Source organism: Telopea speciosissima, chromosome 4, assembly GCF_018873765.1.
Source record: "Telopea speciosissima isolate NSW1024214 ecotype Mountain lineage chromosome 4, Tspe_v1, whole genome shotgun sequence".
Classification (NCBI taxonomy): domain Eukaryota; kingdom Viridiplantae; phylum Streptophyta; class Magnoliopsida; order Proteales; family Proteaceae; genus Telopea; species Telopea speciosissima.
This window is the reverse complement of record NC_057919.1, coordinates 19,978,421-20,050,509: the sequence shown is the minus strand read 5'-3', so window position 1 is coordinate 20,050,509 and position 72,089 is coordinate 19,978,421. Positions and strand designations below refer to the sequence as shown.

The window sequence follows — 72,089 nt, the reverse complement described above, 5'->3', positions numbered from 1 at the left end:
TTTTACTTGTTTCTAAGTATTTGTTTTGATTTTCTTTACAACAAAGGTTGTTTTTCAGTTATAAAAATGTTAAAAATAATTCAAGAGTGATAAAAATATGAAATTTTTAGGGATGATGCTTGTCACTATGTTTGACATTCATTAATTTTCTCAAGCTCCAAATCATTTTTTTGTGATATTTTTGCCCTTGTAAAGGATTTCGGATTATGTAAAATCTGAACATGTGGGTGGGTATTTGGACAAAAGTGTTATGACCATGTTAAAGATCATGTTTTGATTAGTGGGAATGGGCTCTGGTTTTATCCAATTCGGATCTGTGATGGGGATTTTGTATTTTTCTTTGTTTTCCCTTCTTTTTTAGCATTTTAGAAAATATTAAAAATAATATAAATGCATAAAAATTCACAAAAAAATTATGGAATGCATATTCCATCATGCTTGATTTTATGGAATCATTATCCACTGACATGCATGTTTGATAGTGTAAGTACCGCGGTCCTTCGGGACGAAGGTTTCCTCTGCCCTCGCCCTTTGTGGTATATGACGACATCGGATTTTGGGAGATACATGTGTGTGTGTATGGATGTGGATAACATTGTCAATGTATGATATCGATAAATGGGGGATTGGGATCATGCATTAAAATATGCTAATACAATGAGAAGTCGCCACCTAGGGTTAGGGCCTAGGACCCATTAAGTGTAGCCCTACCCGTGGTGAGCGGAATCGGGCTACGTGACTCCATATGGTCCAACCAAAGGTTTAGGTAAGCGGTCAGGTTACGAGTGTGGGAAGGTGTTAGGCACCCACCTCACCCGGTCGAAGCCGGTCTCTATGTGTTAGATGCTACATAAGGACGAATGTTGTCTCTCTCTTATTACGGGGATGGGGGATATTATGAACTACATCCAGATGCTATGAATTGAACTAAAGCATAATAAACTACATTATATATGTGAAAAATACGGACTAAAATGGTAAAATCTGAAAGGACTACATTGGATCAACAAAAATGCAATAATTATACCTGTATGGTTGTATGCCCCTGGCTCAGGGGAGATGGACGAATGGACCGACGTTGCTTCTTTCTCGGCAGAGTAACGGCTCTTTCGGGTGATTTGGAAAAGAGTAAACAGACAGAATAACGTCTGTAACAAAGGAGTTTCGATGGTTATCCGTACACAGACGGGATACCAAAGCCAAGGAGCCAAAGCGCTCTATACTCATAGGGACAATCGAAGGATCTGTCCGCCACAAGAAAACTTCAAGCACTCACACACTCATGAAAGAAGGAAGGGAAATGAGGGTGAAAAAAGGGGGGAAAAGAGGCTAGGAATCACTTGGGGAGGGTCTCTCCACCCAAAATTCCTTGGAAAATGTGGGAGGGGACCCTCCTATTTATAGGGAGGGACCCTTTCTCTCTCCTGGCTGGATAAGTCCTCCACGGCGCCGTGGGGGACTTTTCCACGGTGCCGTGGGTGACGTCAGCAGGCTGATGTCACACCCCCTCATGGTACCGTGGAAATCCGGTACACATCCCCACGGTGTCGTGGGAAGGTGCCCATGGTGCTGTGGGAAGGCGTCCACGGCGTCGTGGGAGCGCAGTGCCATTTTTCCTTGTTTTTGGGTCTAAAATGGGCCATTTTGTGCTCAGCATGGTTCTTGGTCTTATGGGTTAGGTATCTTTGGGTCTGAAAAGAGGGAGAGTGCGTCGTCCATCGTCCATGTCCCGTTGTCATCATTGTCAATCAGGGGGTGACAAAAAATCAGCGTCTACAGATAGTTTTTGTATACGTTTCCCACCTCATTTAGGGGTATAAATGTCATTTTTCTAATTATAATGAAAAATTCTAGAAAAATAGAAAAAAAATGTTTTTATGCATGACATGCTGTTTTAGAATGGTTTAGGATGTTTTCATATGCATACGTGACCATCATGCTTGATAGATATGCATACAAAGTCATTTGCGCCCTCTAGGGGCATTTTGGTAATTTACCAAACATGGGCCTAGGCTATCATTCTGGAAATATCATTTGGTGTGTTCAGTCATTTTAGGATGTTTAACATCACTTTCGATGCCTACAATGATTCTGAGTGTCTTTTGACACTTTTGCCAGTTTGCCCTTAGGGGCATTTTGGTTATTTTGTGACCAAACCTTGCTTAGGACCCCGGAAAGGATCCTGTTACTTTTGCTGCATGTTTTAACATTTAATAAACATGTTTTAAGCATAAGTCAGCATTTTCATGAATTATCATGCATTTTCTACATGTTTGCCATAACAGGGGCATTTTGGTAATTTTTACCACCCCACATTTCCTTGCCATTTCATGTGCTCTTGATGATCCAAATGCGTGATGTTAATGTTATTTAATCATGTTTTGCTTATTTACAGCATTTAAATATGATTTCATGCCTTTGTACATATTTTGGCCCTTTAGTGGCATTTTCGTAATTTTGGCTATTTTGGCCTATAAGCTGTTTTGCTTATCAATATAATTGTCCTTCTCCATGATATAATTAGACTTGGTTTTCTTTTTTACAGTCAACCATGTTTTAGACCATAGAGTTAGGCTTTCTAATTTAGGTAAAATCAATTAATTAACTTAACTAAGATGCATAATGTATATAACCATCTAGCCTAGTGATAGTAATCAGGATTAAAACATTAATCTTAATTAGCCTAACTAGGTTCATAAATTTCAATTAAGATAATCAAAAATATTCAAAAAAAAATTTAGTTTAATTAGGTACATAATATGTATAAAACAACAGTACACAATAGAGTTTGGTCTAGGAAGACCGGCCGTCGGTCGGGCGGTTGCTGGGTGGCTAACACCTTCCCAGCCCGTAACTTGACACTTACCCAGAGATCTGGGGCAGACCATCCATTGAGTCATTGGAGTTAAATTAGCGCCCCTTCTGCGAAAGAGGGGCACCATTCATGGGTCCTAGACCCTAAATCTAGGTGCACCCTCAGCAACCCTCCGGCCGCTACACCTACACTAATAATTTTTCTATTATTAAACTTGCTTGGTGGAAGTTCTTTTGGAAAATTCAGATTCACCCAAAATTTAAGTTCTTCTGGCGTTTGCTAAATGCAGGAATTCCTACTAAGACCACTCTATCGAAATGGATCCAGATTGACTCCTCATGTGCTCTATGTGAAAATGATGTTGAATTCTCATGGCACATTTTCATATCTTGTGATTGGGTTAAACACATCTGGGCGGCAGGACCTTTGGGGCTAAGAACTGATTCCTTGGCTTTTGATAATCTTAAATCTTTCTGTCTGTTTTTTTATTTTAATCTCAGGTCGGATAAACAACTGGTCTCTTGGGTTTTTGGTGTGATTTTCATAACATGTTATTTTATTTGGACAGCCAAAAACAAGGTGGTGATCGCCTCACAAAAGGCTGATCCAATGTGGGTGATTAATTGCACCCACAAATGGATCAATGATCATAACTTGCTCCCTCCCTCTTTTTCGTCCTTGGATGTAATTGACAACAATGAAGCTATCTCGCTCAGTACTTCCTGTTTTAATTTATCCATGCTCAATTTTCCTATTTTAATCTGTGCAGGACACTATATTACTGGACTAAACTTCGCAGGATGATCCTATTTCTTTTTTATAGATGGCAGAATTAAGTTTTTTGATACAGGGACTACTCACCACTCAGACGAGTTAACAACACTCTTTTTAACGATCTGCAAAGGTTTTGATCATGCTACCTGCATTGGGTTGAAGATTAAAGAAGTTTGGAGTGACAACAAGCTCATTACTGATACTCTTCCATCTCCAACCAAATGCTCATGGCCGTTGAATTTATTTAAAGAGTTTCTAGATATATCTGACCAAATCCAGGATGTAAATTTTATTAAGGATGGTAATTAGTTTTGTCTAACTATAGCTAGGAATATGGCTAGGAATGCCTGCCTCAACAACTCTGTACACTTCTAATCTTTTTATCTATTTTCTTTATTCCATCAAAAAAAAAAAAATAGAGAACTTGGAAACATCCCAGAAACTATGAACAAGAAAATTATACTCTAGCGAAGGTATCGATAACAACCTGATATGTAGATTTTCTCTGTCTTCCTTGTAATATATATTCTTATTTATGTCAACGCATGGCATCAAATTCTGTCATATCTTGTAGATATTTTTGGAATGTATGAGTGTATAATATTTGAATTTGAATTGTACAATTACAATACATTAATCTAGGAAATCCAACCCCCAGATTAGGGAGGCAATCATGCCACCATATCCTTATTATTTTATGTATAAATAGTCTATCATCTTTCAATGGAAAGACAAGCCATTTTAGCCTCATATCTACATATTATCAAATTAACATGATATCAGTTTAGGTAGATCTTCCTATGTTTGAGATTTCAAAATTGAAAATTCAATTTTGGATTTCAAATCCCTCAGGCTTTTTATGTGATTTCAAATTCAATTGATTTTGTTTTATCGATCACCATTCCCCACTTGAAAATTCAATTTTAGACTACAAGAAAGAAAATAGTCATTTTAAAAAAAAACCTTAAATGAGAAATCCATTTATATTTCTTTTGGCTTTCTTGATTAGCAAGAAAAAACTTTAATTAGATGAGTTTGCTCTGTCCGGAATCCAGACTATAAGACAGGAGACTGGCACAACCGTACAAGTAGCACTCAAATTTCAAAGAATATTCTATCTAAAAAAACAATTTTTTGAAAGAATCAAAATGAAAATTGTGAAGTCTTTATAACTCCATTTGTCTGATGAATCAAAACCAGTTGGTCCAAGTCTTCTCAAGTCTTTGAATCTACTTATTTTAAGTATGGGTGTCAATTTGGAATCGAAACCGTGTACCGAAATTGAAATCGCCTGTGTAAAATCGTATCAAGTCGCATAGTTGCAAAAATGATACAATACGATACAGTTAAATGGTATTGATCATGGTATGGTACGATATTGGTATTGGATACAATATCATCGATATGTACCGTTACCGTACCATTATACCGAAACCGTACCGTTTTTGGGGGTATATTTGTAAAATCAATTCATAACCCCTAAATCCCTAATTCCTTAACGGCTTAACCTCTCACGCTTTCGACTTTCATGGTTTCAGTCTCACAATAATGGAGTAATGGAGTAACCTTAACCTCTTCAAAGTTTAAACACAACTCCTCTCACAAAGGTCGTCTTCTTCAGTTCAGCGAAAACCCTAACGGCGGAGATTTATCAGGTACACAATGAATCGCTCTCGCTCTCTCTGTCTCGATCTCTCGCTGTCTCGATCTCTCGCTGTCTCGCTCTCTCTATCTTCCTCTGTCTCTCTCTCTCGCTCTCTCTGGCTTCGTCTTACTGGATCTGGGTTTTTTTTCTTGTTTAAATCTTCATCTCTCGCTCTCTCTGTCTTCGTATTACTGTAAATCTTGATTCTCTAATAACCCATTTCTTATCATTCATCAGTTCTAAAGATTTTGTAGTTAAGGTTTTGAAACTTTGAATGAAAAGACGTGTTCACAACAGTTTCTCAGTTACCTCCCAATCACTGCCACCACATTCCCAGTTGATTCTCTTTCCTTCCCTCTTTCGTTATAAATGTTCCAAACATGGGAAGTTCATCACTGGTTTAGGGAGGTCAAGGGTTATATCTGTAAAGTCTAGATTCTAAAATCCCTAAGAGAATCAATCAAAGCAATTCTACCCAAAAGAAAAGATCTTCCATGAGGGAGGAAGGAATGGACTACGGAGGATTTAGTTGTTGATGGACAATGGAGTATTCCCTTATCATTTTAATTTTTTTCTTTTCTGGGTATTTCAAAACTTTCCAAATTTACAGGATCCAAATACTGCATTCAATTAATTCCCAATTTCTCATATCAAATCTGCTTGGATTCTTCTACTTAACCAGAACCCTCCTCCCTCCTCTGCTCCTGTGTGTTCTTCACTGTTCTGTTTCATACTTTTTCCTTTTTTTTCTTTTTCATAGTAAGAAAAAAAAAATAATGAAAAAAAGGGTAGTGAAGCAGGTCAAAGCTTGTGCAGCATTTATACTATTTTTAAACAGAACAATGAAGGATTTAGTTGTTGATCGACAATGGAGTATTGCCTTACCATTTTAATTTTTTTTTTTTTCTAAATTTATATTATTTTTATATCAATTTTTTTTTAAAAACTGAATTTATACCATTTTTGTACCGTATGCATATCATTTTCACACCATACCGTGTGCATATCATTTTATATATCATTTTCATACCATATCGTAGTGGTACGATTGCGGGATTGAAAATAGGACTCCTAAATGGTACAATACAGTATCGATATTGGGTACCTATTTTTTGTACCATATCGAAACCATACCATATTACTGAAACCGTACCGATTGACAAGCCTAATTTTAAGGAAGCATTGCTTGCCGTGTAGCCCCCTTAAGTCAGAAATCCAGTTATATTTCTTTTGGCTTTCTTGATTAGCAAGAAAGGACTTTAATTAGATGAGTTCGCTCGGTCGAGATTCCAGACTACAAAATATCAGACAAGTACAAGTAGCACTCAAATTTGAAAGAATCTTCTACCTAAAAAAAATCAAGTTTTTGAAACAATCAAAATGAAAATTGTGAAATCTAACTCCATTTGTCTGATGAACCAAAACCAGTTGGTCCAAGACTCCAAGTAACTACGTGATCAAACAACATTTCTTTTTCCCTTTTTTATTTTATTTTATAGGGGATCTACCACATGTCTCATTGTGAGATGATTATGATCAATCTTTTAATGTCTAGACATCCATGGACCCTTTCAACGGTCCTAGATTTTTTCTAAAGCTTTGTTTTGCTACAAACCAAGTACTCTAGGTCTACCTAACCACAAAATGTCAGTTCAACAACTTGCTACTTGAACACTTTGTTTCATCAAAAATAAAAAAACAAAAAACAACTTGCTACTTGATAGATATACCATCACTATTTTGAGAAAATAGCATTTCTGGATTTTGAGTAGATGATATTTTTGAATATTTTATTTATATTATATTTTAATAAAGGGCAAGACATTGTTGCTTAATCCTATAGCCCCTGCACTAACACAAGGGCCAATGAGTGTACATATAGGCTCATCAACATGGATGGGATTTTTATTTCATGGGTTAGGATGGTAATTTGATGTGCTCCTACGTCAATGGATCCATGCAATGAGATAGTGTTCTTTATTCTCCTTTTATTGTTTAGGGAAAAGACTGTGCGAAAAGACCATTGCACCCTTAGATCTTTCCACCTTTCTAGGGATGTATGGCAGTCTTTTCTTGTCGGGTTGTATCTGGGCGCAAGTGCATGCCCCTGCAAAAGTGGAAAGGTCTAGGGATACGGTGGTTTTTGCACGGGACTACGTTTGGGCGTAGATACACACCCATACACAACATCGTTTTCCATAAAATAAAATTCAAACCCTAAGCACAACACAAGTATCGATCAATCTAAATCGGAGGATAATATTTTTTTACTCTAAAAACAACCCACGAGATGAGAAAAAAAATAAGGAAGGGGGGCAATGTAACCATGTAAGGGGAAGAGAAACACTCATTTTGTAATGCGAAGGTGATATATTCCTTTGTAAACTAATAGAGTAGTAGGTAGACCATTCAACAGACCCATTAGATGGACTTTGACTACAATTAATAAAACGTGCATTCCTTAATGCTTTACTTTCTAGACTTGCAAGTTGTTTCTTGGCAATTGGCAATAATGCTTCTTTGTGGCTTGAAAACAACTGCAAATTAATAATGCATTTGGTGGTGATGGTGGTGGTTGCGGTGGGAAAGCGACACCGCGTCCATAAACTCTGGGTCAGACTCGAGGGCACTCATACACTCTGGTGGAAGGCTCACCTCTAAGTCCACACTTCCTACTCCATGGCGCCCTGGGTATGAAGACACTTTCCCATCAAACTTATTTGCAAACCCACTTCGAACAGCCTCTGCCTTTCCCCACCCAAAGTCACACCCATACATGTTGAATCTGGGTGAGCTCCCCATCATAACACTGCAAGGATCAAAGAAATTGCTAAGCTGGTAAATGAAAGGACTCGCCATCCACCCTTCCAGCCACCCCCGCACTTTACTGTCATTATGCCCATTCACAGCCTCGTGCAATAGCCATGCTACCCACCTAATTTCATGGCTGAGCAGTTCTTCAACAGTCACGGTTGCGCTCACAGTCTGAACGCAGTTTCCAAAGTAGTCCGGTGATAATGGTGGGTTCAGTCTTGGTCTATTATTGATGGCTAACCTGCAACTTGTTTTCTGGTGACTGGGTAGATGGCGGCGTGCCCGTGTCACACATCTCCAAACAAGTGCAGACAAGGCCTGGAAGGAGGATATGGTGCTGGTGTTGGTTTTGCATTCTTCGTTGGCCTTAGCTTTGAGATTCGCAATGGATTGTGGTGAGAAATGGAAAAACCTCTCTCTGAGCACCACAGGTGGCTTGTACCTGTCAATGAACTCATCATGGTGAGAGAAAGGTAAATTGATTATAGGGCCATGGCCATCGAGAAACCACTGTTTGAGAACTGGTGGGCGTGAGATGCTATCATTCTTTCCCTTTAACATCCTGCAAACCTCAGCCCATGCATTGAAGAAATGCCAATAAGAAGTCCCATCACCGATGATATGGTTGAAGGAGCATGCGATGAAAATTCCATCCAGTAACTCTGTTACCTGCACAGCCACCAAAGATAAGGTGTGGCCATCGTGGTTGACAGTTTCGTCTAGAAGAAAGAATGATTGAACGATGGGATGAACGTCAATGGAGGAGAGGATATCTGCCATGGTCACATCTGCAACAGCATGGACAAAATCCACTCCTGGGTTGTTCTTAAAATCCAGAGAAACAGAGTAAGAATGTGGGTTTTCTTGTTTATGAGTGACAAGGCGGCCGGCCAGGGGAAGGAAGTGGACAAGGGTGCGGGAAAGGGAATCCTTAAGGTGTTCGATGATGGTAACGGAAGGGTTTTTGGTTGGGGGAGGTTTGGGAAAGAGAAAACCCTTTTGGATGGGATGTGAGGAAAGCATGGAGAGATCCCATGGGTTCAAGTGAAAAGGTTGATTTGATTCTTCTGGAATGCTCTCTGGTTTAATGGAGCATCTTGAGATGTGCCGAACGGCTGGATAATTCGCCATTAATTACTGGTTCGATATTCACTTGCTTCACCAAAACAGAATGATATAATGCTCTGTTTGCCTTCCCCAATATAGGATGAGCAGTTTTTCACTCTTTTCTACAACTTCCTGAGCGTGGTAGGTAAGGCTAGAGTGCTAGATTAATTAAGAATAAAATAGAGAATTAGGAAACATCAGAGAAAGGGGCAATTACTATCACTACTCTACACTTATCTTATATTTATTAAAGGAGAAAGGTTTTGTACAGGATCGTGTAAACCGTGTACGAAACTTCCCCTCCCCCCTCCACCAAAATATGATGAAACTTTCCCCCTTCCAAAAAATGATTCTTTTTTATTTTTGGAGAAAGGTTTTGTACACGATCGTACCGTGTACAAAACCTTTACCCTTTATTAAAACTATCTTACATTAAACTTCTTTTTTGATACTACCTTACTTTTACACTTTTACATCTTTTTCTACCCTCATGTTTTTAAATATCCAGAATGCCCGTCCTTTTCACCTAGTAACCTGTTAATCTATTTAACCTAACTTTTTTCTTCTATGTTTCACTATTTTTGTCATTAAAATAGTTAAAAATGAAAGCACCACCCACTTCTCTCTCTCGTTTTTTGTTCCATTTGTTTTTTTTATCTTCAATTTTTCTATTTAATTAAATTTTTATTCAACATTTCATCATCATCGTTCTTCTTCGAACAAATCATGGTTCTAAGTATTGGTATCGTATCGCCCGTATTGGGTGATACGTACTGATTTTGCTAGTCACTGATATCAATATCGTATCGATAGCACGGTATGAACAAGGGGTATAATGGTCAGAAAACTCATTTTTTAAGGAGAATTAGGGGTAATTTTGTTTGATACAACCGATGTAGGCCGATACCGTATCGGTATTGTATCGATTTTACAGGTTATCGATACCGATACCGTATTGGTAGCACGGTACGGACAAGGGGTATAGTGGTTAGAAAACTCATTTTTTAAGGAGATCAAGGGTAGTTTTGTCTGATACAACCATTCTAAGCCGATACCATATCTGCATTGTATCGGTTTTGCAGGTTACCGATATCGATACTTAGATCCATGATATCTTCAAAGAATAACGATGAGGTTGAAATGTTGAATAAAAAATTAATTAAAAGTTGAAGAAAAAAAAAAGAATGGAGTAAAAAACAAGAGAGAGAAGAAGCGGATGGGTGCTTTCATTTTTTACTATATTAATGACAAAAATACAAGAAGAATGGTAGGTTAAATAGATTAGTAGGTTACTAGGTGAAAAGGAAGGGCAATCTAGGTATTTAAAAATATAAAGGTAGAATGAGATGTAAAAGTTTAAAAGAAGGATAGTATAGAGGATCTTTATCACCTCCAGTTGGCTGCCCGGCCCAGTTCCCCAGTTCCTCTAACAAAGGAGGGCTGAAATGACCTGTCTACCCATGCCCAAACACTCTGCCCGAGTGGGGTCCACCATCCCCCTATTAGAGGAACTGGGAACTGAGCCGGTCAACAAACTGGAGGTGATAATTTTCCTAGTATAGAAAAGAAGTTTAAGATAAGATAGTTTTAGTAAATATCGACTAAGTGTAGGATAGTGATGGTAATTGCCTCTCCCATAAACTATGAAGAAGAAAAGTATACGTTTTTTTTTATAACAAAAGAAAATTGATCGATAACAACTCGATATGTAGATTTTATTTTTTTTTTAATGAAAACAAAAGAAATTTTATATATTTAAGACGGCAAGTTCGTACATGGATAAAAAATACAGCTAGTAATAGTGCTATTGACAAACTTCACAGAAGACTTAAGCCAATTACAATGAGGAAATATATTACAAGAAAGAAAGTAGTCATTTTCAAAAGGGAACCTTGAATGAGAAATCTATATATATTTCTTTTGGCTTTCTTGATTAGCAAGAAAGGACTTTAATTAGATGAGTTCCTTCTGTCCAGAGTTCCAGAATCCAAACTATAAGACTGGAGCACTCAAATTTGAAAGAATCTTCTACCAAAAAAAAACAATTTTTTGAAAGAATCAAAATGAGAATAGTGAAGTCTTTATAACTCCATTGGTCCCAAGTCTTCTCAAGTCTTTGAATCTATTTATTTTAAGGAAGCATTGCTTGGCCGTGTAGCTTCTGAACGAGTGTGAAGGCCATTGACAGCGTGCACATAGGTATCAAATCAACATAGATGATATTTTTTATTGAAAGAAAGGTTGGGCAGTAGTTTTGCTCGCTCCTGTGATTGACCCAATAACTATGCGATCAAACAATATTCTTTTTCTAATTTTTTATTTTATTTTATTATCTATCGGATCTACCACATGTCTCGCTTAGATGATCATGATCAATCTTTAATGTCTAGACATCCCATGGACCCTTTCAATGGTCCTAGATTTTCTAAAGCTTTGTTTTGCTACAAACCAAGTACTTTAGATCTACCTAACCACAAAATATCAGCTCAACAACTTGCTACTTGATGGATATACCATCACTATTTTGAGAAAATAGCATTCCTGGATTTTGAGTGGATGATTTTTTTAAACATTTTATTTATATTATATTTTAATGAAGGGCAAGACATCGTTGCCTAATCCTGTAGCCTCTGCACCAACACAAAGGCCAATGAGTGTGCATACAAGCTAATCAACATGGATGGGATTTTTATTTCATGGGATAAGATGGTAATTTCATGTGTTCCTACGTTAATGGATTCTATTGCAGTGTTCTTTATTCTCCTTTTATTGTTTAGGGAAAAGACCGTTGCACCGCTGAACTTTTCCACCTTTCTAGGGGTGTATGGCAGTCTTTTCGCGTCGGATTGTGTTTGGACGCAAGTACATACCCCTGCAAAGGTGGAAAGGTCCAGGAGTACGATGGTTTTTGCACCGGACTGTGTCTAGGCACAGGTACACACCCATACACAACATCGGTTGACGTTCCTTTTCTCATAAAATAAAATTTAAACCCTAAGCACCACACAAGTGTCGATCAATCTAAATCAATCTGTATTGATCCCATCGGATAAATTTTTTTTTGTTTGCCAATGGAAATAAAATTTTTATCTTTTTACCCTTGATCTCTATCAATGCATTGATATGCAATTAGTAAAATATCGATATCAACCCCTACCGATACCGATACCAATATGAATCGAGGGATCCCACCAATCAGATATCCATTACAAAATCCATACCTAAAACGTTGCGCGGGGCGACAAGAAAAAGGAGTGGCGTGCACGATGAGCAAGTGATAATATTTAAGAAGCGAAGGTCAATTATACTAAATGTGTCGTTTGAAAAGAAAAATGGAACCAATGAAACCATAGATTTGAAAAGAAAAATGGAGAGAACGGCCGCTAATTTTGACCATAACACTTTAAATCTAAAACATTGAACTTTAAAACCTTTAACATTCGAACCATGAACTATGACTCTCATGTATATTATTCAAAGGAGAGAGAGAGAGAGGATCCAACCTAAAACCTTAAGGCATTAGATGAAAAAGGTTGGATTACATGAAGACTTGACTTGAATAAACTGATATGAGATTATAACTTTGGTCAAAATACAACCTAACTTAACCCACTGATACCTAGCCAGAAATATTATGGTTGATGTTTGAGATAAAGGCAAAGTTATTCCCCTCGAGGGCCAGCGTTTGAGGAAAAATCTATATATTGGTAGAAAGTGGGATCATGATTTGAGTTATTGGTATTGTATCACTTGTATCGGATGATACATAACGGTTTTGATAGTCGTCAATCTCAATACTATGTCGATACCATATCAATGGCACAGTACGGACAAGGGGTAAAACACTCAAAAATCTTGTTTGTTTTTTAAAAGAAAATCAAGGGCAAATTTGTCCAATACATTAGATCCATGTCAATTACGTATTGATATCATATTGATTTTTCAGTTGACTAATACCCGATCCGATATTATGCACTAAAACCAGGAGTGGGTTATCCAAATCTTATGACATGTGTGAGGTTAGAGGTTAGTTTTCTTGTGTTCGATCCATTGAGTAGTCTTTTGAACGCGCTTTCTGTAGGCGTAGGCGCTGTAATGTTTGGAAAAATAACATGAGCAGACAGATTTAGAAAAAAAAATCTTAAGGCCATTGAAAGAAGGGTGCATGAAGGGAACCACACTATATATATATATTCACACATACATGAGAAGACAAACTTATTAGTTATTAGACGTACAAGAGCAAATATTATATGATGGATGGAGTGAATATGGAGCCTGCACAAAAGGCGAGTACTCATCCAGCAGTTCACCACATCTCAAGGTGCTCCATCAAACCAGAGTGCGTTTCAGACGAATCAAATCAGCCTTTCCACTTGAACCCATGGGATCTCTCCTTGTTAAACATACCCTACATCCAGAAGGGTCTTCTCTTTTCAAAACCTCCCCCGAGCATCATCGACCACCTTAAGGATTCCCTTTCCCTCACCCTCACCCACTTCCTTCCCCTGGCAGGCCACCTCGTCACTCATAAACAAGACAACCCATCACCTTCTTACTCAATTTCTGTGGAATATTCTAACAACAACAACAACCCAGGAGTGGAATTTGTCCACGCTGTTGCTGCTGACGTGTCCGTGGCAGATGTCCTCTCTCCCAGTGACGTTCACGTTCCCCCCATCGTTCAATCATTGTTTCTGTTAGACGAAGCTATTAGCCACGATGGCCACACCTTGCCTTTGCTTGCTGTCCAGGTAACAGAGTTAGTGGATGGAATCTTCATCGCATGCTCCTTCAACCACGTCGTCGGTGATGGCACTTCTTACTGGAATTTCTTCAATGCATGGGCCGAGATATGCAGGAAGATGATGGTTGATGGAAAGCATGTTGATAACATCTCGTGCCCACCTGTCCTCACACGCTGGTTTCTCGATGATGAGAATGGCCATGTGGGCCCCATAATCAACTTACCTTTCTCCCACCATGATGAGTTCATTCACAGGTACGTTTCAACCGCGGTGTTGCTCAGAGAGAGGGTCTTTCATTTCTCCCCACAATCCATTGCGAAGCTCAAAGCTAAGGCCAACGCCGAATGCAACACCAACACCAACACCAGCACCATATCCTCCTTCCAGGCCTTGTCTGCACTTGTCTGGAGATGTGTGACACGGGCACGCCGTCATCTACCCAGTCACCAGAAAACAAGTTGCAGTTTAGCCATCAATAATAGATCAAGACTGAACCCACCATTATCACCAGACTACTTTGGGAACTGCGTTCAGGCTGTGAGCGCAACCGTGACTGTTGAAGAACTTCTGAGCCATGGAATTGGGTGGGCAGCTTGGCTATTGCACGAGGCTGTGAATGAGCATAATGACAGTAAAGTGCGGAGGTGGGTGGAAGGGTGGATGGTGAGTCCTTCCATTTACAAGATTAGCGATTTCATCAACCCCTGCAGCGTCATGTTGTCGAGCTCACCCAGATTCAATATGTATGGGTGCGACTTTGGGTGGGGAAAGGCAGAGGCTGTTCGAAGCGGGTCTGCAAACAAGATGGATGGGAGTGTGACTTCATACCCAGGGCGCCACGGAGTAGGAAGTGTGGACTTGGAGGTGAGCCTTCTGCCAGAATCTATGACTGCCCTCGACTCTGATCCAGAGTTTATGGATGCGGTTTCGCTTTCCCTTTCCCACCACCACCAATAGCATTAACTTGCAGTTGTAACAACTTGCTATTCCAGAAAATAAAGAGTTTATGTTGTATTTTATAAAATGAAGTTCCAAAACACCTGTGTGTGTTTTCGGTGATGTTCGACATTGATCGATTTTGATCGATGTCTGACATTTTTCGTTATGTCTCTTGAAGAGATATATCCATTGGAAAGTGTGTCTCTAAGCGGTTTCTAAGTGTTGTTACACACTCTTTCTTGTATTCAAATTTTCTCAAGTTTTCTTTCTAGTGTTTTATTGCTTTGAGAGGTACTGTTATTGACTGAACAAAACCCAAACCTCAATGACTATTGGAGAGACCAAGGGTTGTTTTATCTTGGAGGTTGATTCACAAGAACCCGACTTACACCATAAGGGGCTTCTATAATCTTAAGAAAAATGTTCAGTGCCACGACTCAATCCCATAAGTTTCTCAACGTAATTTCAGGTACGTGATGCTATATTTAGTGTTTGAGATTGTAGACAGCAACTTTGGTTTGTCTACAAAACAAATAAGTAATCTAAACCCCTTGGTACATGCATTTTCAAGTATGATTTGGATGATATATTTCCAACAATGTAGTTCCTCTGAACGTACGTGCACCTGCAGGTACATGTGAGAGATAACTATCTCTCATATTTTTGCCATTTACAAGTTGAGAAAGGGTATTTATAGAAACAAAAAAGACATGTGGTTACCACTCAGATGTACGTTCACCTACATGTACGATCTATTCTCTAAAATAAAACACCATGTTGGAGAGCAATACACAATATTGAATAATCAGAGAACCTAGAGGCCTCATTTTCATGTTTACCCAGCGAAATAGAAGCTCTTTAACCTTTATGACAAATCAAAATCAAAATCAAACTAATTAAAACGGGTCTAATTTTGATTGTGTAATTTTTTATGGATGAGAAGGTTCTCCACGCCATTAGTGAAGGGGAAATCTCTCACGATTACATCAATGGTGATGTAATGTAAGACCTGTATATTATGGAGCTCACATGATCAAGGAATGAGAGAGAATAATAATTTAATAAAAAAATTGTGAGTGAAAACGTATGGTACATTCACAATGTGGGAAAGTTTTTCCATTTTTCAACTTCACTTCCCTTTACTTTTTTGTTTTCTTTGGGGTCAAGACTTTTCTTTACCAACCAATCAACCACTAACCATTACGAAATAAAACAACAGAGTGAAAGTTTTGTTTGCCGGATAAAAGTGGGATATGGAAAACGGGGTGGAAAAGTATGGATCGGACTCCTCTCCACTGAGTGAAGAGTCCAATGAGGTATCCAACGGTTCGCCTGTGTTGTACACATCTTGACAGCTGCTTGAGTGTGCATCTGAATGTGTGCGGTGTAGCCCAGCCATCGAATGCCTCATTGGGCTCTCCACTTGGTGAAGAGGAGCCGGATCCAAAAAAGTATACTATTTTATTGGTACATGAGGTGGGAAACTTCCAAACAAACTCATTAAATGTATTTATTCTTGTCTGGTGAGGTGGCACCCCTCTTTTTTCTACTCATTCACTTTCAAAGTCCTACCAAAATTGGTAGGACTTTAGCACTATTTATGGAAAAGTTACTTTTGAGTCTATCGGTCTCCTCTACCTATTTCCTTTTTTTCTCATGGAATCTCATCCCATGTCTATTTCCTCTCTCCCACTATATCCCACCCCACTACAAAATACATAGTCCATTATTTCATTTTCTTTCCTTTTCTTGTCAACCCAACCCACAACATGTGGGACGTACCTTCACAAATTTTCCACCCCTTTTTATCAGTCAAACAAACGGGGCGTATTGCATTGCCCTTCCATAAAACCTGCTCCAATAAAAGAATAAGCCCATCACACTTGATTTCCTCAAGGTGAAATAGGGGAAAAGAACGTCAATTCATTGCGTCGCTCCTACACCCTGACAAAGGAGCACGTGAAAGTATGCCTTGCTCCCATGAAATAAAAAAATTACATCTATGTTGACACCCTTACGTGAAAACTCATTGACCTTGCACTAGTGCAAGCGCTACACAACCAAACAATGATCTCTTGCCCAATATTGTCACAAGGGTATGTTATTTTTTCAAACATCACCAAACACCTATTGTACCACGTGGACAGATGTATCCATTCCAACCGTTGGATAGAGAGTACATGGTACATTAGCATTTGTCCAATTTCATAATCTAATTCGATCATATACCCTGTCGTGTATGTCCATGCATGTGTATCAATACTCTAGTCATTACTGTGTACTCTCTCAACTTTAAGCACAAAAAAACGTTTAAATAGGAAAATGGGAGAAGACACACTGTCCGAACTCTATCCAATGCTATCTCACAAAAAGTGAAGGCCCCACACGTTTTTTTTTTTAATCTATTTTGAAAATATGGGGTATACATGAAGTGATACCTTTTTTAAACCACTAAGTGGTGGTAGTGTGTAGAATCCTTCTCGGAAACTCTCTCCCATAGGCAAATCATGAAAATGGATGTCTCAGTTCTATCTTGTGATTTTTGGAAACCTCACAAATAATTGTGACATCAATAACTACCTTTTTTGCATGCATGCATCTTTTTGTCACAAAGGGGAAGGGAGAAGTATAAATCAATTGAGATTGCACCTTGTCTTATTTTTAAAACTTATCTAACGTACGTAGTGGTAGAAAAGAGTTTTTAAAATAATTTATGATTATCTAATTACCAAACTTTGTCATTGTCTTATCGCATTTTTCAAGTACATAAGTGAAATAATATGATTTACCCTTATTGATAATTATTCTAAAAGGGCAAAAAAGTAAGATTATAAATTCTTTTCTACTAACCTTGGAAACAACAAAATTTTCCCTTAAATATATAATTAGTTCTCATTTTTTACAATGAAAATAAAGTCTTTAGAAATTTCTCATAGTCTCGAGTCTAAACTTTGCATCCAAAACAAAAAAAAACAAAAAAAAAACTTTAACAGAAGAAATTAATTGTTCATAAATTTCGTGCTTTCATTGTTTTGTCTACCAAACCTTAGGAAAGTAGGTTTGTCAACAACCTCCGACGCTATTCCAAATGGCACTTCACTTGGTGAGGCATGAAAAGACTGTCTTACCCCTGCTCGGGCAAGGTGCTCTGGCAGGGGTGAGACAGTCTTTTCGCGCCTCATTGTGTCCGACCTCCGACGCTACACATGCAGCCTGGTCAGGGTGCTGGACAGGAGACGAGTCCTTCCAGATTGGGCTTCAATCCATCAACTCCAACGCCAGTCCAGTTTAGACTTCTAGTGCTCAAAACTGTTAAGGAACTAGAACGGGATGATCCCCTTATCAAACGGGAACAGATCCTAGTTTTGGGACAGTTTAGTAAACAAAACGTTTTTGAAATTGACCCCCTTGGACCCAAACCAAAAAGGAACTGTCTTACCACTACCTTCTCCCCCCCTCCCCCCAAAAAAATTAATTAATATTTTGCACAGTTCAACCATGTCGATCGAAAAATGGCTCAAATATGCAGGGGAAGGAAGATGTGGAGTCATTTGAAATTGTCAAAAAGACTGTAATTGAGAGCATGAAACTAAAAATTTGAACTTATGAGACCTAAAATATTTCATAATTTGAAACATGAAAGCTTAAATTATGAATCTTAAAACCAGAGACTCATTAAAAACCCCTAAAACCTGAATGCTATAACCTAGAATTAATTAAAACCCATATACTATTCTAAATGTATTGTTACTGATCAAAAATGAAACTTGTTGCTTTTCTATATTTTGGCTTTTGATTTGTTTTTGTTAGGCTCTTCTTTTTCACTATAGTTTTCTAAAGCATAGGTTCCTGCCTTCTTGTTCAAATCTAAAAAAATTAAAATAAAAATTATGACCCCATGAAACTCATGCCTCTTCTTCTTCTTAGTGACATATTTCCCCTTGGAAAAGAAATATTTTATAATATAACCCAATAAAATTCCATTGAACCATTACAGTGAAACTAGAGACCCTTAAAAATGTAAGGGAAATTAAAAATCATATTCAAGATACATGGAGACTGTCAAAGTTGCAAAAGTTTCAACCTACATGATTATAATTATCTACAAAATATTCATTCAATCCCCCATAATCACTTCATTTGTAAGCTCTTTCCATCATATTATGGACCCTAAGAATCTACATAAATTATCTTACATTCTTAACTAATATATAACATATAAAGCATAAAAAAAAATTAGTAATTTTATAGAAGGGAAAGAAAAAAAAAAGTAATTCTAAGACTCAAAAGGCACAACAAGTGCATATCCTTGCAAGTTTGAAAACCCTAATTTTCAAATAGTACTAAATGAATACATATGGGGTATCCTCCAAAACATAGATATCCGTACCTAACCCTATTATTGGTTCTATAATTTATTAGGTACCCTAGAGTAGGACCCAAACCCCACTGACCAGTAGGGTCAGCTCCATGTACCCATTGATAGCAGTTCCTTTACATTTGCATGGGCAGTAACAACAATAGAACTTAAATAGAATTCTACTAAATGAGGTCTTCCTTCACCTCTCAAGATCAACTAGATAACATATTATAACAGAAAGAAATAGAGCACCCATCTAAGTCAGCATCAACAAATTGATAGAAAACCAGTAGTGAAAGGGAATAAAGAAGAGAAGAAGAGAAGAAGACCCTTAGACTTTGAGAAAGAGTCAAAATATTAAACTCTCAAGTCTGTGCAAAAACCACCACCACCACCATCATAGGAGGTGAAAAAGGAGATTTTTTTTTTTTTTAGGGTTTTCTTTATCTTTAGTGCTATCTTTCAGATAGATTTGTGCTCAAGACTGTCATCCATTACACCAAACAAATCCCTTTACGTGCACACTTGTGTCCACTTTCTATTGCACGAAGGGACAAATCTCTTTTCACAATACAATCATGCCCGTGACCCCATTTTCTCTTATTTTCTTAGGGAAAAGAAAATTCACCTGGTGAAACGTGAAACCAAACAAAACCAAAGTGATAGTAATTTGGCTCTTCAACATCATAATCATTATTATCTAGAGGGGTAGATGATAAAGGAGAGAATAAAGATGAATCCAAATAATGATGCCTGGTACTACACATTCGCTTTGTTTTGGAATGAAATTTAAGATCCCATCACAGATTATGTCACCAATCCTTTTCCATTTCCATTTGTTTCCAAGCTAAAAAGGTTTCCAACTAGATTGAAAACGAGAGGATATGAAATAAAGTCATGGGAAAAAGGTAGTTGACGAATGAAGAAGATCTTTCTTCAATTCCATCTTTCTTCTTTCCCGCTAATGGGTTCTTTCATGTTCAGAGTCTCTGTTTGCACTTTTAATAATAGACCCACCACTACCACCATCATGTGTATATCCCTTATTAAATCTTTAGATTTCTTTTTGGTGAATCCAGGAAATTTTTTTACTTAATATGAGAGTTAGCATTGTCAACATTATCAAACATATTCCATTGACCTCTTTATGTGATGCTATGTTTCAATATGTGTTCCTCTTGTGCATAGGTCAAATTTTTACTATATAGGACAAAACAATGTTTCAAATTTTTATTTGAACATTGAAAATATTAAAGAAAATATAAGCGTCATACATGGTAGGTCATATAATTGAAGTATATATCCCATATAGAAGCAAGGATGAATCTAGTTTTGTTTTCTTGTCGAGGGGAAAAATATCCTTAGACATTCCCTTGTGCCTTGGTGTTTCAACTCGAGATTGAACCCAACATTTCAGGCCTATAACTTGTGTGAACTTAGCTATGTTTTTTGTTCTTTTGAATGATAGTGCAGCTAGACATTTTCCTGGCGGTAGATGCATTCGACAAGGAGATCCAATCTCTCCATACTTGTTCACCATTGGTATGGAAGTTTTTTTCTTTTTTCTTTTTTCTTTTTTTTTTTTCAATGGAGCTGCTTTATTTGGAGGGCAAGATTTAACTGGTGCTAAAGAGTAAAGCCTTGAAAATATCTCAATGATGAAAGCAGTGCTCTAATCTTTGCTTATGTTGAAGTCAAGACTACGTCTTTCATTACAAGAAAGAGGGTCATTTACGACGATATTTTGTACCATCTTAACAAGTATTATTTACAATGAAAATATAGTTCCATGTATTGTCGTAAATAATGTTCTTGTGATAGAAACAAGTTTTTGCAACGCAAAGTTTCCATCACAAAAACCCAGAGTTGTGGTAGTGTTTTGTCGCATATATATATATAAAGATGATGGCCATTTATAGAAGGCTGATCTATGTGTTGAGAAGAATATACAAGGATTGCTATTAGATCCGATTCGAAGTTAGCTATTGAAATTTTAAGGATAAGAGTACAAGGTCCTTGGGCAGTGCAAAATCTAAGAAGTGTCATTTTACATTTGGTGGACAGATTGCCAAGGTTTTTTTTTAAGACAATTTTTTAGATCTATCGGATAAGAAAAAGTATTACAAAACAAGTAGGTTTATAAAATGAAACACAGTTGATAAAGTTAGGTTTGAGACTTCTAAACAAGGCAACCTCGTGTGGGAATAATTGTTTGAAAGTATCTATTTTCCCCATGATAAATTTCTTGATGCCCAATCGGGCTGAGCCATCATGGGTTTGAAGGAGCATTTTGAAAGATAAAAGTCGATTAATGCAAGGGATTTTATGGCTGATGGCAACGGACTGCTCTATTCAGATTTGAAATGACCCATGGGAGTCTTATCTTGAGGGTTTTAAAGTACATTATCCCAGGCCTCCGGATTGTATAGATTGTTGGGTGCCAGCTAGGCCTTATTTTTTAAAATACTCATTAGATGGTGGATAAATTTAGATGGTTTTTCACACCCTTTGGGATAGAGGCTATCCTCAAGATCTAGCTTAGTTCAGAACGAGGACATATACGTATTTGTTGGAGGCCCCACTCCAAAGGTGACTTTTCAGTCAAATCTACGAACAGGTTAGGATTGGCTCTTGCTCCCTCTTAATCAAACTCTGCTAGTAGATTGACATGCATTCCTAGATTGGTGTGGAAGATTATCTAGATTTCTAAGACCCCACTCCCAAGGTGCAGTCTTTTCTCTAGAAGTCTTGCTTGAGTGCTATAGGTGTATTACTAAAGCTTAAGAGAAGAAATATCATGACATATGATATTTGTTCAGGGTGAGAGCAAGAGGGTGAGTCTATAAAGCATGCTCTTTTTGAATGCCCCCTAGCTTAGCAGACCTGGTTTGCTTCATGTGTAACTATGAGGTCCTCCTCTACCCCCCCCCCCCCTCACTACCTATCTACGAATGGATTCTCAAATTGGTAAAATGCTTGGCTTGATAAAAAAAAAAAAAAAAAAAAAAAAGAGCAGCAAAGGAATTTTACTTCTCATGTTATATATTAGGCTTAGGATCGTCTCCAGGGAGTAGGGAACGTCTAGGGTACTGCCAATTGTTGGACTGTATCGCACACATTCCTAGGCATGCACCAAGATGTGTACAGCACAACTCAACCGCTGCATACCCCCTAGCAACACCCTTAAGTGTTGGATTCCCTGGAGACGAGCTAAATTCTATATATTACAATTTAGGAGTTTTTAGAAGATGAGGAACTCCAAATGCTTTAGAATCTCTTTGCCATGAATCATTCAGTTTTCGGATATTCTTTGTAATAGACATATGGAGGAAGCCCATTAAAAAAATTTAAAAAAAATAGTACCCTACATGCAAGGTTAAATGTGGAAAGGAAACAAAATATATATTAGTAAATTAAAGGGGTAAAAAAGCTACAGTTCGTCGCTAATGGTTTTCATTTTTAGGTGGCCCATTGACACGTGCAAATGATGGCATTGTCTTCCGTAATGATGGGTTTGCACCGCTTCTTCCACTGTGTGGGCTCCATCGCCCCCTCTCATTCTCTCCGAATTCATAAATCCCACCTTTATCCTTGACCGACAACAACAACAACAACAATGAATAAGATATGAGTTTTAAACTATTCTAATTACTAGGCTAATTTACTAGAAGCCTCCTAATCACAAGTAACTAATGATGTCATTTAGCTAATTTTACTGGAAGCCTTCTAATCACAAATTAACTAATGATGTCATTGTCTTAATACAACTGTAAAGAACTCATCAACCCAATATAAACAGCCCCCTTGAAATGACCGCCCTACCCCTTACAAATTAAAAAATAATAATCTCCATGATTTATGCCCCTATATGTCTCCTCATTGGCTCTCGCTAGCACAAGGTTCATGTGACCGGAAAGCATTCTTCTTCTCTAAACTTAATGGGTGGGTCTCGTTCACTCACATCCTCCTAATCACAAATTAACTAAGGAAAAAATAATGCTACCTAAGTTTGTGCGGTGCAATGCCCTTGTACCTAGACATGAGATGTATGAAATGATAATCGTGCTCCCATGAAAAGGCGGAATTCCCTAGAGACAAAGCGGCCAGTTCACGTGTCCCTATGTTTGAGTGCAAGGATAGTACACCGCACATGCCAAGGTAGCATTCTCTTTTCTTTGGATCAAGATCGTCTCTAGGGAGTCCAACGCCTAAGGGGCATCCAGTGGTTGAATTGAGCCACACACATCTCGGCGCACATCTACAGATGTGTACGGCACTGCCCAACAACTGGCAGCACCCTGAGCGTGCTGGGCTCCCTGGAGACAAGCTAAACTCATTTTCCGTAACTAATTATAGTGATATTGTATAATTCAGTATTGAATCGCCCTCTTCTATCACTCACTAAAAGTTTAGAACCAAAACCTCAGTCATTTTAAGGTAATTAGGCTTGGTTCGGAGTTTTAAATCTTGAAGGATATCATCAACATGAAGAACTAGAAGACAAGAGTGTTTTCGTTTTTTTTTTCTTTTTTTTTTTTTGGGGGGGGGTGGGGTGGGGTGGTGGGGGAGAGGGGTAAACATGAAATTTTAGCCACTCTCAGTGATCGTGATTGATGGGGGGGATTCCAAGATATGCTAACAGCCAGAACCGACGGCCGGTGCTCCAAAAATCAGAGATAGTAGTCAACATTCGGTCCAAGAAATCCACAATCGTCCTTAAAAGTTGAAAAACCAGAATTGATTACTACACGTGGCTTGAATGGAGTTACCCAATAGATAAAAAAAAGAAAGAAAACCCACACGAGCTACCCATTCCGAGCCTAAAGCCATCTTGATCCTGATCAGACGGTTAAAGTACTTTGGCATCATAAATCATCATCATTTAATAGGTGGGGCCTGAGTTCCACTGGTTTTTAGGTAATTTTACATGCTGTTACATTAGTATCTGTCTGAGAAAGAAGGAAAGTCCAAGTATACAAAGAAAGAATGATAAAATGATAAAAGACGGCATTCACAAATCAGAAATCGCAATCCAATATATTTTTCAATTTTGGGGATTGGAGGAATCTTTTTTTGGTTCCCTCCCTTCCTTCCTTCCTTCCTTCCTTCCCTATTAATTAACTTTTGCTACAGAGATCAGAAAGAAAAGTGAAGAAGAGAGAACCCAACCAAAGAGGCCACCGAAAAGCAAGAAGACCCTTATCATGAAAGCAAGAAAAAAACCACCCGATTTGACGGGCCAACACAAACAAACACTTACTAGTAAGTATCTCTTCTTCCTTTCCTAATTCCTACCCTACAGTTAAAAACACTAACAAATTCCACCACCAATCCAATCCAATCCAATAATCTCTCATCACTTTAATTTTTTTCTCTTTAATCACCTTTCCCTAAGTCAACCTCACCTCATCATTTGGTCTTTGTTCTTTATAAACACCAACTCATTTCCCACCAACACATCTCTCTCACTCTAAATCACTCTCTTTTACTGCTCTCTTCTTTCTTTCTCTGCTTCCTCTATATAATCAGTCACTCTGTGATATCCTCTCCCCACTCATGGGAAGCATGAACATGAAGGTGCAGCACCAGCTCACACGTGGGTTCTGGGATCATGAACCCCCTTCCCTCACACTTGCTTGCAAGCGTCTCAGACCCCTTGCTCCCAAGCTTACTTCTACAACTACTACTACTAATTCTACTTCTACTACTACTACTACTACTAGTTCTGATCACACCATCCCTTCCCTTGATATCAAGAGCTTCATCAAGCCAGATAGTGGTCCTCGAAAGGCAGGATCCAATGAAGAGAAAAGAGACCCTTCTCAGGTATAAATAGAAACTATCTTTATTTCTTGTCTTGTATCTGAAACTCAAAAATTTTCCCTAAAATAAAATATAATGAACTGATGATGAAGGTGGAAGCACAATCAGGAGGTACGAGGTGGAACCCAACGCAGGAACAGATTGGGATCTTGGAGATGTTGTATAGAGGTGGAATGCGAACGCCGAATGCGCAACAGATAGAGCAAATCACAGCTCAATTGGGGAAGTTTGGGAAGATTGAAGGGAAGAATGTGTTTTATTGGTTCCAAAACCATAAAGCAAGAGAGAGACAGAGGCAGAAGAGGAACAGCCTCAGTTCCAGTCTTTCTCCAAGGACCCCTTCTCTGCTCACCACTATCAACTTGGATGCCAATGTAAGTAGTCGATCATGAATTATTTCTCTTTCTTTTCTTTTTTGTTTCCTTCTTTTACATGATGGTGGTGGTGGTGTTGCAGAGGGAGATAGAAAGGGAGGAAGAGAGTCAGTACAAGAGGAAGCAGAGAAGCTGGGGTGTAGAGTGGAGCAGGGAAGAGGAGGATAGTAGTAGGTGGAGTAGTGGAGGAGAGGAGGGAGATGATAAGACTTTGGAGCTCTTCCCTTTACACCCAGAAGGAAGATGAAGGAGTTCTCCAAGTTCCCAAGACTTTGGTTTCTTTCATGTGAAATGTCAATTTCCTTTCCTGCTTTGCCTCTCTTTCTTTGCTTTGGGAAAGAAGAAAGTGAAGTTAAAGCCTCTATTGTAAAATTGTACTCTCTCTCTCTCTCTCTCTCCTAATTATTCCTTCTCCAAGCAACGCGCTTGCACTGCGAAAACCACTCTTTAATCTTCATCACTTGCCTTCGTCTGCTGCTGGTGGTGGTGGTGGTGGTGGTGGAGGTGGTGGCCTGAGTGGGATCCTTTTGACAATTGAGAAGTGACCGTTTATACTTTGAACCCGAACTTTTGTGTTTTAAAGCGAAGTAAAGACTTAGGGACACTGAAGTCCACGCACTTGCTTCTTCTTTCTCCACATTTACCCACTTGAAAAAGCCCACGTTACGCTCTCCAGCTGTCCAGCTCTTCTTTTTTTAATGAAAGAGAGTTTTCTGTCCAAGAGCGTGGCCGGGGTCAATATGTGTGTGAACAAGCATCAAGAGGAGGATTGGACTCCTCTCCTTGGAGGGCATCGCCCAATAAGGCATCCAACGACTGGGTTGTGCCGCATACATCCCGGCACATGTTCAATCAGCCATCGAGATATGTACGGTACAGCCCAGCCATTGGATGCCTCATTGGGCACTGGGCGATGCCCTTCAAGGAGAAGAACCAAATTCCAACGGGGGTGGGACTGTCATTTTACAAGAGTATGTGTCTGGATGCAAGAGCCACGCTCCTAGACAAACTCTTTTTTCCCTTAATAATTTTAGGGAAAAAGATCTCTGTCCAGGAGTGTGGCTTCCGTCAGCACTCCCATGAGTTTATCTCTCTCCTTCCCTTGTGAAAAGACACCTCTGCCCCTATATTTTAAGAAGGACAGAGATAGACACATTTTCTTCCCTTTATTTTAAGATTTTGTTTGAAAACCAAGAAAGAAAAAAAATTTAAAAACAACAAAAAATAGAGAAAAAATTTCTCTCACTCCTCTAGACTAATCTTCTATTTACTCAAACTCTCCTGTCAGAAGTTCCAGTGGTGAGAAAGTTGCTCCACGACAACTTAGACGACACTAGTGATGTTGTTTATTAAGATTATGATTCAAAACTAGATGATTGGGAAATATCAACAATAACAAATTTTTAATTGGATTGACAACACAACTATATTGTCCTTTAGTATGCAATTGGGGCAGTTTGACATAGCCAAAGATGCATTGGATTTCTTAGCCAAGGCATATATGTGTCTTCTAATTTTGGTCGTCAATATATAAATTAGAATTGGATATTTGCTCCCTGAAATAAGCTAAGGGACAATCTATCACTGCTTTTCGCTCAAAGATTTCATTTATTTGGGATCAACTAGCTCTAGTGGAGCCTACTTGGCAGTGTACTAAGGATATTGGATACTATTATGTTTGTCATAAGCAATCTTGTTTAGTACAGTTTCTCATGGCTCTACATGACGATTTTGAATCTGTTCGGGTGTCGCTATCATATCGACTCATCGACTCATCGACTCATCGACTCATCTTCTATTAGTGGATATATGTTTCCTTATATGAGTTGTTTGCTGAACGAATTTGGAAGCACACTTCTTGCTGTCCAAATATTGATAATGTTCTTACCACTCTTAGGCTGCCTCAAACTTTCACGGGTCAGATTGATTTGATCAAAGTTTGTTGCAATTATTGCCATGAAATGGGTCACCTGAAATATAACCGTTCGAACAAGCGAAAAAAAAGGGACAGCGATATCAGTCTAAAAATACAACCCCATGGTATACGATCGCATCTAATTCTGGTTCTCATACTATAGCACCCACTTCATCTGATTTGGGCTCTCCTATTGTCATTCCAATTGCCATTTTGTTAGAAAAATCCTTAGGTTTTGTAAAACCCGAATCCATCTCCACACAAGGAATTAGAACAGTATTTAATAAAATAATAAGAAAATAATATGTACCTTGCACCCGTGTATGTTGGAGAAGAATAATCATCTTTGTGTCGTCATCTTTCGCCGAAGAAAATTTAATCAAGATCTTCTTCAATCTCCTTGTCTCACACACACCTCACATTCTTATGGGAAGAATAGAGAATGAGATCAAGGGACTGCAGGGACCCTAACCATGTATTTATATTTATAATAAATACAAAACTCTAATCCAATCTACACCACAATGGAAAAGACTAGTATATTCCTCATTAACCTTAAAATAGTCTTAAATCGGGTTTATGCGTAGACTGACTGAGCTCACTTCAGATAAAAAGAAACGATTGTTGAAAGCAATCATGTCATGGTACCAGAATTTTTAAACTGGAGACCCCAATAGACCCACACCAATAGCTAAGATATAATTAATTAAGCTCAACATGATATTGAAAATATCTTACACTCTTCTCAGCAACATATGTTCATAAAATCCCTAGTAATGCTTTGCCCACTTTTGGTACTAGTTCTGCTACTACCTTGTCAACCACTTTAGGTACTTTTCTTGGTTAAGTTAGTTTGGTGCTTTCAATCGCATGATTTTTAACTCTAATATTGGATTTAATGCCATATGAATTGATAAATTACCTTAACTCTTTTATTATAGTGTAGGTAGAGTGTGAGAGGTTTACAAGGTAGGACAAAACAAGGAAAAGCTTCACGAGGAATGGAAAAGAAAAATAATACAGAGGATGGTTAGAGTCTTAGAGAGAGAGAGAGAAAGAGATGGAAGTCGGAGTGGTTTTTCTTTTCATGGCTATAGAATAATAGAAATGACAATCAAAGTCGATCGTTGAAGGAGAAGATAGCATAGAGGAATTGGTCAGATCAACTGATCCAATTCAAAAGTGGTGTTGGAGATTCACCAGAATCAAGGTCAGATGATGTTGATTGATTCCTATTCAAATCAGGAAATTCACCCGATCTGCTTCCCATTTTTGACCTTCGTACACATGTACTTAAATATTGGGAGAATTATGCTTCTCTATTTTCAGTGGGTGGCAAAATAAGGCTTCTAGGTTGCCTAAACACTGCACTAGTGTGGGGCCCAGGGAAGTGTGCGCACAGACATTGAATCAAGGTGCGTTCATGGAGGCGGGGTGGTCATTTTACCCTTTATGTGTTTGGGCGTAGAGGTCAAGTGGTCAGGCAGAAATCCCCCAATCTTTTAGTTTTAACATCTTACATCCAAAGAAGAGAGGACCCTTCTCCCACTCTATGATCAGGGTCAATCAGGGTCAACCTGGCCCGACCTTGAAGGCAGGTCAGCATTGGATTTTCTAGGCCCTGAGTCAGGGTCGGGTTGGGCCGGGTCTGAGTCCAACTAAGAGGACTCAGGGTTAGGCTAAGGTTTTAAAAAGCCTAAACCAACCCGACCCTGTTGCAACCCTACAGAGAAGCCTTCTTTGGAGCATGGTTCTAAAACACAGTATTGTATTGAGTGATACATATCCGTATCAACCGCATCTGATACCAATTCCAAATCGTTACGGTATTGATAAAACACCCCAAAAAAAGGATTTTTTGAGATAAAAAATCACCTTTTGTAAGATTGAATCAAATCCAATATGCTCGATCCGTATCGATATCAGCTTAGACCGATACAAGCACCAATGTTGTGTTTTATAACCATGTTCTGAAGTCTTGTTGATAAATTGCCAGCACTCTGATCCACCCGATAAATTACACTAACCTCCCTTGAACTTGTGAATAACTATAAAAATTAACCCCCATAGTTTTTTTGACAACTTTTTCACTTAGAAGTTACAACTTCTCATAATTTACTTTAACTTTTTTCCAAATTAATCACAACTTATGCAATTTTTATGATTTTTTTTTATTCTTCTTCTTTATTTTCCATGGGCATTTATTGATAATACCATCTTGTGCGTTGCTATTGGTGTGACGCGGGAGATTCCTCTTACATTGACAGCATAAAAATATCTCACCAAAAAATAATATTATATTCAACCTTAAGACCTTTGGACTCCTTACAAACCATTGTACCATTTAAGATTAGTATATTGAATAAAATGAGTAGACTATATACTTTGAGGATCAACCTTAGGAGTTCTGACTTTTATGCAAACCCAAAAAATTATAGAATCAAGTAGACAAGATATCTGTTAATGGATCCTCATACAGATAGATTTCATGATGAGTTGAAGGTCGGATACTTATCTAATTAAGATGTGCATTTGAAAGAGTACTTAAATGCGTATTGCCCCAATCATCAAAAATGGAATCTATAGGTGTTCCATTACAAACTCTTTAAGAGCTTTATTTAAAAAATTTTGAAGATTAAAGTTAAACCCATTATAATATACCCCATGGATCATGTGGGGACACACATTTTCTGATCAGATAAAGTAAATGATGCCTATATAAATACCCATTAGCTCCCCTAAAAAGACAGAACTCGCCGAAAGATTAAGCACTTGATCTTGAGTTAAACCAGAAAGTTTCAAACCCATGCAGGGATATAGAACTGATCATGCAATATAGTGTAAGATTATGGGTTTTGAGAAAGCAATTGGAGATTTGATGTTGTTAGATTAGAAGGTATAGAAATCAAGAGCATTATAATTGGAAATGGATGATTAGAAGGACCACTTTAGTTAGTGCTTTTGGAATGGGAGAAGAAGGTGAACTTTATTTATTAATGGGCTCTAAGTGGTTGAGGAGCTGAGGTGCATGTGGTAATAGAGAAAAGAGAGGGATATTAAGAGAATGATTTTAGAATTAATATTATGAGAATTTGAATAAATCTAGAGAATTCCCAAGGCCGGGCTTCTTTTTAGGTAGCTAGATTGGGGATTTGTTTGTGTGGGAAGGACAATAGAGAGCTTTTAGAGATTAATAAAAAGATTAATTAGTATCATAATTGATCTCTCTTTTAAAAATAAAAAGTTATTAGAGGGGGACAAAAGTGTAAATGGAACAAGGCCCCAATGCCCCATTACATGAACAATCGGTTAGACCAACAAAGCCAAGAAAACAAAAAAAAACAAAACAACTTTAGTCACGAGTCACAGAAAGTACAATTATTCGGCAAAAATCTCCTTGAATAGCCTTCCAGATCCTTTTTCTCTTCGGATTCTAATGGGTAAGGGTAGGCAGAATTTATATCGTCTACGATTTTCTGATCGGTGTGATTTCCTAGTGCCTCTCGCAAGAGGGGGGTGAGACCCACCCAGGGTACCTGATCGAACATTCTGCCTGAGTGGGGTCCACCCTCCTCTTATGAGAGTCACTAGGGAATTGCATCGGTCAAGGAACCGCACATGAAAAAAAATTCAGAGTAGGAACCTCATTTTTCACCTCGGAGACACTCACAACGATGATGAATAGATGTTTGAGGATTGTATAGAAATGTTTTATTTTGTGGTTTGAAAGATTCTCCATAATCTTGAAGACATCAGGAATCATTCAGATAAGATAACCAAAATACTCTTACAGGGCTAATTAGGTTAAAATATGATTAAATGACCCTAAAATCCACGTAATTTTTCAAGTAAAATGATTTATATTGGATAGTTTCATAGTTAAATTTGATTTGAAAATGAATTTATAAAGCTCTAAATTTAAAAAATATTCCATTTTAGTCATATGAGACCCGCTTTGGAGGTAATTTTCATTGACCAAAACAATTCCCACATACCATTTAGAAGTATTGAAACAAACTTTGAAATATCTTTTGAATCATCAATTTGGATTTATGAAGCAAAAATTATGGGTTTTTTAAGATTTAATGAACTTGGACCAAATCAAACAGACTAAAGGTCCCAAATCAACTTTTGAACTTCGACTCCAAATGTGCATATGTGATGCAAAATACAATCAAGTCTATCTTGAGTGCTCATCAATCGATGCCTACTCGACGTCAACGGACACTCATGAGCGTTGAACGAATTTTTATCCACTGCTGTAACTGGACCGCTGTTGTGCGCATCGTGCGATGCAGCAACGGCCATGTGTGCACAGCAGGTCCCACTGTGTGTACATGGCCACTGCTGCGCCACACGATGCGCATAGCAGCGTTCCAGTTACAGCAGTGGATAAAGGTCCACGTTGAACAGAGTACATTATAGGTCGAAGTTCTCAAGATTATGTATCGACGTGCACTGGCCTTTATTCAACTCCAAACGAGCCCGTGTTGACATCGAGGTCATTCGACGTTAAAATCTAGGTTGTTGTTGCAGTGAGGACTTTTCCTTTCTACGCATTTCACCGCCTCTCGACCTTTGGATAAGATCCAAGAGGTCAAAAAACGTTCAAATACATTTCTTAGACCTCAAGGATGGATTTTGATTTTAAATGTAGTTAATGTTTTTTTACGTCGAATAGAGGTCATTCGACGTTAAACTCTAGGTTGTTGTTGCAGTGAGGACTTTTCCTTTCTACGCATTTCACCGCCTCTCGACCTTTGGATAAGATCCAAGAGGCCAAAAAATGTCCAAATACATTTCTTAGACCTCAAGGATGGATTTTGATTTTAAATGTAGTTAATCATTAGTTTAACTTTATTTTCATTGGACTAAAGGATTATCACCAATTTGGACCTTTGATGAGAAACTACCTTGTTCTCACCCAAAATCTAACGGTTTTGAGTGAAAATTGATCCTCCAAATACTTGAGAGATTGAGGAGGTCTCCAAACCTATAAATATGAACTTCCTACTATGAGGACAATGAATTTTCACCAGCGTCATTTTCAATAGGGAAACCTTTTATCCTCCTCTTAGGAGTTAGGAGAGAAGGAAATAAAAAATTGTCGGCTAGATTAGGGTCTAGCTAGCACCCGAAAATAAAACATGACTCCATGTGTAACTCCAAGGAGACTAATCAAACCTAAATAATTATGGTTCAAGTCAGGTTGCAGATCAAGGAATGTATTAGGCTCCACAATTCACCCAGTCAAACTGATCTTCCTATTTACTAGGTTGAATAATCTTAAAACAATGCTTACAAATATCAAATATATGAAACAAAAAGGACGAGATAGAAACAATCCTCATGTGTGTGGGTACAAAAGCAGAGATTAGTATACATTCACATAGGTTAATTTAATCCTTTTTTTTTTTTTTTGGGTAGAAATATAGGTTAAATTAATCATGATAATAGAAAACCATAAAGAAATGTCATTATCAATGTTAAACATGCAAAACCTTAGCTATATGTATGAAATGATAAGAATATGATATAAACCAACACGCAAGCACGATAAATAAAAATAATGCATGAATACAAAATTAATCCCTATAAAAATAAAATAAAATAATTCATATTTGAATAAATACCTGAAATACCCTAAATATATGAAAATACACAAAAATATATAAATAATAACAAAAAATTATGAAAAAAAAAAACATAATAAAGTATGAAACACTCACATCATTCTCACTAATACCAATAACATAAAAAAAAAAATTTAAAAATCAACATAAATTTGTACATAGTATGATACGCTAAAAATGACAAAAATAACCCTAGTGTTAAATAATGCCTAAAAATTATGAATAAATATAAAAATCCAATAAATATAGGAACATTACTATAAATGCAAATCTATTGTAGGACATAAAAAGTGAGCACTCTCCACCCCAATACTCCTGTTCTTCATCTTCCTAGGTATATTTTCTTCAACTCTTCTTTGCATTTCAACTCATTTTGCTCGTGAGAAGAGATGTGTGTTGCTACTACCTCTAGGTATTAGCAGCATACATCGTAGTTATTTTAAATCTATTTTAATATCCTTTTACATGCATTTAATTTAAAGTTATTTCGTCATATTTTTTCCTATTATAGTATTCATCTAATTTTCTTTTGGTTGTTTCTCTTTTATCTGGGTATTCTCTTTGTTTTTCCATGCATAGTGAATGTATACTTCCATAACCCTTTTATTCTTTGTTTTATTTAACCTCCCATTTTTTTTTAGAATTTTTCTTTCCATCCATATTTTATGTTCTCATAAATGGTTTTCTGAAATCTTTGTGTTTAGAAAATTTTAAAATGAATCTATTTTCGATGTTTTGTCGTTGTAACATAAGCTTCTTTTATTTTTATTATTTAATGCTAGTTTTTGTGCATGGTATTGTTTCATGTTAAGTGTTATATGGTAGGTTTGAATTCATAATATTTTTTTTTCTCATTTATGGTACTTTTTGCATTTATTTGTGATTTTTAGGCATTATTTATTAATAAAGGTGTTTTCATCGTTTTTTGTATATTTTACTATCTAGGTATACTGATTTTTTTTTTTCCGATGTTATTGGTATTAGTAAGTATGGTGAGAATGTCTTCTATTTTATTCTAATTTTTCATCAATTTAAGATTTTATTAGGGTGTTTTTAAATGTTGTGTATTTTTTAGCAATTTAGGAATTTCTTTGGGTATTTTAGGCATTTTAATTAATTCTGAATTATTTCTCGTATTCCTGTGATTAACTATTCTTCTGTTCATGGATTATTATGATGATTTGCATTGTTTCCATATTAATTCATATTATATTCTTATCATTTCATGCATTTAGTTAGGATTTTGTATGGTAAACATCTCCAATGGCTTTTCTATAAATAAAAAAAATTTGTTTATGATCTTCATTATAGTATATTTTAGTTAATCTTTGCATATTAAGTTCTGTTTTGTAGCCAAATGCATAAGGTATGGCTCAATCCTTCCCTTTATTTGAACCCTTTTTTTATTTTAGAATATTTAGATATTTAAGTTTTATTTTTAAAATATTTGTACCTAGTAAATAGGAATACCAATTTAACTGGGTGGATCGGGATGCCTATCACCTTCCCTAGTTTGCAACTTGACTCGAATCCATTCTCATGGTTTAACTAGTCTCCATTGGAGTCACACTTGGAGTCATGTTTTGTTTGTAGTTCCTAGATCTTAATCTAGGTAGCAACTATCTACTTCTTCTCTCCCAAGAGGAGGATAAAAGATTCCTTTCAATAGGATATGGATGAAAATTCACTGTTCTCATAGTAAGAGAACCCCAAATACATTAGTCTAGTCTCTATGGAAATTGTCAAATACCCGAGCATCGTGCTGTGGCCCAAAAAAAATTGGAAAACTTTCATGAGAAATCGTTTGAAACATCAAACAACCATTCTTATTCAACAAACTAGACTTCAAATTTTTATGTTTTTGCTATGTTTTCTAATGTATCCAACGGTTGCTACCTTGGGAGCTTTGGACTTTATTCCATTTCTCATAAAAAATAAAAAAAAAGGATCGAGTTTTCCTTAGCCACAATGAATGAGCGTGAGAAGGTATCACACGGATATTTTGGGATTTACACTAAAACCCAATAGGGGTTTGTGAACCCTAGGATTGTGAACCCTAGGATGGGGTAGTGAATCTTCACCGGCTTAGTGAAGGAAAACTTTCTCCAAAGAAAAAAAGGGTAGAATTTGAGCCAATGTGTTTGGTCTATTGACAAGGAAAAGGGTTTCCCACATTGCCCAGTGAGGAGGGAATCTCCCACACCCACATAGTCAAGGAGGACAGAGTGTCAACACAAGGCCTACATGTCCAAAATGTGAGAGGGCGTGGGAAAACATTTCTATACTGTTGGCGTGGGGAGTCTGAATATGTTCTTCTTAATGCAATATTAAGGGGAATTTAACCTTAGTAGAACAATCTTAACCCCAATCCAGGTCCATTAAACCATTCATGGGCCGAGCCTATGGTAGTGAGCGTGGTTTATATTTCATTACTTAAACAGATAAGCCTAAATCTGGTCGATTTATACAAAAGGAAAACTCTCAGCCCAGGCTCAGAATCAAGTTCAATCTCTGAACGGGCTGGGCTGGGCTGGTTTAAGGTGTCTGTGGACCAGGTGAACTGAGCAGGCTAAGGCATGTTTGAGTTGGGGCCAGGGACCAATGCTTGATATTAGCCTACTAAGTATTAGGGGCGCTGTTCTTTGTGCCGCAGCGCAGGCTGCGCCCAAGCACATGGGGGTGGGTGCAATGACCACTCTGCCCCCCTGCACAGGTTGCCCATGTGCCTGAGCGCAGCCTGCGCTGCGGCACAGAGAACATTCTCCCTAAGTATTAATATGAGAATCAGATTTTTTTTCCATTTTTATTGGTAATGAACAAACTTAAGGAGCATATTTCCTATCAATTTTATCAAATAAATCTTTTTTATTTCTTTTTTAAGTGCTTTTTGTCCTCATATTTCTTGTTTGTTTGGATTCCAAAACGAAACCTGGTTTCATTTTGGAAAAAAAAATATTAGGGAAGGGTTTTTGTATGCCCGTTATAGGAACCCATTCCCACAAGCCCATTATAACTAATAATAGGGAAAAAGGTCTTTGTCCGGGAGTGTGGCCTACGCCCACACTCCCCTGAGACCTGAGTCTATTATCTCTTCTCCCCATATGAAAAGACACCTCTGCCCCCTTGTTTTGAGGAGGAGAGATAGACACATGGGAGTACTAGCATAGGCTACACTCCCCGATAGAAAACTGCTTCATGTTTGTGAATACCGGATCGAACTGAGAGGGGGCTGAATCAGTTCCCTTAATTTTTGACATTTTCTGCAAACAGCACAATCGCTTACAGTCTCCCCTTGCACCACCAAAATGTGACCAGGTCTACCAAGACTGTAAACCCACTCTGCAAAACAAGGATTAATCTCCAACAAATAACAGTAGACAATGAGACAAGATATACGTGGTTCACCTCACAATGTGTGCTAAGTCCACAGAGCAATACCCCTTGGGGTTTCGTATATGCCCAATATTCAACTCCAATACAATTAGCCGTCCCAACGGCCAGGATACCCCTTACCCTGATTCAACCTTTCACCTCAGTGAGGGCAAGGACCTCAATCCAAAAACAAAAACAACCTCAGCCTTGCAATCAATCAACCCAATAAACATATTCAATCACAAACTCAACCCATAACAAATTGCACTCTAGGTTCTACCCAATACATTCAAAAATAAAGAAATAAACCTAGAACAGAGAAACAATGGTTTGTGATCACGTTTACCTTCTCAAAGGTAAACACCCAATTCTAACGAATGCTATGAGATCTTCAATAGAACAAATCAAGCACTCAAATCCATCGCCAACAATCAAACCGATGTTTTTCGATCAATTTCCTTCGCGCCTCTGCTCTCGAACCATGCCGGAATGGTAGAAGACGACTTCTCCTCGATTTTCGTCTTCTCTAGGGCTGCAGAGATGCGTTTTCGGTCCTGCCAAGTGAATATATATATATATATATATTATTCCAATAGATACCCTTCGAACCAATAAGAAAGAAGTAAGAAAACGCAAGCCATACACCCTGCTGACCAACTGAATATTGTCTTCACAATGACACCACTGCCAAATCCTTGTTGCCGACAATGACAACTGCCAAGAGCACCAACACTATTTAATAGAAGTTTTGGGAGGTTATGTTTGGTTAGTCGGACAAACCACTGCTTCATGTAATGTTCTGCAACACTAAAAAGTAACATGGTTGTGGCTCTTCCTCCAATAAGCTTGTTGGTAGCTGAGATTGGAGGAGGCCTTTGGTAACAATGAGTTACCTCAACTTTCTGTGGGGAAAGTTGCATAACCCATTGCAAATTTGCTCAAACTTTGCAACTATTTTTTTTTTTCTTTCTTTGTTTTGGTTGGGGTGGGGGCATGGAAACCCATTAAAACCAACAAATCACTTCCCTTGGGTTACCATATAAACCATTTGTTTACCGGAGACAGGAATTCTAAAAAAGTGAATCTTTCACTAGCCTGAATAATACAATTGAACTCTGTCAAGCACTGCAATCAACATGGAGAAGGAGTTACGTGGTTCGCCAAAGGCCTACGTGCACAGGAAAAACAGAGAAAAGATTAGGTATTCAATGTTTCAAGACTATTACAACGATGTATACATAGAGATACCTTACTGACTAACCTCTCTCTTGGGTAAGTGGGTCATGACCCAACCCAATACACCTTAACATTCCCCCTCAAGTTGGAACGTGAACATCATGAATGCCTAACTTGCTAAGAAAAAAATGAGATTGCTCTTGACTAAGGGCGTCTTTGGTATGCTTTTTATTTTTTATTTTTAGTCAAAAAAATATTTTTGGTTGCGTTTGGTATCGTTTATGGAGTCTATTTCTATTTAAAAAAGACTGAAAAAATACAAAAATAAAAAACGGATTGAAAGTCGTTTATGATTTTTCTTGAAAAACTGTTTTTCGCTATTTGTGCGCTCAACTCAAGAATTCTAATATGCTCGTGTTTGCAAAGGCTCTTTTTTGAGGTTAAAAATGTAAAATGCTATTATAATGTTAGTTTTTATAAAAACCCTCCCTCTCTCTCTCTCTCTCTCTCTCTCTCTCTCTCTCTCTCTCTCTCTCTCACCCCTCTTCTCTTCTCATTCCAAGTTTCCAACCCTAAACGTAACCCTAAAAGAACGTAAGAGTTTCAGCTCTGAATCTGAGTTCTCTCCCTCTGAACTCCAGCTTACGGGAGTTCCTCTGGCTTCAGTTGGTCATTCTTTATCTTGCGTTCTCGGATTTCCTCATAGCACCACGAAGGCAGAACATACTTCACACGCACATGAATCCGTTGCTTGAGTATTTTGTTTCGCACCTGCTTGTTGTCTTCGACACCGAAATGTCCTCACCTGCTTGATTTGCTTTCGTTTGGTTTAACGATGAAGTGAAATAATTTTTTTTTGGCGTCAGAGTGGAATTTAAAAGAGGAATTGATTTTTTTTAAGATGAAGATACAAGACAAAACTCCATCTCCAATGTGCCCCTTTTAGAGTGGATCTTATAGACTCTGCCGTCGGACCTTGCGTTGCTCAATAGTAGCCCTTTGCTGGGGACAACGCTGCAGTGACGATCAATTGAATTGGGCAGTTAGGGGGAGAGAGAGGTAGTTAGGTTGGGGCAGGGCCCCTGTTTTTAGTGTGGAGGAGTGTGGAGAATGACGGGGTGGATGGAGATTGAAACAGAGAAGATGGTGAGCGGAGGTGGAGCCTAAGTTTTTAGTATTGAAGAGAGGTGAGATCAGAGGGGTGGACGGATAGAGAGAGGGTGCATGGGTTGGGGCGGTGCCCCTTTTTTAGTATAAAAGGAGTGTAAGGTGAAATAAGTAGTGGATGGAGAGTGACAATGAGATAGAGGATAAGCAGAAAGAAGATTTGACTATATTAGCTGTAAAAAACTGAGAACTTTGCTGTATTCATCCAGTGGTAATCACGGTTGAAACCATTGAAATCGATAAGACACCTCAAATAGGAAGAAGGGTGAAGAGGGAATCTCTTAACCCACCACTTACAGTCATGGAACAAAAACTCGATCGAAACCTGTCGAAACCATCGAGTTAACTTGGTTTCCCAGGTTTCCGAGACCAGTTGAAGGGGAATTTTATAAAATCCCTGGACTCGATCGGGTTTCGATGGTTTTGACCAGTTTCGACCATATTTCGGTGGTTTCGACACATATACCCATCAAAACTAGGGGAAACTTGGCTCGAAACTTGGACAGACAGGTATTTATGCTAGAAACTGCCAAAAACCAGGACAGACACTTAATTATGTGTAATATCATTTAAGTAAATGTTTCATTTACTTAAGATATTATTCATAAATAAGCAAATACCCCCTATTTGAATCCAATAAAAATAGTTAAAAAATCAAATTCTAAAAGGAAAAAAAGTCAACCCCCCAGTTCAAGAACAAAAATTGAATTTTCGATGAGAAGTGCAATTTTCAACTTTCTAATGCTGGGTTTTTCTCAAATCTAAAAATTTCATAAATGTCAATATGGCAAAACATTGCTAAAAACCAAAAGTGCGGCAAAATATTCATTTGTTTTGATGTTCAAAAAATATTTTCATTCAGAGTGGTTTTGACAGCATTCACGCACACCAAATTAAGTTTGACCGATACATAACTCTTTCAATATAAATCAGATTTAAGCAATCTTGGACTTATTGGAAAGCTATCAAAACAAAGTTTTCTGACAAATCCAAGATTGCTTAAATCTCATTTATATTGAAGGAGTTATGTTTCGGTCAAACCTTATTGATACCATGTCCAAGAACAATATACAGTATCAAACTTGGATCAAAACCACAAGTAATATTTTTAGTGTTCTCTATGTGAAACTAATGCATGGATTAAGTTTAAAATATCAAAAATAGGCAGCACAACAAGAATCAGGACAAAAAACCAACTTCTGGGCTTCGAAATCAAAGTTCGAGTTAGCTTGGAAAAAGTCCCAAGTTTCGACCGAGATATGGTCGAAACCGAGACGAACATGTTTTCTGGCTGGTTGAAACCTAGTCGAAACCCAAGTTTTAGAACCTTGCTTACAGTATAGGCATACCAAACCTAATTCTTAATACACAATCTATTATGTTTATTGATTACCAAACGTATTTTATATTTTGATCAAAAATGATTTTCACAAATGATTTTTGTTAACTAGGTAAAAATCAAAAATAAAAATGATGCCAAAGAGAGCCTAAGAACTTTGGTAAAAATATTGCAATTATTTTTTGTTTTGTTGAAACATAAACAGTCTGTATTTGTCTAGCTTGGAGTTTTTCTCGAACCACATGACAATCTATCTCAATATGCTTTGTTAGTTCGTGGAAGACCGGATTTTCTACAATTTGTATATCTGCATTTTCACAATATTAATCCATAGGCTCTGAATGTGATACCCCTAAGTCCTTGTGCAGGTAATGTAACCAAGTCAGTTAACAAGTTGTAATATATACCCACAGTTATGTATTCAGCTTCAACAAAAGATCTTGAAACAGTTGACTATCTTCCAAGGACTTGAATCCAATTATAGTACCGTACCCAGTAATAGAGTGACAAGAATGGCACAATTAGCCCAATTTGAGTCATAATCATGGTTCGTAATCTCGGATTGGATCGATAACGGTCGAGGCCTATCCCGAGATTAGACCGATCATGTCTAGGTTTTATAAATCAGTAGTTGGATCGGATAACCCATTCGAATTGGGTGATTCGATCTGATACGCATGACTTGCATAAAGGTTTTAAAACCCATATTTTTTCCTTCGTTCTTCGTCCCGAGCCTCAAGTCGCGATTCACAGATTTGGGAGTATCAAATCCGCGAGAATTTTACCATTTTTGACTGGGGAATCCATTTAGGGAACATTTCATTCCATGTAAACATTAATCTGCTTAAGGTGGTTAGGATTTTAAGACCCATATTTTCCAATTCTTCTTTGTCTTGAGCCTTTCACACTTTAATTTAGAGATTTGGGAGCCTCAATCTGCGAGATAAAATGGAGGGATCTTACCTTTTTTTACAAGGAATTAAACCTGGAGGTTTTTTTAGATAATGACGGTAGTGGGTGAGTTGAGGAGTCAAAGAAGATAAACTCAACACAAAAATAGGGATTAGATAAGCTCAATAGAAAATTAGGGATTAGGGAAGCCATCATAATAGTAATATTACTACTTTTTTAGAATTTTTTTTTGAATTTTCATAATTTTTCTGTACTTTTTGACTGATTCAATAACCAATCCGATAAAACATGGATTTTGGTCATTTTTGGTCAATCTAGGATGATTTTGTCCGATCCGGATCAGTATCGGCCTTAACCGATCTCGAGTCCGATACCTGGATTATGGACTTTGGTCATAATAGCACTAACTTGAAGATTGCTAGCAAAATATAGGAGAATGCCTTTTCCAAGACATGATTTCAAGTAGCGTAAAATCTGTAATACAACATCTAAATGAGGTTTTCGAGGGTTTCCATAAATTTTTAGAGAACTTGCATAACATAAACAATGTCAGGTCTTGTTATTGTGAGATAAATCAATCTTCCAAGTAGTCTTCTATATTATGTTGGATTGGAAATGAGTTCACCATATTCACCATTTAATTTCAAATTTTGTTCCATAGGAAAATTAACTGGTTTGGATCCAAGTAGAAATGCATCACTAAGCATCTCTAAGGTATATTTTCTTTGATTTAGTAAAACAACTTTGGTGGATCTAGCAACCTCAAAGCCAAGAAAGAATTTTAAAGAACCCAAATATTTGATATAAAAGCGACTATGAAGATACAATTTTGAAGCATTGATGGCAGCTAGATCCACTGGAAGATACAAACAAATTAAGAGCATCAACTAAGGATTGTTTGAATCTGGCATGATGTAAGGCAGATGTAAATTTAGAAAACCATTTGTGAGAAACCTGTTTCAAATCAAACCATATATAAACTTGCGAAGATAGCTACGAGAATGATAAAAGTACAGACCAACATGTTGTTCACCAATCCCAATCACTTACTTCGTGTGTATATCCTGAAAAAACAAAAAAAAAAAAGTCATAGAAGAGGATAACACCACACAGTAGATACTTTATAAGTTGGTTAACAGAAAAAAAAAATTATGATAAAAATCGGTACATAAATCACTTTATGAAGTTGTAGGGAAGAAGATAAATGAGAAGAGCATTTATGTAACATAGGAACAGATGTACCATTGGGTAGCCGAATGGGTTTCAAATGAGTATAAGGAGAAGCATTAGATAAAAGCTGCAAAGAGTGAGTGATATGAGTAGTGCCACTTGTATCAATGATCTAATGAGAGAAAATGGTTAAAGAACAACATATGGGCTTGCTACAAAGGTTGGCAGCAGGCTGATGGCTTCTAAGATTGAGAAACTGCATGAATTGTTGGTATTGTTCAACTGTCAGGGATGGGCCGAAGGTAGGAACAAAATAAAAGTCACAACAGCATAATTGGATGAAACCCATGAACATGGCTTAGGAAGAAGACCGAATGCTAAAGAAGAAGAACATGAACAAGTCGACTTCAGAAGAAACCCATGAAGCTTAAAACAATGACTCTTGGTACGACCCTTACGTCCACAATAAAAGAAGGTCGAGCTATGTGACTAGATCTGTTACTAGTAGCAGCAAGAGCCATAACATCAAGTTGAGTAAGTGTGGAATGAACAACTTGTAATTCTAGTTGTCTCTCTTCTTAAAGAACCATATAATACACTTTGTCGATGTTTCAAAAGAGGCTCAGTAGCTAAATTTGACTGCTAATGATAGATTAATTGTCATTAAGTCCCATTAAGAATTGAATACCTTCTCCTCTTGTAGTAATTTTGCTAATTCTTTTAAAACTTCACAAAAACATTGGGGAACAAGAGAAATAGAACCCAATTCATCTCAAAGTACCTTTAATTTGTTACAGTATACTAAAATGGGGACTAAAATTGATTGTGATTACTAGTTGTCTATTTGAGATGATAACTATGAGTGGCATTCCCTTTAGTGAATCGCTCCTCAAGATCACCCCAAAGTTGTTGGGCAATGTTGGTAAAGGCCACAAATGATAATAAGTCTAGTGAAATCACATTAAGTAACTAAGACAAAACCATGTCATTACACCTAGTCCAGGAGTCTACCTCTGATGATGGAGAGGAGCATTAAGATAAACCGCCCATAATAAAGTTGAGTTTGTTTTTGTTAGAGAAAGCCATTCTTACAGCATGTCGCCAAGTATGATAATTATCACTAGTAAGGATTTGAGTGATGAGGGTAACACCAGGATTATCAGAGGGATGAAGATAATAAGGAGACTCGTCACTACCATTGTTGATCATGGAAGGAGAGATATCTGATAAGTTTGTACTTGGTGCCATAGATAAGAAGTGAATGTAACTCCTTCCCCACACTTTTTTTGATAACTAATTGGTACTATTGCACTACGTGTTCATCCAACAAAAAGACAAATTTGTACAAAAGTTTAACTCAACAATAACCAATAAACAGTTGGGTACTGAATCGACATCCTCTACTTCTGTCTGCCCCTATTTTTGTGTGCGCCCTACACACAACGAGGCACTCAAAGAGCACCTTACCCCCTCTCGGGCAAGGTGCTCGGATAGGGGTAAGGTGGTCTTTGCCCGCCATTGTGTGTAGGGTGCACACAGAAGTAGGGGCAGCCGAAAGTAGAGGATCCAAACTCGTTGGGTACTAGGTGCTCACCCAAACCCAAAAGAATTCAATAAACAATTGGGTATTGCTTTCTCACCTACCAGAGAGATAAATCAAGACATGCAGAAAATAGGACAATAAATCAAGACGTAGAATTGGGCCTTGGGTAACCATGGACATAAAGGGTGAGAAACAATTTTGCAGTAGCTATAAATCAAGGCATTGCAACCATCGTTCAAGAAGTTGTAGCATCTATAAATCATAGATTGATGCACAAAAAGGATGAGAAACAATTTTTAAAGCAACTATAAATCAAGAAGTTGCGGCAATTGTTCAAGACACTGTATGTTGCGTACATCATCTTTGAGAGTGCGTATGTGCGTTGTAATGCTTTGAAGATATAAGAGTTAGGTGTTACGTGGACAAAATAGTTATTATTTTATTTAAATTTAAATATGTTTTTTTTTTTTTTTGGTTGAAAAATATGTATTTGAAGTTGGATTGTGGGGGTAGTTGTAATATATGGGATTATAATGTGTAGCAGTTACTTAACTATGTAAGTCTCTTTAAATATTAATTTCGATAATGAAATGGACAGATTGATAGAGTTGGGTTCCTAGAATTTCTCTTTGGAGAAAAGAGGTCGGCTACCTCCCAATAAGCCTGGACGTTTAGATTCGTCCATAAAGCCAAAAAATCTCTATTTTCTCTCCACCCAAATCCTTGCACATATCATCTAGTATCCAGAGCTCAAGCGTGGCGCTATTGGCAGATTCGCTACATTTTCTCTTTGAGAAACGAAGTTATGGCTTCCTAAATTAAACCAAGAGAAAACCACCTGTTGAAGCAATATTGGAGGATCTAGATGCCATGATGATTCAATTTCAAATGAATGGTCTTGAGGATAAGACCTATTTTAGGGGGGTGGATTGTTACCTACATAATCCTTGAGAATGTATATGTGCATTGTAATGCTCTGGAGATAAGAGTTAGGTGTTACGTTGACAAAGCAGTTATTGTTTTATTTAAATTTGAATATGTATTTAGGAGTTGCAAGTAAGAGAGGGAGTCATTGTAGGATTGTGGGGGTAGTTGTAGTACATGGGATTATGGTATGTAGTAGTTACTTGACTATGTAAGTCTACTTCCGATAATGAAATGAACAGATTGATAAAGTTGGATTTCCTATAATTCTTTGGAAAAAAGAGGTTGGCTACCTCCCAATAAGTTAGGACATTAGGTTTTGTCAGTAAAGCAAAAAAATATCTATTCTCTCCTATATCTTCTATCTTCTCTCTCTTTTTTCTTTTTCTTTTTTCTATTTTCTCTCCACCAATAGTCGTGCACATATCATTGTAACAACTATAAATCATAGATTGATGAAGATTTTATTGCACTGAGAAGGACAACAGTGGGAACCGAAGATGTTTTGGAAGAACGATTTTTACAGAGAAAGAACAATCATAGACTCTGATACCACGTCAAACATTACATTGCAAACAACTATGGAGAATGTATTATACGGCTCGGCCGAAGGCCTACATCCACGAGAAGAATCAAGGGGAGATTAGGGATTCAATGTTTCAAAACTATCGATCACTATAATGTATATATAGATACCTAATATTTACCATACAAAAAAAAAGATACCTAATCAATTGATCTCTCCCTGGGTAAGCTGGTTATGACCAAACTGAATACACCTTAACAAAACCATTAAGCATAGGCACCATGGGGAAGATAATATATATGATAGGTAATGTGAAACTACTTTTTACATGTAAAGAACTGTTTGGGTCATTTTAGCATAATATCTTTTACCTTTAAACTAGTGGAGTGTTGCAAGCAATTTCAACCATCGGATAAATAGGAGAACAAGATTTTCATAGGTCAAATCTCATAACCAAATACAATGTATGACCAACCTAGTATATTTGATGTAAGACCACAATGTAGTTGCATCAAAGCTCAACCACGATTTAATCTGCTTTTTGTAGTAGTATAGGTTCAAACCTGAGACCTGTTCAATGTTGAGAGATGTCGCAAGCCACCTGAGCACGGGGCTATTAACCACCCTCCTTGAAATTTAATTAAACTTATCATTTACCATATGACTTAGGATTTGGATCCTCTTGAGCACAGGGGGTGGTAGAGGATCTCCTAGTGAGGGCTTATAAATTGACACTTGAAGCAGGGAGATCCCACGAGTGTAATAAAAATCCTGCTATTTTATTCAAATCCCTAACTACTCTCAATTGTAACCTCCATGCGAGAAAACGACAACATCCTAAAAGACAGAAGAAAGTAAAGTGTTGTTCTTTTTCATGGGTGGATTAGAACAACAAGACCGTTATCCCTTTCTCCAACCTCTTCGTCTCCTTCCACACTCTCTGACGTTCTTTGTTGTCACTCTTGTGCTCGTGTCATTGATCTTGATTTCACCTTTTGTCCTTACTGTGGTTCAACTTTGTAATCTCCTTCTATGTCTCAGATGAGGATGACTGACTAAAAGAGAAGATGGTTTGCTTCTTTGTTATCATTTGGGGTCACTAGTATGATCTTTCAATGAATAATAACTAAAATTTTGTTGTTACCGAAATGGGGAAGAGGCCTCCAAGGAAAAATAGTTAGACTGATTATTATTGTAGATTTACATTCAACTTAGAGAGTTACTTTTTCTTTGGAGTTCTAAAATTATGTGTGTAAATTAAGTAAACTATTTCTATGGAAAGATGTTGTAATAACTACTTTCATAAAAAAATGTATAATGATTTTAGCAGGAAACTCCTTACAAACAAATTTTTTTTTCACATGGAATTTAAATGCACTGAGAGCTACAATTCATTTTATTCTTGCACATGACTCAGCTGAATCGATTGTTTGGAGCCTTTGATGCCAATAGAGTCATTGTCATCAAGTTGTTGAATTGTTCAAGATGATGCCACCTTGGAGTTATTTGCTTGAATTGATTCCCTAACAGTTATAACAGCCTTCCATCTTAGGACTTTCCATAATTACCATTGCTTGAGTATCAAGCATGCAATCTCATAGACAGCTTGTAATCTTTTGTAATCTCTACAATCTCTCTCTCAATCTCTCTCAATCTCTCTCAATATGGTAATGGTGATTGAGTCTCCAACATGTGGATTCCTATCACCTACACCTATATATTCATAATCTTGTAAATCCTCAAAGTCAAGGCAATACAATATTCTCTTCTCTTAACATGGTATCATGAGCTCCTAGCTCCTACGAGCAAGGCAAACAAAGAAATTGTCCTCTCCCCACCCCCTTCAACAAATTTTTTTTCTTTCCAGCCATGGCTTCTCCTCCCTCCACTCCCTCCCATACACCTACACTAAGTCAGATTCTCTCCCACAAATTAACCTCAAAGAACTTTGTATATTGGAGGACTCAAATCATTCCCTATCTCAAAGGCCAACAACTCTATGGTTATGTTGTTGGGTCCAATCCCTAACCCAAAGATGAAACGCAAGTTGAAGCTTGGCAAGAAAAGGATGCCTCCATCATGAGCATTCTTATCTCTTCCCTCTCCGACGAAGCCATGCCACTAGCTGTCGGACGTGATACAAACAAAGAAATCTGGGATGCCCTTCATGTGGCCTTCAGTTTTGCTTCTACGACACGTATTCTCTCTATTAATATGGCTCTCCAAAACCTTGTTCAGAAACCCAAGGAGAACGTCACTCAATTTCTCCATCGGGTCAAAGCCCTTCCTGATGAGCTTAGTGCCGTTGGCAAATCCCTCCCCACGGAGGATCTGAATATTCACATTTTTCATGCACTAAGACCGGAGTTTGAATCTATGGTTTCCACAACCATGGATCGTAAGGAACCGATTTCATGCACTAAGACCACGGTCTTCTTCTAAGTCATGAGTATCTTCTTGCCTCTCGTCAAGCCATGCCAGATCCTGCTGCAAATGCTACTGCCAACCTTGCTCAACAAAATCGTGGCTCCCCCTCTCAGCCTTATGGTCGTGGTTCCCCTACTGGCCGTGGTCATGGCTGGGGTGGCCGTGGTGCTCCAACTAGACCTAGTGGCTTTGGGTGCTCTAATGCTTTTGCCCACAGCCCTTGCACAAATTTGTGGTAGGACTAATCATCAAGCCTCGACATGCTTCTCTCGGAACAAGCAACTTGGCCAACCACACCAACCCCAATCCCACTCTCAACCCATTTTCCCATCTCCCAACCCACCCTATCCTCAACCTCATAACCTCTCACCTTCCACATATCTTACCACGCCCCAACCACCCTTGTTGCCCACACCACATACACAATACCTTTACTCTCTACCCCACCCTCCTCCCACCCAATCAACCCTCTCATCCGGCCTTACCCATTGGCTTCCTGATATTGACGCAACACATCATGCAACGCCTGATTTGCAGTCTCTTTCATCCTATGCATCGTACAATGGTAAAAATAGCCATATGGTTGGTGATGGTAATTTTGTCCCTATCTCAAATGTTGGTTCTTCTTCTCTTCTCTCCAACTCTCGTTCTTTAGTTCTTTCTAATGTTTTGCATGTTCCCTCCCTCACTACTTCATTGCTTTCTGTTCATAAATTTGCTTTTGACAATAATGTGTTTTTTGAATTCCATGCTTCCCACTTCAATATAAAGGGTCCGACATCCAATCCAATTCTGCTTACTGGGCCTAGCCACAATGGTCTCTACTACTTGCCGTCAGTAGCGCCATCATCAGCGCCATCATCTCCATCCACTCATCTTGCACAAATTTCTTCCTATGATCGTTAGCATCAAAGACTTGGTCATCCTCATGATCGTTCTCTTCAGCTCATACGACGTGATATCAAGCTTCCTTCATCTCCTCATTTGTGTTATGCCTGCCAGATTTGAAAGTCCTGCCGTATAACACTTCGAGAAACTAATAGTCGTTGTAGTTTTCCTCTTAATTTAATTTTTAGTGATATTTGGGGACCAACCCCTATTGTTTTTTCTCTTGGACATCGTTACTTTATTATTTTTGTGGATGATTTTACAAAGTTTGTTTGGTTTTATCCTCTCAAGGTTAAATCTAATGCTTTCTCTACTTTCAAACAGTTTCAAGCTCTTGTTGAGTGCCAATTCTCGAGAAAAATAAAAAATGTTCAAACTGACTGGGGAGGGGAGTACCACTCCCTCACCTCCTTTTTTGCCAATCTTGGCATTCATCATCATATTTCATGCCCCATACCCATGAGCAACAAGGCACTATTGAAAGGCGCAATCGCCACATTGTTGAAACTAGGCTCACCCTCTTGGCCCAAAGCTCTATCCCACAGGCTTATTAGGATTATGCCTTTGAAATGACATTTTATTTGATAAATTGGATGCCCCCTCTAATCATTTGGGAATCTTTTCCCTTATCAGCTTCTCACCAATCATAAACATGATTACAATTTTCTTAAAATTTTTGAGTGTCTTTGTTTTCCCTTTCTCATACCGTATAACAACCATAAAATGGATCCATAGTCTGCTCCTTGTGTTTTTCTTGGGTATAGTTACCATCACCATGGGTACCGTTGCATGCATCTTGAATCAAGACAAATTTATATTGCTCGCCATGTAAGGTTTGATGAGCTGCGTTTCCCTTTTAAGGAAGCAATTACCCCTTCACCCCCCTCACCACTTTCACCTCCTACTTGGGTTTCTCTACCCCTCACTATATTCCCTAACCCACCATTCACCACTCCCTTCTCACCCCTACCTACCCCACCATCGCCAACCCCTACCCATCCAACCCCCACCTCTAGTATGTGCTCCATCTCTCCCTCACCTAGTCTGTCCCCCACACCATCCTCGACCCCAAATACCAAGCCTCCACTTCATACCCGCCATCTTAGTGACCTCTATGTTGATCCCTCCACTGCCTTGCTTACCAGTATCAACCCCTCCATCCCTTCCCCACCTATTATTCTCAGGCCGCCAAGGACCCTCAATGGCGATTGGCCATGTCTGAAGAGTTTGCATCCCTACTACGGAATGGCACTTGGTCTTTAGTGCCCCCTTCTTCTAATGTAAATTTGGTTGGTTGTAAATGGGTGTACAAGATTAAACAGAAAGCTGATGGCATGATCGAGCGATATGAGGCCCGACTTGTTGCTAAAGGGTTTCATCAGTAGCAAGGCCTTGATTATGATGAAACCTTTAGCCCAGTTATCAAGCCCATAATAATTCGTACAGTGCTCATTATGGCTATTTCAAATGGTTGGGCTGTTCGACAGCTTGACGTCCAAAATGCCTTCTTACATGACATTCTTAATGAAGAAGTATACATGGCCCAGCCTTAGGGATTTAAAGACTCAAGTCGGCCCACCCATGTTTGCAAATTACATAAGTCTTTCTATGAGCTTAAACAAGCTCCTCGTGCTTGGTTCAGCCGTCTCTCTCAGTTTTTGCTTGGGTCTGGTTTTTGGGCATCGCAAACTGATACATCTTTATTTATCTACAAATAGGGCCACACGACAACTTATGTTCTTGTTTATGTAGATGACATTTTGATTACCGGGAACTAGCCTACACATATCACCACTCTCCTCAGTAGCTGGCTTCAGAGTTTTCAATCAAGGATCTTGCCCATTTAAGCTTTTTTTGGGTATTGAGGCTACATACCGACCAGATGGAGTTACTCTCTCTCAGTCCTGGTATATTACAGATTTGCTACAACGAGCTGGCATGGCTGACTGCAAACCGGTTCTCACCCCAATGGCTACCACCTTCAAAGCCTCCTCTGCAGGGGGTGTAGCTTTCTCTGACCCAACTGAGTACAGGTCTATAGTTGATGCGCTCCAGTACATCACCCCCACTCACCCTGATGTAGCCTTCTCTATAAATCGGGCTTGCCAATTTATGCATAGCCCAACTGAGGATCATTGGTCCATGGTTAAGCATATTCTACGCTATTTTAAATACACAATCAGATTTGGGCTTCACATCACCAAATCTTCTTCTCAAGATCTTTAGGCCTTTACAGATGTTGATTGGGCTAAGGATGGTGATGATCGAAAATCTACTAGTGGATATGTAATTTATATGGGACAAAATTTGATCTTTTGGGCATCGAAGAAGCAAAAGACAGTTGCATGATCCTCCACTGAATCCGAATATAAAGCTCTAGCGGATGCTTGTGCTGAACTGACCTGGCTCCAGTCTCTGTTTGGTGAACTTGGTCTGTCCACGACCCGAGCCCCTGTGTTGTGGTGTGATAACATCGGGGATACATATCTCTCTGCAAACCCTGTCTTTCATGCACGTACCAAACATGTGTAGATCGATTTCCACTTTATGCGCGATAAAGTTGCCAAAAAAAATCTACAGGTCCGATTTATTTCCACAAAAGATCAGATTGCGGACATTATGACAAAGGGCCTCAGGATGACACGTTTTTCTTTCCTTCGGGACAAGCTGAAGATTAGTTCCTTTGAATCTTCATCTTGAGGGGGTGTAATAGTTATAACCGCCTTCCATCTTAGGACTTTCCATAATTGCCATTGCTTGAGTATCAAGCATGCAATCTCATAGACAGCTTGTAATCTCGTGTAATCTCTATAATCTCTCTCTCAATCTTTCTCAATATGGTAATGGTGATTGAGTCTCCAACATGTGGATTCCTATCACCTACACCTATATATTCATAATCTTGTAAATCCTCAAAGTCAAGGCGATACAATATTCTCTTCTCTTAACACTCCCTGAGCCTGGATTGGCTCCTCTCCTGCATGGTATGCTGTGCAGCACACATCATGCGGCTAGGGAGGCCTTGATCCACATGCCAACACATCGGGATGTGTGTTGCCATGTGGATCGGAGCTCCCTAGCCGCACAATGTGTGTTGCATGCCGTGCGGTGCACAAGTGCGTTGGAGAGCAGCCGGATACCCTTGGGCCTTGGGTTCAATTGAACTTGTGAATTGATGGAATCTTACCAGGGAATCAAGAATTTAATGGTTTAAAGTTCATGTGTCAACAAGTCTAAGAAGACTCATACAACTCTATCAGTATCCTGGTTAAGTATTTTCTAAAAGGACATTTCAGGTCTTTTGCTCCATTTTCAACATCTTAGGCAAGATAAATACTAGTTGTTGGAATTCAGTCTAGGTTTTTAATCGTGTCTTGCCTTAGCAACAAAAATTTTCACAAGGCTGTAGAAGTCCATATAGTGCAATTTTTTCAACCGTTTTCTTGCGTGGAGGTTACAATTGAGAGTAGTTAGAGATTTGAATAAAATAGGGTTTTTATTACAACTGTTAGATCTCCCTAGGTGTTAATTTATTAAGCCCTCATTAGGAGATCTCAACCATCACCACGTTGGAGAGGATTCAACTCCCATGAATTATGCTATGACACAACTAAAATGTTACAATATTTGAGTCCTATTGGGATCCGGGTCTTCTCTAGGGAGCCCAATGCCCAAGGAGTGCTCAAGAGGGCATCCATGGGCTGGACTATGTTGCACATATCCCTGCGTGCACCCAATCAACCATTAGGATGTGTGCGACACAACCCAACGGCTGGATGCCCCCTGGGCTCCCTGGAGAAGAGCTCAATCCGTCCTATTGAGAGGGGAAATATCTCTTTCAATTCCCTGCTCGGTCCAATTCCCTAGTGCCTATAGTAAAAGGACGTGGATCCCACTCGGAGTAGAGTGTTCGGATAGGGGTGGAATGGTCATTGCGCCCCCCTTGTTAGGGGCACTAGGGGAACTGTTTCGATCGGACAGGGAATTGCGAGGGATAAAGATCCTATTGAGAGTAATGATTATGAAATTGAATGAAGATTCTCGTGTAAAGATTGCTCCCTAGGTGTGCAATTAGTGAGACTTCGCTCGGTATTGGTAAGAAAAAAACATAGACATAAGGAACTCTCTGGTGCGGGGACTATGATTAGTTAGTTACGACAGGTAGGGACCGTGTGACGATCAAACGGTGGATATTTACATTGGAAAACTACACTAGGGTTTGGAGTCCGCGAGACTTTCCAAGCTGAATATATAAGCGTTACGTCTCGTACTCAAGCGGTGCGGTGCAGTTTTGGGCTGCCCCTCCGAAAACTATCCGTCTTTCTCTCTCCTCTCCCGTCATCATCGTCTTCGTCGGTCTTACCGTTCGGATCTCCGACCATTTACCCCTCTATATCCTTCCCTCTCCTCATCCCTTATTATTCATCAGGGAAAAAAAATTCCAAAAAAACAAAAAAGAAAAATCGGTAAATTTTTTTTTTTCCAGCGAAAACCCTTCACTATATTGCTACTGTGGGAGCCAGAGGGAGAGAGATTTTAGTTCGAAAATTCATCTCTCCGGTTCTCTACGGCCTTTCGTCGGGCAACTGGTGTGGCTTTCTTTTTTATTTCAGCGTAGAAGCAAGGCAGAGAGTTGTATTTCATACTTCTCTCTTCTTTTTTCCTCCTACGGTTTTATCAATAACAAGAGGAGAGGGAAGAAAAAAGAAAAAAAGCAAAAAATTCAGAAAAAGAAGTGCAAAAAAAGAAAGTCGAGGTTAAGGTTCGATAAGGGTTTTTCTTGTTCGAGATGGCACAGGTTCAAGTCCAGCCTCAGGCTCCTCTCTCTGGCCCAAATGCAGCGGGCAACACTGGGGCGAACCCTTACGTTTCGACTTCTCTGTATGTGGGAGACCTTGAGTTCAACGTGACGGACTCGCAGCTTTACGATCTGTTTAGCCAGCTTGGTCCAGTCGTGTCGGTTCGCGTTTGTAGGGATTTGAGTACACGACGGTCCCTTGGTTACGCTTATGTTAACTACGGCTCCAACCAAGATGGTTAGTCGTCCGCTCAATTTGCTTGCTTTGTGTTTCAGGATCACTTCTTTAATGGTCTAATTGTTTTCTGATTATATATTTGCCTGTTTGGGCTTCCATCCCTTTGAGTTCCACTGAAATGTTTCGGCCGACTCGTCATGCATATGCAGTTTTTGTGCTGTAGCTTAGCCATTTGATTTTACTTTGTCTAGGGCGAGCTCCTTGTATTGCGGCTGACAGTCTTTGTTACTGTTGGACTATTGAATCAGAAATTTTACTTCTCCGTCTGTTTTGGATTGTTAGCAAACCCGTAGGTTCACATAAAGGTTCCGCCAATCCTACATTTAATGAGATGACGGTTTTGCCTTATAGTCTCCCCTGGCGGGACATTTAACATGGATCATGCATCATCCTTTAATTATATTTCTTCTTTTTAAAATTTTCTGTAATAAAAGTAAACCCAAGTACCCAACTGAGCTTTATCCCGCCTGAATGGAGTTGGTTACACAAGTATTGTTTTGCCATTAAACCATATTTAAAGTCATTCTGTTTAATGAACTGTAGTTAAATAAAGTATTTTTAGATTGGTGACAAATTGTTAACCTAACAAAGAATATATGTATCTATTAGGAAAGTGAAGAAAATAAGCTGAATATATGATTTAGGGAAGTCGTTACATTTTGCAGAATATATGTATCTATGTGGAAAATAGACTAATGGAGTACTAGGAAAGAGCGAAGAAAAAAAGCTGAACATGATATTGGGAAGTCTTAGTAAGCTGATCAGTGAAAAGAGGGACAAAAAAAAGACAAATAAGATACTTAGTTCAAACAATTGTGAGCTGCTGCTCTACAAAATCTTGAAGAAAAAAAAAGGGAAAGGCAATTGATTTAATAGATGAAGAAAATAATGGAAATGAGCTAGATAAGGAAAGTAGTACTTCTAAGTTGATCAATGGAAAGGGAGAAAGAGAATATACTTGGCACTGATAAGTGATAATCAGGAGCTAATGCTTCAAGGTGGCTTCAAATTTTTATCAGAATTTCAAATCTTCTCATGAGATGATCCAGTCTATGATATTGATCTTTGATCTCTCATGGTGAGATTAAGCATATAAGAGACCGTTGAAGAGCTTTGACTTGGCTTAATATGAGGGCAAGAATTTCTGAACATCTTTTTTTTCCCTGATAAGAAACAACTTTGGACCACTACATATGTGAACAACAGTAGTTGACCTGCTTATTAATATGGTCAGATTCAAGTATTTTTCTACTGTCCTCAGTACTAAATACCACCAATAAGATACAAAGAAGGGCCTAATTAGGTCTTTAACTTCATTTACAGCTCCTTCCAAATCTTTTTAAAGTTTTCCCTCATTACTAAATACCACCAATAAGATACAAAGAAGGGCCCAGTTAGGCCTTTAACTTCATTTACAGCTCCTTCCAAATCTTTTTAAAGTTTAAGGAATGAGGAACTGTTTGCTATTCCTTATTGTTTTAAGGTCATTTGCAGTAGGGCTAGAATTGTCCCAATTGTTGCATGCATTTTGCATTATACCCTTTCAAATGGAATAATGGGATTGAGATAGATGTGATGGACAAAGCTTTTATATTTTGCATATTTAAATTCCCAATCCCCGCATTGATCCAATAGTCATTTATGTCAACAATCAACACAACCTCGAATCTAGAAAGGAGAAATGAGAAGAGATCTCCTTAGTGGTCTAGCAACTTACAGAATGCAGCCCAATACACTCTCCTCCACCTCCACCAAGCTCTTGGAAGTCCAAAAAATGCAACCAACGCAATTCCCCATTGTCCGGAATCCCAAAATGTATAGAGCATCAAAGGTAAACAGAAAACTGACTTTTAGGCACCATTAAGCTTCCACACTCAATTCCAATGAATGCCTCTCATATTTTTTTTGGAAATCCTGCAATTTGAATGAACACAAATGGAGTTGAGATGGCCAAGATATGGTCAAATGAAGTTACAAGGGCAAACCTTTCTTTTTCTAGAGGTATTCGTGGCACGTCGTATGTCACTAATAGTTGTCATGATGTTTTTGCATCTCAACAAGCACTATCAGCTCGATTTTGAGCTGCTGGATTATCATTTGAACGGCATGTAAGACGTGGACCATTAGATTCATAGGTTTCCATCAGCGAAACCAACATGTCCTGGAGTATGAAATAGAATCAATCTTGTTGCTCACGCTGCACCGTGCACTGTCACACATGCAGGCATTGTGAACCGCAGAGCTCGTATGTCAGATATTGCCGTGTAAGACATCATTTCAGCATGACCAACTACAACTCATGCAATGGAATCTTTTTACAAGCGTATTGACCATTCGATGTTGTGAAGCACCGTTTGACCAACCACACTATTCGCACTAGATCACTTGACGCTAGCCTCACTCCGCTCCCTTGGATCAACATCTGACGACATGAATCCCCATCTTATGATTCATACGATTTTGGAAGCCATGAGATGAACAAAATCTTTTGTCGGTCATTAAGACTTCCCGAGAGCCTTCGTTTTGAACACTTGAAAAATATTTAGCCACTACGATGCATGCTCAACCATGTGTGGGGGCCTCTGCCCACATGCTGTTGATGCAGGTACACTACCTTGGACCGACCCAACCCCAGTTGGGTATCCAGATGGAGATGAACCGGGTCCAAATTGAGTTTTTGGGATTTAGTAGGATTCTAGGAATTTATGTTATTTTGGGAAATAATGTCTTTTTGTTTATTTTATTCTCTTCATTTTAGAAGTTAGCTACGTACGATATTTGGTTTCCCAACTGTTCTTAGTTTCTTTATTTGAATTAGTTTCCTAGTTGGTCTTTATTTTAAAGAGCCTTTTATTTCTCTTTATATATGGTGCAACTCCCCATCGTTGAATAGATTGAAAAATGAATTGAGTTTATGGTTTGATGAGTAGTTTGAAGGTTGTGTGCGTGGTGCACTCTTCTTCCCCCCTTATGCGATTTCTTCTCTTTTCCCTCCTGCAACTCTGATTTCTACCAAGTTCCCCTCTTCTCTTAACTGGTGCTACACCAATTTGGTATTAGAGCGGAAGTATCCATCTCCTTCCCTGTCCATCTCTCTAATCCGTTTCTTCTTCTTCTTTTCTATCCCCTATCTTTCGTTACTATTCTGCGACCAACAACAGTTAAAAAAAAAAGTGTGATATCATCCCGTGATATCATTGCAACCCCAACCTACAACAAACCCCATTGCCCCTTTCCAGTGACACCCCTTAGTGCCTCTTTTCCCTCTGAGAGTTCAATCGGCCCCTTATAGGGTTCGACCCACTAAAAAAAAGAAAAAAAAAAAAAGAGAGCAGAGCAGATGGAGCTAGAGTCAGAAGAAGAGAAGCAGAGATTTAAAAAAAAAAAAGAGAACATACACCGTACCTGGTTCAGGACCCCTCGCTGCCGTCGACTCCCCACATCGGCACGTCCTCCATCGACCATTACAGTTGAAGTCCTAGTCCACTATCCCTCCTCTATCGCCAGTTGTAGCGCCCTACCCTCGCGGTTCCCTTACTGGTTGGGTCCGTGTCGAAACAGGAGACTCCACCGTTGTTGGTTCGAACCTTCATCGCAAGCGGACAGCATACCTAGTTTCGTCTTCCTCATCTTCAGCCATTTTCTCGTACCTCTCCTCTGGTTCGAGTAACATCACAGTCCATACCCCAATGGTAACCCCCACCCCACTATCTTTTCTTTTGTCCCTTTTCTTTGTTTTTTTTTTATTTCCTAAACTGCCCTCCCCTTTAATCTAACTCTGATTTTCCTTATTTTTGTTTTATTCCAAGTATACCCCTCCCTCTCACGTTTCCTTTATGCTTCCTATTTTGTTCTTTTCGTTCCCCATAATACTCATGTCTTTCTCTCTTATCACCTCATCCTTTTAATTTTATTTTGTTCCAAGTAGATCCCCAGTCTTTAATTATTACCCATCATATCCTTTCTTTGGTCTGCCTTTGTAACTCTTTAAGGTTCCTTTAATTACAAACCGGCCATGGACCCTTTTGGTTTCAAATTTAGTGTGTGTTTGCCTAATGGAAAGCTTGTTGTGTTGTTTATTGATGAAGGCCAGGACGACAATTTTGTCTCTCGATCTGTGGTAGAGATGTTAACAAAGAATGACCTGGCCATTATCCACTCTTGAGGGTTATGTATTCGTCGAATTCTCTGTTTCTTATTATTGTGATGGTGCTCATTGTGAAGTAATTGATTCTCCTTGGCGTGTTATTAAATTGGGTCACGAATGGTTAGAAGCACGAAAAGGCATCGTTGATCATTGCGGAAACTTGTGCACTCTACATCCTTTTCACTTGCCCCACACATTCATTCTTTATGGTTAGTTGATGATGTTTGTTCCAAGCCAAAAGAAGTGACACCGGTGATATAACCTCAACCAGACCAGCAAATAGTGGCAACGTAAGATGAGAAGATTGTGGATGAAATGACGATGGATTCCAGTGTAGAAGCTGTTCCACATAATGAGTTCGTTCTTCCCCCATGATTTTCCAGCCATGGATGCACCCCCAAAGCTTCATATTTTGGATTTTCTTCAAGTTGCAGACATGGAACCTATAGCCTCCCCTGGTGAGCTTTTATTTCTACCGTTCTACAAAAACGAGTTTTTCTCAACACCGGAGGAATTGATGCTTGTATACTACCTTGGACCAACCCAAACCAGTTGGGTATCTAGATGGAGATGAACCAGGTCCAGATTGAGTTTTTGGAATTCAATAGGATTTTAGGAATTTATGTTATTTGGGGAAATGATGTCTTTTTGTTTATTTTATTCTCTTTATTTTAGAAGTTAGCTACGTAGGATATTTGGTTTCCCAATTGTTCCTAGTTTCCTAGTTTGAGAGTTGGTCTTTATTTTTAGGAGTCTTTTATTTCTCTTTATATATGGTGTAACTCCCCATTGTTGAATAGATAGAAAAATGAATTGGGTTTATGGTTTGAGTAGCCTGAGGGCTGTGTGCGTGTGCACTCTCTTCCTCCCCCCTTCTTCTTATGCGATTTCTTCTCTTTCCCCCCTGCAACTCTGATGTCTACCAAGTTCCCCTCTTCTCCTAACTGGTCCTCCACCAGCCTCCCAGTGCATGCGTGACCCAGGCATGGCGGACTGTGTGGGGGACTTGTGCGACTGTGCCATCAGTTGCGAGACCTTTGTGACCATGTGTTATACAAATGGCCCTGGGCCACAGTGTGATCGAGACTCATGAGCAGGCTGTATGCTAAACCAAGTTTTTTCACAGAGGCTTTAATGCGGATTCATCATCGAAATGGGCTTATTTCTTTAGAAATAAGTCTAGGGTTGTGATATATATATGTTGGGCCTTTGATCCCAAGGGTTTTTTTATGTAATATGCTACTTTTATGGGGCCTAAAGTTGGGGTACATGATATGCATACGGGATTAGCCCTATACTTAGTTTATTTTCATGTTTTAAATTTCATGTTTTAAATTGAACCGGTCCAAAGCTGATTTGAACCAGTGGTTCAATTTAAGTGATTTTATTTGTTTTTCTTTTAGTTGTTTAGTTGGGCTGGATTAGGACTCTATTTTTAGTCTATTTCAGCTTCCTAGTCAGTTTAAGTTAGCTAATAGGTTAAGTATTGGTTTAGGCTTTGGTTTTTTTAGTGTATGAGTCTAATTTTGAGTCTTTTATATAAGGTTGTAAGGGGGGCAAACATTGGATACGAATTTAATTAATAAAAACTCAGTTTTATGCTTGCTGCCTTTGTTGCTGCCTTTGCTCCATCATGAGTGTTCCCTTGTGAGTAATATCAAGGTTGTCTTGTGAGTAATATCAAGGTGAAGGGATTGGTGGATCTTCAATCGACTCCTTACATCTTGTAGATCGGGAGGGCTGCCACTTATCTCCTTACATCTTGTAGATCGAGAGATCCCATTGTTCATCTTCAAAGCTGCTGCCATTGAAGATCAGTGTTCAAGTAAGTACTTTACAGTTTCAGCAATCACCTTTCTTCTTCTAATCCTCCAACCTAAGCCCTACCTATTCCCATCGATCTTACTACCTTCCTAATCCACCGCCATTATTACCATAGATCCATTAGAACCCTAAAACCTGCAACTATTCTTCTTCCATTCTAGAAGGTCACATGCAAGGTGATTTTCGTGAGAATTCTGCCGAGCCAAATCTAACCGTTAGAACTTGCTAAAAATTTGAACGAATCTTCATCAAACCTCAAGAGAGACTCGATTCAAATTTCAGCACCATCCACCCAGCCGATTGTCTGAAATTACAGTTTTACCCCTCTCTCCTACTTCTACTAGGAAACCTCCATAACTCCAGATTTAACCATCTGATTTAGCTGTAACTTTCAGCATATATTCCCCTCCACCCTACCCATACTCGACCTAAAGCCCTTGCCCTAACTCCACCTCTAAACCTTAGATTCCATCACTTCCCTATTTCCCAAAACCCTAACCCTAGTTGCTGCCCAATTACATCTAAACTACTTCTACTCATCCAAAACCAATAAAACCTAGTTCATTAGACTCCCCTACACCTGCCTAGCTTTACCATATAAGATACCTATCCATTACCCTAACCCTAACCCTAAACTTCGCCTACAACTCCAATTTTGTCCCATCGAACCAGTAGCTCAACAGGTTCTGGATGTCTGGATCCTAGTAGGTCTCCTATATCTAGGACTACATTAGGCTTCCACCTCACCCGTGCCACGTCACCAACCAGCCACTCATCTCATTCATCATACATCATTCTCATGCACTTGCATAATAACATATATATTCATGGCATATCCACATACCAATGTATACCATCATGTCATCTCATATCTGCATCATCCACCAATATGCATTCATATCCATGCACATGCATCACTTGCTTGCCACATCATGCCATTACCCCATGCATTCTACATGACTTCAACATCACTGCATTGCATACAATCATGCTATCACACATGAACACATAGTCCAAGTTTTTGGGCTCCATCTGTATTGAGATTGGGGTTGGAGCTGCAATTTACTGTTCTGATGTGTGCATGTGTCGTATATATATATATATATATATATATTTTTTTTGGGGAGGGGGGGGGGGGAGGGTAGTTGGTTAGTTATGTCCTTGTGTTGGAGGGATTCTTCCCCTTTTTTGGAACTGCTCACAATCCTTCTCCAAAGGGTGAAAATAGAACAAAACTATGCATTTGGATTGGCTTGGTTTTCTTGATCAGTTGGTTCCTAAACTCCACCATGAGTACATTAGAATTTATATTGAGTTTACTTTTCTTTTCTTTTTGCTGCATGAGTTCTGCATGTCCAGAGTTTTGCTCTCATATGTAGTACCATATTGTCTTAAGCTTCTCCATGCAGGGTATCTGTTTAAAATTTTATTGGAATGCAACTGATTCCATTAAGAGAGGATAATAGGTACACAAGGCTTTGAAGTGTATGAGCTATTGGCAAATGTAATCAATGCTTTTTCCTTTTTGTGGTTCAGTTATTTCTTTTTTCTTTTTAGATGAGTAAATTCCAGTTACACTAGAGTAATGCTTCTTGCATCACTAATTTATTTCATTAATGTTATTAGAATACTGGGTGAAAATTTTAAGTCTCCTTGTTGATGGGGGCAGTATTCTGTTTTTGATCTGCAAGTGCATCCAATCTTTAAATTTTTTGGGTGGCATGGATAGGTTATATTATTTAATCCTCATGAATTAGATGAAACCTTAGATCATGTAGTTTATGTGATTGCACAAATCCTTTTCTTAGTGTTTATGAGGCACTGGAGGTGATGTAGATCAAAGCATGAAGAAGAAAAGGACCAAAATAGGTTTCAGGAAAAATTACTGTTCATGGACCAGTGGAACTGTTTACGTGATACTGTTCACTTGAACGTGATGCCCGATGGATTCTTCTAGAAGAACTTACTTTCTTTAGTTTCTATTTTTGGGGACAATCCTCTTACTTTCTGTTTTGGAGTTTCTATCTCCGTATAAACTTTAGTTATTAGTTACTAATATGATTTAATAGATAAGATTTTATATTACTTGCTGTACAAGTCCCAATAGCATCCTTTTAAGGGACTTTCTATTTTCAGTTATTTCCCCTTTTGTTATTAGCATTCACTATTATATATGTAATGGACCTATGATGCAGGAGCAATTTCTTGGGCCGGGTTAAACCCGTTGGAGGGGACCCATATGAAGACGAATCAGGTCCTTGGGTTTAGGTTCAGTAGGATATTAATGAATTATTTTATTTGTGAAATATATGTAATCTTTTATTTGGGTAGCAATTTAAGTTTTATTTAGCCTCTATTTTTATTAGTCTAGGTCTTAGGAAGTAATTAGGAAGTTGATTTTGATTGTGTTAGACTTCTATTAGGACACTTAGGGCTGATTTGGTATGATTTCAATTTCAATTTTGATTTTGAATAGATTTCATGAAATAGTCAACAAATAGATTTTTGGTCAAGAAATTAAAATTGTTTTGGTTGCATCAATCTGAAATATTTCAAGAATAAGAAATCCATTTGGTAATTCAATTATTGAGAATATAAAAAATGAAGTGGATGAAGAGATGCATCATTCACCCATCTACTTCTTCTTGTCCAATTTTCAGATTCCATTTTCTTTAACGTTAAAAGAAAAAGCGAGAGTTTTATTGGAACCAAAAAAAGGGAGAAAGGGGGACGGTTTGTTGAGATTTCCACCTCCAGTTCCGTTCATAGAAAAAGAAAACCCAAATCGCAACCCTGTCCCACTTCCTTCTCCCGCAGTCCTCCACCTTCTTCTATTCCACGTTGTTAGCAGAACTCAGAAGTCAGACCATCTTCCTTTCGTTTTCCTACAAGCAAAACACCCACTCACAAGAGTTCTGCCGAAAAAAGAGAGACAGAGAATAGAGAGCGAGAGACAAGAAAAAAGAATAAGAAGAGAGCAGAGAGAGTGAGAGGCATCGAACCAGGGAAAAAAAGGAAGAAGAAAGACATTACAACAGTTCCCTCCTTCTGTCGAAGTCGCCATCACTGTCGTCATCCATTGCTGAAGTCGACTTCCGCCCAAGTCCCCGCTGTTTCCCTTTTTCTTTATATTATTTGTTATAAGAGTTTGTGATTTTACACTCTTAATCCTAGAATCAGGACATTACAACACATGCTCGTTAAAGAGCGTGCAAAAATAGAATCGTTGCAATTTCAATTTCAAAATTGATAGGGCTTCTAACCTATTTCACAATTTCTCTTTCATTTGATTTCTATTTCACTGAAATAAGGTGTAAAAATCAAACCAAACAATTTCTGAAATCAAAATAACCTCATGGAATTGAAATAGAGATCAAACCAAAATAGCCCTTAATTTCCTTTTTTATAAATATGCTTGTAACCCAATACGTTGGGCAGATTTGATGAATAGAATTTTGAGTTTTGTTTATTGCTACCGGTGAGGTACAATGGCATAGTAAAGGTTGTGCGACCTTCTCCCTCTCTCCCCCCTGGTCTTCTTTTCTCTGTTCTTCTCTTTACTTCTTCTTCAACTGATATTATTTCTAATATTTATCATGGGTTATTGTACTGGCGATACCTTTAAGTTTGTTTGAGTTCGCTGGAGTTACCCTTGTGTAAGCCAGTTCAACTCAATATTTCAGGGAATAGTTCGCCTCTTCAGGTCGACTCTGTCCAGGCCTTTGTCCCCATTAGTTTCCTCATCTCGATAAAGAACCAGAACTCGGACCTTGGTTCGAATCTTTCCACCACTTCTTGTTTTAGTCGATTACGATGGTCCTTCAAGTGGCTAATGTACTGGTTTGAGTGTTGGAATCAATAGGTTAGGTAATAAGGGATTTACCATTGGATTTCTGAGCCTGTCCAAGCATATCTGGGTAAAGGTCGATCACCTGGAACAGAACTGGTTCTACTTCTACTGCTCCTGTTTTCATCTCAAGGTTGAAGACGGTCCAGTTTTTCCCTTGTCCCACGATTCTTGTTGATTTAATTTTATGATGTAGGATCAATTTCTTGGACCGGGTTAAACCCGTTGGAGGACCCATATGACGACGAACTGGGTCCATGGGTTTTTAGGTTCAGTAGGATATTTAGGAATTATTTTATTTGGGAAATATATCTAATCTTTTATTTGGGTAACGATTTGAGTTTTTTTTATTCTCTATTTTATTAGTTTAGGTTTTAGGAAGTAATTAGGAAGTTGATTTTAATTCTATTTCTGTTTGACTTCAATTTGGACACTTAATTTCTTTTTATATAAATATGCTTGTTACCCAATTCGTTGGGCAGTTTTGATGAATAAAATTTTGATTTGTTTTGTTGCCAGATTGGTACAACAAGGTCGTGTGACCATATCCCCTCCTCTCTTAATTAGTCGTCGTCGTTTCTGGTTTCTTCTCTGTTTCTGGCGGTAACAGCAGGCCTTCTTGTTGGCTGTAGTCATCTCTCACCCTCTCTATTTCTCCTTGAGGTTAGGATAAACTGGTAAAGGGAAACCCTCTATGCACAACCAAACACTTGGAGTTTCTTTACCAACAGACCCTTCCTTGCTGCAACCCGAAACCTATAACAAAACCTGAACTGTACTTGTCGCTAGGTTTAGATTCAGAGTTTGATTGCTGCTCCTGCATTTTCTGTTTCGGAAGATCAGTAGTTGAATTCAAGAGGCTACGGTCCTGCGATCCTCCACCTGAGGTTTATCAAGATTCCTTTGAGGAATTCTCTTCTCCATGGTGTCTGGGTTTTCCGCCTCTGGTTTATGCTAGAGGTTGAAGATGAATACACCCCTCAACATCCACGTTTCCTTTATTTATTTATGTATTTTCAATTTTAATCTTTTAAGTTCCAGAATTACCCCTCCTAACTCTTAATATTCTGACTTATCCTTTTTTCTCAACTTACTTCTTAGTTTGCCCCAAATCGTGGTTTTTGTTTCTAAGGCCTTACATTTTCGTTTTCAAAATTACCCTTCTCTACTTCTACTATTCACAAATATCCTTTGTTTTGTTACTTCCAATCTGTCCCCATATAAAAAATATAAAGACCTTTGCATCCTAACCCTCAACCACTTCTCTAAGCAACCTTTGGAAATTCTGATTATTTACAATTGTGGCACTGCCTCTTAGATTTAAGCTATCTATTATTTGGGTAGGCCTGTAAGCGATCCGATTCGGGTTTTCAAACCCCAGATCTGCATTAACCTATTGTGTCCTCCCCACGATTTAGGAATGAAAATAAGACTTTGTTTTGCGTGATAGAACCTGTGAGATGCAGTGAGGTGAGAGGCCTTGGGTGAGATGCCCTAGTTTGAGAGAGACTATCTATCTTCTTTTCTTCAGTTCTTCTTCCTCCTCTCCTTCCAACCAAGCTCTCTTGTTTCTATTTTAATTCACTGTTATGAAGTCTACATCTAAGAGAGAACTAAGATTCTTTAAAGCTATTTTGCATGCTATGATTGCTATTGAAGAGGTTCACCTTGCTGTTGATTTTGTTGTTGACTGGAGAAGATCATTACCATACCTGTGGCTCTGGTTTTGAGGATTTTTCTGCTGAAACATTAAACCAGCGGTTCCTTTCATCAGGCCATCAGCTGCTGCCCATCTTTTGGGAATCAAATCAGCAACCTATCCTACCTTTCGATGGTAAATTGCTAATGATCAGTTGGTTAGATTTGCCTATACTCAGTTACCATCTAATTCTGAGTTACTTTCCATTTTTTGGACATCTGTGTCTCAGTATCAGGCATTAGTATGGTCTAAGATTTGGTGAGCTTATTCATACCCGTAGGGTCTAAACTCGATGGGAGTTTGAGACCCATCAGGTGGTTATTTGTTTCTGACCAGAGGTTCTTGAAATTTCTGGGATTTAACCCCAGTTTATGCTCTGGGATAGGGAGGGTGGGCCTTGGTGCAACGTTAAAGGTTGCGCTCAGCCTGTGACCAAGTGGTCACGGGTTCGAGTCTGGAAACAGCCTCTTTGCGAAAGCAGTTGCAAGGCTGCGTACATTATGATCCTCCCCAGATCCCGCAGTGGCGGGATTGTCGTGCACTGGGTACGCCCTTTTTTTTATGCTCTGGGATAGGCCTTGTTAAGCTGCTGTTTGATCTCTCCTGTGGCTGGTGTTTTCCCTAAACCTTTGTTGGATTCGGTTATGGGTTGTTAGGGGTGTTTACCCTATTATTTACTTGCTGTTGGTGGCTGTTCATATACTGTACCGACTTAAATAGTGTCTGATCTGATTGTATTTAAGATCCTGTTTTGGGGCTAAGTCACTTGTGAGTTGTGACTTGGCTCTGCATTAGGAGGCCTTACTGATCCACATGATGACATGGTGGATTTGTTGTAAAACTTGCAAATGTTCGTGTCAAAGTTTTATTTTTAATTTGTTCCCTGGTATTCCTGTTTTTACAAGGCAAGGTCAGAGTATGTACATTATGTAAATTTGTGCACCTTTTGTATACCCAGAGCACCCTGCCATTAAACAGTTATCTGTTTTGATTTTGATTATATTTACACCCACAGAATGAGGTTGTGGTCTACAGAAGAGTCGGAAATTACAATAATTGGTTGAATTTGGTTTTGCTTTTATGGGTAGATGTTAGAAACTTGATCTTTGTCCAATGTTTGTGGTGTTTCTGTATATGTCCTTTGGCTTTTGGGATGACATCATTCCTATTTAATTCCATCTGCCTAGTTATGAATGTAACCATGCCAATCTAATGTTTAAGTTCCTTAGCTGTACCCTGCTCTTGGATGTGGCATCACTTCGTAGAAAGAGGATATGTCTCAGTTTGTTCAAAGTTAAGAATGATAATGTAGAAGTTCTTTAAACAATTATTTGTTTTCTTTTGATTTCTTACGTCTGTGGTTAATATTGGTGACAGCTGCAAGGGCATTGGATGTTCTTAACTTTACTCCTCTTAATGGGAAGCCCATTCGCATTATGTATTCTCACCGTGACCCTAGTATCCGTAAAAGTGGGACTGCTAATATATTCATTAAGGTACTTTTCTTTTGTTTTGTCTCGGTTGTAGAGAATAACACATCTGCTCATGCACATCTTGACCCGCATGCAATTGCACTAACTTGTCATTGGCTGTGTTTGGCAGAATCTTGATAAGGCAATTGATAACAAGGCACTACAGGATACATTTTCTGTGTTTGGAAACATTTTGTCTTGCAAGATAGCAACAGATCCTTCTGGCCAGTCCAAAGGATATGGATTTGTTCAGTTTGATAATGAGGAATCAGCCCAAAATGCTATAGACAAACTTAATGGCATGCTGATGAATGATAAACAAGTTTACGTTGGACCCTTTCTTCGTAAGCAGGAGAGAGAATCCACAATGAACAAGACAAAGTTTAATAATGTTTATGTAAAGAATCTCTCCGAGTCAACAACTGAAGAAGATCTGAAGCAAATTTTTGGTGAATATGGGGCAATAACTAGTGTAGTAGTAATGAGGGATGCAGATGGAAAATCTAAGTGTTTCGGATTCGTAAACTTTGAGAGTACAGATGATGCTGCTCTGGCTGTTGAGGCTCTTAATGGAAAGAAATTTGATGAGAAGGAATGGTATGTTGGAAAAGCACAGAAAAAATCTGAAAGAGAACAAGAACTAAAAGGACGATTTGATCAGACTATAAAGGAGACAGTAGACAAATATCAAGGGGTGAACTTATATGTGAAGAATCTAGATGATAGCATTGGTGATGATAAGTTGAATGAATTGTTCTCTGAGTTTGGTTCAATTACATCATGCAAGGTCTGTTTTAATAATTAATTGGGAAGAAATGATTGTCCAATCTATGAATGTTAATCACTTTCTGTGGGGTGGCTACTGAGTTTTCGTTGTTGTTGGGTCCTGACAGGTTATGCGAGACCCTAATGGGATAAGTAGAGGTTCAGGATTTGTCGCTTTCTCTACTCCTGAAGAAGCATCGCGAGCGGTAAGTTGCTTTCTTTGTAGTAGCTTTAATCATTAGATCATAACACAGGACCTAACTACATTTATCTATCTTCTTTTCTCTTGTTTAGCTTGCTGAGATGAATGGCAAAATGATTGTAAGCAAACCTCTTTATGTTGCTCTTGCACAAAGGAAGGAAGATAGAAGAGCAAGATTGCAGGTAAATGTGTGGAATAATTTCTTCTATTTGCTAATTGCTCCAGTGATGGAATTTTCTGGTGTTAGTATATGCCCTCTTCTATTCAGTGGGTGCTATTAGGACATGTCAGTATTTTCTTGTCTTTCCACTTGGCTATGGAAGATTATAAAATAATGGCCTCAATTAATGTGGCTGTGATTTTTTTTAAAAAAATTTTGGCAGGAAGGAGAAAAATCCATCATAATATGGTGCAAGACAAGAATGTTCTGCCACATGTTTTGCCATTAATTTTTGTTGGATTTTTTTGCTTCATTTTATTTGTGCAGATCACACTGTAGATGGCTCAGTATTTTTTGCAAGTAACAAATCATGATGTTACATTCTTTTTCTTATGGCATTCTTCATTTCGTAGTCTGTGTACATGCTCTAGCTTGGATAATTAATACGTGTTAATGTAGGCACAATTTTCTCAAATGAGGCCCGTTGCGATGCCACCTTCTGTTACTCCTCGTGTGCCAATTTACCCTCCTGGTGGTCCTGGTATTGGCCAACAGATATTTTATGGTCAGGGCCCCCCTGCTCTCATTCCTCCTCAGGTAATTCCATGTGACTCTTTGTTACCTTGTTAACATGCATGTTTCTTGATTATTCTCTGATGACTTCTCTAGATATTAACCATTGCCGTTGATGATCTTGTTAATATCTTTAGCTACGTAATGTGATATTGGTAGATATGTTTGTAGAACTATTTATTGCCTGAAAAACATTTAAATTCAGGACTGCTTGTAATCTAAGTAGTTGATTCAAATAAGTGTCTTACTATGTGTGGAGCTGCAGGTCATGAGGGGCAATTCCCCCCCTCCTCCCTCAATGTTTTTCCTTATCATATATAAGAGTAGCGAGGGACAACATAAGGTCAAGAATTAAAGATGGAAGGCAAACTAGGAATGGAGACTAAAATAGGGACACAATAGAAACAAGGGAAATTATAGGGGTGTAATAGGAAAACAGAATAAAGGGTTAAAAGCAAGTGACGATAGAAGATTATCTTCAACCTTTGAACTTGATCCAGAAAACCAGCGGAAACCAGGTTTCCTGTGGGAAGGAAATCTTGTGGTTGAGTGCTTGGATCGACTTAGGATTTCAGGTGTAAGTTCCCAACTGCAAGTCCTGCTGAATCCACCCCTCCACAGATCCAATGATCAGCAGAAGACAGTGAGAGGAAGTTCTGAAATCAGTAGGATTGGTACTCCAGAAATCGGCCCGGGTTGAGGACTTCAATCTGTCAACTGATGCTGACTTGATCCAGAAAACCAATGGAAACCAGGTTTCTTGCGGGAAGGAAATCTCGTGGTTGAGAGCTCCGATTGACTTAGGATTTCAGGTGTAAGTTCCCAACTGCAAGTCCTGCTGAATCCACTCCTCCACAGATCCAATGATCAGCAGAAGACAGTGAGAGGAAGTTCTGAAATCAGTAGGGTTGGTACTCCAGAAATCGGCCCTGGTTGAGGACTTCGATAGCTCAACTGATGCTGACTTGGGTGGGAAGACTTTGGGGTCTGAATAACGTATGGAAGTGTGATCGATACCCTGAATGTCAGGCTCAACAGGTGAATTACTAGGGAGATCAAATATTGCCTTTCAGCAAGATAGAATGACAGCAGCAGGGAAGAAATAATAACAGAATAAAATTAAAGGAGTAGGTGAAGATATAACGGAACTGCAAAGTGCAAGGGAAAGAAATGAGAGAACAAATATTGATAAAGGGGATTGGGAAAAAAAGATGTTAGGGAGGAAAGAAGAGATTGTACCTCAGCAAAGAAGAAGAAGAAGAATGAAAGAGGGATAAGAATAGCGGGAGAATAGTGGGAAGAAGAGGGGAAAAGAAGGGAAATCAATCTCAAACTCAACTTTGTATTCAACGCTGTCCATCGGTTACAAGCATACCCATTGTAAAACCAAGACTTCTAACTGGAATGTAAAACTGAAACTAACTTGCACCTATGATAGAGTTTTAAAAAACTACATTCTCTACCTCCTATTCCTACATAATCTACTCAACATGATAAAATAAAATATCACAAGTTAAACCAAATAAACAACTAAACCACTGGCAACCTTTATTAGACTAAAAACCCAAATTGGGCCGGTTCTGTCTGATCTTGGGTTTCCAAATCTGGTCATGCTGGTCCAATCATTCGAGCAACTGCATCACAAAAGCTTGGGATAAGTGGTTTTAAAATGATATTAGAGTAGGGCGGTCGAGTATTCGATCCTTGGGAAGTGCAACAGGATTCCTCTACACTCTCCCCTTGGTGCCACATTATGGTGTTTCCACGTGAGTGCATGTCACGTGCAGGGCCGTGTGCGTACAGGCCTGCACAAGTGGGAGGGGGTGTTGGTATACATTGTTGTTGCCCTTAACAGCTCAAGCTTTTAGGATAAGTGGTTGTAACAGTAGGCTTGCTTGACCCATTGCTTCACCTGTGGTGCTTGACCATTGGTTGGTTAATATGTTCTTGTGATTGAGAATAGTCGGCAGAAATTTAAATTTGTGGGGTATATGTTGCCAATGGCAAAGAAATTTTCCATAGCATGGATAGTTTAGTTTGTTCCGAGTGGAATCACCACCATATCGAATCATGATAAGCCAAGAGTTTTCGCAGGTCTCTGACAGTTTATGGTTTGGTTTTGGTTTCCGAAGCCAGCCAGAACTGACATGCTCCTCCAAATCTGCCATGAATCAAGCTAGTAGAAAATGATCTTTCTTACAAGGAAGCTCTTGAGTCTATGTTGATCTCTCTTTTTCCACGATCTTCATGCACTGGTAGGATTGGATGCCTTGGCTCATATCTGCATGTACTTCTTATCTATGATTTATGGTCACCGCATGAAAATTCCCAATCTGTGGCATGGTGGGGTTAAACTTCTTCGTAAATGTCCTATTATGTACACGTGTTAGGTTATATGATCAAACTAAGCTGATTGTGATGTGCTAAGTCGCTTGCCGCTTACATTTTCCTGGATTTTTCTGGGGGAACCTTCACTCTTTCTGAAAATCTGTGTTTCTTTAATTCTTTGGTTTTTGTTTTATTTTTTTTTTTTGTTTATGCTTGCAAAATTCTATCGATTACCATATAAATTTTCTTTCTTTTCCTTTATCTGAAATTTTCCTGCAATTTATGGAACAAGTTATGCAGTATTGGATTCTGTACATTTTTCATTTTCTTTTGAATGGTTTTCTTTTAACTTGCTTTTGTTCAGCCTGGATTTGGATACCAGCAGCAACTTGTTCCTGGGATGAGGCCTGGTGGCGCTCCCATGGCAAATTTCTTTGTTCCAATGGTTCAGCAAGGTCAGCAGGGTCAACGGCCAGGGGGCAGACGTGCAGGGGCTGGACCAGTGCAACAAAACCAACAGCCAGTGCCTCTAATGCAACAGCAGGTAGGTGCTGCAGTTTTGCTGTGTTTTTTCTTTAAAATCTCAAATGTATTACTATTTCTCATTGTTTTGATGGCAGATGCTTCCAAGGGGAGGACGAATGTATCGATACCCGCCAGGACGTAACATGCCTGACATGCCCATGCCTGGGGTTGCTGGTGGCATGATTTCTATGCCATATGACATGGGCGGCATGCCATTGAGAGATGCTTCAATGTCACAGCCTATTCCTATTAGTGCATTGGCTTCTGCCCTGGCAAATGCTACTCCTGAACAACAGAGGACGGTATGATTTTGCTTTTATGTTTGTGCAGTCAAACTTATAATTAGATATACACACAAATAAACGCTTCTATTCTTATTGTCTATGTATAGATGCTGGGTGAAAGTCTGTACCCGCTAGTTGATCAGCTTGAGCATGAAATGGCGGCTAAAGTGACGGGAATGCTGCTGGAGATGGACCAGACAGAGGTCTTGCACTTGCTTGAATCGCCAGAAGCTCTGAAAGCTAAGGTTGCAGAGGCCATGGAGGTTCTGAGGAACGTTCAGCAGCAGGCAAGCAGTCCAACTGACCAACTGGCCTCACTGTCACTGAATGACAACCTTGTTCCCTGAGTGCATGTGTTTTGAGTGTCGACATACGATTTGATTATGAGTGCTGGATTTTTAATAAACAATCTTAAGGGTGTTTATGATACTGTGTTGATTCACTTTGATGTGGAGATAACTGGTTTTTTTATTGTAAGACCTAAAGTTTGGTTTTATTTATGTTTAGTGTTTGGTACGATTTCTGTTTGAGGCATTCATTTCGTCATTATCTTCAGGATACCTTGCTTAAGAAAATCTGTTTTAAAATTGAGCCATTTTAAGGGGTGTAAGATCCTTGCACCAAACTAATACTGAGGTGGAGAAATGGGAAGCTGGATTGTTGATGTATTAGAATTATCTTAATCGTCTTCATTATATCTTGCTTCAGAAAACCTGGTTTGGTTTGCAGGTGCTTGCATGCTCCCTCAGTTCTCCTATTTTCACAGCCATCTTGTGGATAAATCCCAAATATCTGACAAGCACACGATTTTTGTGTGTTTCAGCAACTTGTGGATA

At 38.6% G+C, this 72,089-nt stretch overlaps 4 protein-coding genes and 1 long non-coding RNA gene across 5 annotated transcripts; 3 read left to right on the top strand and 2 right to left on the bottom strand.

Annotated features, from left to right (window-relative positions):
* Positions 1 to 7,778: 7,778 nt before the first annotated feature.
* On the bottom strand, positions 7,779 to 9,209 carry LOC122659054 (uncharacterized acetyltransferase At3g50280-like). Its single transcript, XM_043854211.1, has one exon. It carries the CDS (start codon positions 9,177 to 9,179, stop codon positions 7,779 to 7,781), a length of 1,401 nt encoding a protein of 466 aa, XP_043710146.1. The 5' UTR covers positions 9,180 to 9,209.
* Positions 9,210 to 13,411: 4,202 nt separating this feature from the next.
* On the top strand, positions 13,412 to 14,860 carry LOC122659053 (protein ENHANCED PSEUDOMONAS SUSCEPTIBILITY 1-like). The gene has a single exon (XM_043854210.1). It carries the CDS (start codon positions 13,412 to 13,414, stop codon positions 14,858 to 14,860), a length of 1,449 nt encoding a protein of 482 aa, XP_043710145.1.
* Positions 14,861 to 24,706: 9,846 nt separating this feature from the next.
* LOC122659753 (WUSCHEL-related homeobox 4-like) lies at positions 24,707 to 25,856 on the top strand. The gene is made up of 3 exons (XM_043854875.1): positions 24,707 to 25,028; positions 25,118 to 25,399; positions 25,482 to 25,856. The coding sequence occupies exons 1-3, from the start codon at positions 24,759 to 24,761 to the stop codon at positions 25,644 to 25,646; spliced, it is 717 nt and encodes a 238-aa protein (XP_043710810.1). The 5' UTR covers positions 24,707 to 24,758; the 3' UTR covers positions 25,647 to 25,856.
* A 10,721-nt stretch (positions 25,857 to 36,577) lies between these two features.
* Positions 36,578 to 57,670, bottom strand: LOC122660549. The gene is made up of 3 exons (XR_006332709.1): positions 57,587 to 57,670; positions 46,300 to 46,304; positions 36,578 to 36,588 (listed from the first exon to the last, which is right to left on the bottom strand). It is a non-coding gene; the product is annotated as an uncharacterized LOC122660549 (long non-coding RNA).
* On the top strand, positions 52,649 to 71,682 carry LOC122660548 (polyadenylate-binding protein 2-like). The gene is made up of 10 exons (XM_043855910.1): positions 52,649 to 53,026; positions 53,066 to 53,427; positions 66,322 to 66,440; positions 66,547 to 67,203; positions 67,310 to 67,387; positions 67,476 to 67,565; positions 68,003 to 68,140; positions 70,809 to 70,988; positions 71,065 to 71,271; positions 71,361 to 71,682. The coding sequence occupies exons 2-10, from the start codon at positions 53,181 to 53,183 to the stop codon at positions 71,598 to 71,600; spliced, it is 1,956 nt and encodes a 651-aa protein (XP_043711845.1). The 5' UTR covers positions 52,649 to 53,026; positions 53,066 to 53,180; the 3' UTR covers positions 71,601 to 71,682.
* The last annotated feature ends 407 nt before the right edge of the window (positions 71,683 to 72,089 follow it).

Coding starts and splice junctions, on each gene's coding strand:
- LOC122659054 (XM_043854211.1), bottom strand. CDS start 9,179: ATGGCGAATTATCCAGCCGTTCGGCACATCTCAAGATGCTCCATTAAA.
- LOC122659053 (XM_043854210.1), top strand. CDS start 13,412: ATGGATGGAGTGAATATGGAGCCTGCACAAAAGGCGAGTACTCATCCA.
- LOC122659753 (XM_043854875.1), top strand. CDS start 24,759: ATGGGAAGCATGAACATGAAGGTGCAGCACCAGCTCACACGTGGGTTC. Junction 25,029..25,117: donor AGAAAAGAGACCCTTCTCAG/GTATAAATAGAA, acceptor CTGATGATGAAG/GTGGAAGCACAATCAGGAGG. Junction 25,400..25,481: donor CTATCAACTTGGATGCCAAT/GTAAGTAGTCGA, acceptor GTGGTGTTGCAG/AGGGAGATAGAAAGGGAGGA.
- LOC122660548 (XM_043855910.1), top strand. CDS start 53,181: ATGGCACAGGTTCAAGTCCAGCCTCAGGCTCCTCTCTCTGGCCCAAAT. Junction 70,989..71,064: donor TGCCTCTAATGCAACAGCAG/GTAGGTGCTGCA, acceptor TTTTGATGGCAG/ATGCTTCCAAGGGGAGGACG. Junction 71,272..71,360: donor CTCCTGAACAACAGAGGACG/GTATGATTTTGC, acceptor GTCTATGTATAG/ATGCTGGGTGAAAGTCTGTA.